Below are 72,089 nucleotides of genomic sequence, written 5' to 3' on the forward strand. Positions count from 1 at the left end.
GGCAAAATATCGAGGACCCAATGGCAACTATTACCAAACATCCAAATCCAATTGAAACATTTAAGCACTTCAAAGGTCCCAAAAATGATAAAAGCCAAATAATGGTTCAAATTGCAAATACCTTAGGACTCAATTGCAAGAAATCAACACATATTTGGGCCTTTGTAGAATAAAAGGGAACTTGAGGGGTCAAAGTGCTAAATTCAGAAATATTGGCATGCATGCATACGTGAAGAACAAAATTTTCTGCAACAAACAAGAAACTTTCGGCAAACAACAAGGAAATTTCGGCAAGCAACAAGAAAATCTTGGTAGGCTAAGCTAGCTCATCCGCAAATTCATCTATGAATCTTTAGCTAGCAAAGCATTAAACTAACTTCAATTAAAGCATGCTTAAACAATACTTAATTAAAGTAATTTCTTGCAAGTTTACAAAACCAAAAAGCTGCTACACTTTTGTTACAAAACCAACTCAAAGATTGCTGCATTTATATATTTTTTTTTTCAAACAGATTTTGGCAAAAAACTAAAGCCAAGTTTGGACAAGTTTTATCTAGCAACATCCCCACCTTGAGTCAAACAACATAACACCCAACTTGGTTCCCCCAAACAAACCAAAACATAGCAGGAACAACATGCAAGTTCACGGCTAAAAGAAAATGCAGCTAAGAACAATAGATAAAAGCTCACGACTTAACGAACAAATGCAACAATGGAATCAAGGTATGCAAGCTCACGGCTACATAAGGAAAATGCAGCAAAGGAACTAGAGGTGATGGTTCACAGCTAGATGAAAAATGCAGCAAGGAACAAATAAAGGAAACTTCATGTATCATGGCTGGAAAATACTGGGCAAAAAGTTCAGCAGTTTTGACTCGCTTATTCTCAGCAATCATTCGACCACAGCTCAAACGTTTTAAGGATTCAAATATGCAAACTCAAACACCTAAACTCCCCTTCCTTTTCTTCTACATAAGATTAAGTGTGTCATTTAAGTGCGAAAACTCATTGAACAGCCATGGAAAAAGAAGACAGCAATAAGAATGCAACAGAAATTTCGGCCACTTGCTCATATATCTTTTAGCAAACAATCAAACGTGCTTCAAGCTTTCTTGAACCCAAACACACACAGCTTTGATCAAATACTTTCAACTCCAGGTTCACAGCCCTACACTAAGCAATTAACTACACCAACCAACCCATCAAGGCCAACAAAAATCATGATGGAAAACCATGCCAAGATCCTAGAACATATGCGCGCAAGAAAAACTGATTCAGCGACTTGAAATGATTAAATTCAGCAAGCATTGCTTTTGAATTTTAGTATTTAGCATGGCATATGCACTTAACACTTCAAATTAAAAGAAGTCTTGATTCAAAATCCTATGATACCTACAAAGGGATGACCGAATTAAAGACAAATAGGGACCTTCGTCCAAGCCTAGAATGAGGACAAGACTCTCGGCCAAGGGGAAGAAAATAAATGCAGCAACCAAAAGGAAGGTTTGACTCCAAATTTCTGTTACAAGTTATAAACTTTCAACCACAAGAATTCACATAATCCTTTGGACTAATTTCAACTAAACAGGGGCAAACGATTGTTAACCATGGAATTATTTCATACCAGTCGTTGTAACAACAGAATTGTGTTCGTGTGCCGAAATTCTAACAAGCTTCTACTAGTTTAAACCGCCAAACCCAAACACAAGGCCTTCATCCCATTATTCACTACATAAACATCAATCCTGGAAAAACCAATCGAAACCAATGAACCAGAAATGCATCAAAGAAATAAAATGCACCTTGAGGCAAACACATTTGGCATGTCGATTAACAAACAAGTAAATCAACCACTTTTGTTCCCCAAATCCAAGTTAAATCCACGGGTTTTCTTAGCAAAAACTGGAGAAAAATTAAAGCTTCCATGAACCACGCAATCCAACCATGAACCCCAGAGAAATATCGAATGAAATGCAGCAACAAAACTTTGGACTGTGAAGTGCGGCAAAACCAGATTATTTATCAGTTTCAAAACACATTTGCAGATTCAAACTCATAGTTTCCCTATCAAAAAAAAAAACACGACCTAACCAAAACTTTCTACTCTAACACACACAACACTCTCATTCAAACAGGCCAACATAACTAAGAACTCAGGAATTCTAGTAATATAGGTTAGATGTTAACGGACTAAGCAGAATAGAAAGCTACCTGTTCACAGCTGCGGATTAGACACTTCAGCCTGGATTCAATGGAAGTATTAGCGGCCAATCCTGAGCCTTAAGCTTCAGCCCGAATCACCTCCTCCACTTGCTCTCTCTCAGATTGCTCGGCCATGTTTTCTGGTTCCTTTTCCTTGTTGTTTTGCCGTATCTTCCCTCCTCAATCTTTCGTCACTTCCTTTCTTTTCGTCTGTTTTGTTTGCCTCCCGTCACTCTCTTTCTATCCCTCTGTCTTTCCTTTTCTCCCTCAGCCCCAGCTCTCTCCCCTTTCTTCACAGCTTTTTCTGGTTCTCCACTCAATTCTTACGGCTGCCCTCTTGTTCTTCTTTGTTCTCTGCCGTTTCCTTTTTCGATTTCTTGCCGTCAATCTCCTCTATCCCTCCCCTTTGCGGCTGGCTTTTCTCTAGCTTTTATATGATGTTTCTTACCCTAAGAATCCCTGGTACTTTCTCCAGTATTTGCAGCCTAAATCCCCAGGTCCTTCCGTGCAAACTGCGTAAGTCCGCAGCTTTCATGCTGCGGCAACAGTTTTCCTCTTTTTTTTTTTTTTTTCCAGCTAATTAAAACAGAAATTAATAACAATAAAAATGAAATAAATGATAATAACAAAAATTTATAATAACAGAAATTAATATTGAACAGCAAATTACAACTTCCATTTTTCATCCATTTTTTCTTTTTCCCCTTTTTTTTTACTTTTCTTTACTAAAATAAAAAATAACAATAAAATGCAATCAAAAACACAAATGCTTGTAACCTGAAATAATCATATATATTTTTCCTCTTTTCTTTGAAAAACAATTAAAATGTATCAAAAAGTAAATAATGCCTATTACACTAAAAACTTTTTTTTTCTTCAAATTTCAAACTTTTCACTTTTTTTCAAAAAATAGGCCAGTATGCATTAAACCATTTTTCCCTTTTCTCTTTCCCCCTTTTTTTTTTTTTTTTTTGTTTTCACTTTCCTCTTTTTTCCTCTAAAAAAATCTACGCTAAAACTTATAAATTAACAACTACAAAAAACTAAAAAGGGAATAAAAATAAAATAAAACCTAAAAAAAACTAGACAAACGAAAATGAACCAAAATGCAAACCGTCTAAACAAAAATCAACCAATTATCACTAAAACCAAACAAACAAAATTAATTCAAAAATTTGGTGTCTACAGTTTGCCCCTCTTTGTCTGAGTTTTGAAAAAACTTGAGACAAAGAAGTAGACGCCAAATACTTACCTGTGTTATTGGGCTGCAAAAGATTCCAACGAACAGGAATTATAACACGGGACTGACCCGAACATGGAAAATAAAACGGGACTGACCCGAACCAGAATTTAAACGGGACTGACCCGAACAGGAATTTAAACGGGACTGACCCGAACAGAAATTAAACGGGACTGACCCGAACAGGAATTTAAACGGGACTGTCCCGAACAGAATTTAAACGGGACTGACCCGAACAGAATTTAAACGGGACTGACCCGAACAGGAATTTAAACGGGACTGACCCGAACAGAATTTAAACGGGACTGACCCGAACAGAATTTAAACGGGACTGACCCGAACAGAAATTAAACGGGACTGACCCGAACAGGAATTTAAACGGGACTGACCCGAACAGAATTTAAACGGGACTGACCCGAATAGAAATTAAACGGGACTGACCCGAACAGGAATTTAAACGGGACTGACCCGAACAGAATTTAAACGGGACTGACCCGAACAGAATTTAAACGGGACTGACCCGAACAGAATTTAAACGGGACTTCACTGGGGATGTTTAAACAATAAATTGAGTTTTACCTGAAAGTAGTTCACACTTTTGCAGCAAAAGGGAGTTTTGATTTTTGTGACTGAAACGATAACTGATGTCGTTCTTTATGCTCAAACTTCGTTAACAACTTTATCACTTCACCGTTGCTTACTGGGGAGCCAGTTCCGACGTTGATTTAAGTGCGAGAAATAGAATGTTTGTAATGTTCCTGCAAGAAAAAAAGAAATAATGGACTTGCCACCATTATTTGATCCGATTAGCCTTGAGAATCGTGTAAACATGAGTCTTGTGATGCTTTTACTTCTGCTTTACGACGTTTGCCTTAGTCGAACTTGAAACCTTTCAGATTCTGAGACTGATAAAATACGGATTTACCACGTCATCCAATCCAGGTGGTATCTTTGTTGCATGTTACTCTCTGTAGCTGATGATTGAATCCCTTATCTTTGCCCAAACCTTAGAGTTTATCATTCATTTGAATTCAATGGTGAAAGAATGGTGCGTAAAAATTTATCACATAACAATCAATGTATATGCAAGATTATTTCCTATGTCAGGCAAAGATGAACATGCAAAAGAATGCAGACAACCATAGATAGTAGAATGCAAATGGATTAAAGAAACCAGGAGATTTACATTTTGTAAAAAAGGTGTTTATACAGAAAATACAAGTTTAGCCAATGAATATCATATTCAAGACTTCGGATATTTTCGCTTCGGAATCCGATACTGGCAGAAGTTTCACAAATATGAGGAAAACCCTCAATGAACCAGGTCACCAGCTGTTCCTTCTCGAGCTTGACTGTTGTGAAAACCTACCTTGGCGCCCTTTCGGGTTTTCACCAAGGTTGCCCCCACCCTTTTATTTTTGCTTTTGTTTTTCTTTTCTCTTTTCCTTTTCTTCTTTTTTTTTTCTTTTTTTCTTTTTTTCCTTCTTCTTCTTTTTTCTTTTTTTTTTCTTCTTTTTCTTTTGAGGTGCCCTTTCGGGTTTTCATCTAAAGAAAATTGAAATATCTCGACCATGATCGACTCAGAAACATGAATTAAGGATTTCTGGCATCAGTAAAATGTACTTCCCTTGTAAAATTAGGCGAATACATTACGGACATCACCTGCCAGTTGATTAACCAATTTTCTAATGGAAATGCAGCAAGTGACGAAAACCAGGACTTTGGGCTTTTATAATGAAGTCAGGTGGGGTGTTTTTCAAGAAAAGTTGAGCCTTGAAAGCAAATTTTGATATAAGAGGTGAAATAACTTAAGATTGCACTCTTTTTTTTTTTTTTTTTTTTTTTTTTTTTTGAAAACAACTCCAAAACCGAGGGAAATTTGCCCCAGTTTGATCAGCTTTTCTCTCTTTGCATTTTTCATTGCATTTTCCTCACTTTTGCATTTTTCTTTGAAAACTAAATTTGCCCCAGTGTGGGGTTCTCTCTTTTCTTTTCTTCTTTTTTTTTTTCGTCTCTTTTTTTCGTTTTCGAAATAAATTTGCCCCAGTGTGGGGTTTGCAATTCTCAAGGGTGATCAAACGAAATTTGTCAATTCTGATGGCTCAAAGGGGACAAGTAGAGATAAAATATTTTTTAGTGTAAAAGAAGATGGCCTGACTTGCATTTCGCCATTTGCATGAATTTCTAAAGAAAATTTGCATGATCAAATGAAAAACTTTTTGCACATATCTGAGTTGATGGGTTGAGGGAATGCCCGTCCATCCATTTCTGCCAAGATGAGCGCTCCGCCAGGTAATACCTTTTGGACAATGAACGGCCCTTGCCAATTTGGAGCGAATTTGCCTTTAGCTTCATCTTGCATTGACAAAATTCACTTTAGTACCTTATCACCTTCTTCAAATGCCCGCCGATGGACTTTTTTGTTGTAAGCCCGGGCCACACGCTTCTGATAGCACTGACCATGACAAATAGCGTTGAACCGCTTTTCATCGATCGAAGTCAATTGCTCATGTCGTTGCTTCAACCAATCGGCCTCCTCCAATTTAGCTTCCATAAGGATTCGTAGCGACGGAATCTCAACCTCAGCTGGTAATACAGCTTCCATTCCATACATGAGTGAATACGGCGTTGCCCCAGTTGATGTTCGAATAGAAGTCCGATATGCCATTAGTGCATAAGGCAGCTTTTCATGCCAATCGCGATGCCTTTCAGTCATTTTGCGTATAATCTTCTTCAAATTCTTATTTGCGGCTTCTACAGCTCCATTCATCTGAGGCCTATAAATAGCAGAATTACGGTGTCTGATTTTGAACTGCTCACATAGTCCATCTACCATGTCATTGTTCAGATTTTTGGCATTGTCTGTGATAAGTGTTTCGGGTACTCCGAAGCGACAAATGATGTGATCTCTCAAGAAATTGGCAACTACTTTCTTCGTTACATGTTTAAATGATTCTGCTTCAACCCACTTAGTAAAATACTCAATTGCCACCAAGATAAATCGATGTCCATTTGAAGCGGGCGGGTCAATCGTGCCAATTACGTCCATACCCCACATTGAACAGGGCCACGGGGCGGTCATATTATGCAATTCAGTAGGCGGAGCGCGTATAATATCACCGTGCATTTGGCATTTTATACATCTCCGGACAAAGTCTATACAATCATGCTCCATGGTAAGCCAGAAGTATCCGGTTCTCATGATTTTCTTCGCCAGCAAATGGCCATTCATGTGAGGTCCACAAACACCACTGTGCACTTCTTTCATCATATACTGAGCTTCACCCTCATCAATGCACCTTAAAAGGTTCAAATCTGAGGTTCTTTTGTACAACACTTCTCCACTTAAGAAAAACTTGGAAACCATTCTGCGCAAAAAACTCTTATCCTTTGAACTAGCATGCTGAGGGTAAGACCCCGTTTTGAGAAATTCCTTAATATCCTTATACCAAGGCATATTATCAGAGGACTCGTCTGCAACCCAACAGTGGGCAGATTTGTCTTGAAGTTGAATCTGGATTGGTTCGATTTTCAATTCATCTGGATACTGGATCATAGAGGCTAGAGTGGCCAAAGCGTCGGCAAATGCATTTCAGGCTCTCGGGAGATGTCTGAACTCTAAATTTTGAAATTGCTTGGCCAAAGTGAGCAAACTACAATGGTAAGGAAGAATTTTCGAATCCTTGGTTATCCACTGCTTCAAAGTCTGGTGTACGAGCAAATCTGAATCACTGAAAGCTATCAACTCTTTGATTTCCATTTCTAAAGCCATTTTGAGACCAAAAATGCAAGCTTCATATTCGGCCATATTGTTTGTGCAAGCAAATTGCAATTTAGCAGCGGCAGGGTAGTGCTTCCCTTCGGGTGACACCAAAACAGCTCCAATTCCAGCTCCGAGAGAATTCGAAGCTCCATCGAAGAAAAGCCTCCATTCAGGACTTTGTTCACTTATATCATCTGCAGCGCCTACAAATAAGACCCTCTCGTCAGGGAAATAAGTACGAAGTGGTTGATAATCATCATCCCTTGGATTTTCCACCAAATGATCAGCTATAGCTTGCCCCTTGACCGCCTTTTGTGAGGTGAACACAATGTCGAATTCTGATAGAATTATCTGCCATTTTGCCAGACGTCCAGTCAACATCGGCTTCTCCAAAAGATACTTCAAAGGATCAGACCGGGAAATAAGGTACGTGGTATGGCTCAACAGATAGTGTCTAAGCTTTTGGGCTGCCCAGGCCAATGCACAGCAGCTTTTCTCAATGAATGAATAATTAGCCTCGTACTGCGTGAACTTCTTGCTTAGATAGTAAATGGCTTGTTCTTTCCTTCCAGAGTCGTCATGTTGACCTAGAACACACCCTACTGCTCCTTCAAGCACAGATAAATACATAATCAAAGGTCGGCCCGGTTTGGGCGGCACTAAGACTGGTGGATGCAACAAATAATCTTTAATCTTGTCAAAAGCTTGTTGGCACTCCTCATTCCAATACAACGGCACATTCTTTCTCAATAATTTGAACAACGGCTCGCATGTGGCAGTTAGTTGGCCGATGAACCTCCCAATAAAATTGATCTTTCCTAAGAAACCCCTCACGTCCTTCTGAGTTTTTGGCACCGGCATATCTCGAATTGCTTTGATTTTTGCTGGATCTATCTCTATGCCTCTCTTACTGACTATAAATCCCAACAGCTTACCCGCAGGTGCTCCGAAGGCGCATTTTGCAGGATTTAACTTCAAATTATACTTCCGTAGTCTCTCGAACAGTTTCTTCAGATCAACCAAGTGGTCCTCTGCCCTTTTAGACTTGATTATAATATCATCCACGTAGACTTCCATTTCTCGGTGGATCATATCATGAAATAGGGTTGTCATGGTCCTCTGATATGTTGCTCCTGCATTCTTTAAACCGAAAGGCATGACTCGGTAGCAAAACGTACCCCAAGGGGTAATGAAAGCAGTTTTCTCCCTATCCTCCTCTGCCATCAAGATTTGGTGGTAGCCAGCAAAACAATCGCAAAAGGTTTCAATCTTATGTCCGGCAGTATTGTCTAAGAGAATGTGAATATTTGGTAGAGGGAAATCATCCTTAGGACTGGCTTTATTAAGGTCTCTATAGTCAACACAAACTCTCACCTCTCCACTCTTTTTTGGAACAGGGACTGGATTTGAAAGCCAAATTGGGTAATGGGAAACAATGATAATATTGGTTTTGAGTTGTTTTTCAATTTGCTCTTTTATTTTGAGGCTCATATCTGGTTTGAATTTTCGGGGTTTTTGTTTTATGGGTGGAAAAGAAGGGTCTGTGGGTAACCTATGCACTACCACATCGGTTGAAATGCCCGTCATATCGTCGTAGGACCATGCAAAGACATCCTGGAACATAGTCAAAAATTCAATCATCTCCTTTTTCTGCCTTTCATTCAAATGAATACTGATTTGCACCTCTTTAACTTCATCCTTAGTGCCAATGTTTACTGTTTCTGTCTCTTCCAGGTTCGGTTTCGGTTTTTCCTCATATTGTTCAAGATCCTTTGCAAACGAATCGGATACTTCCTCATTATCACTCTCGCTTTGGAGTTCGGATTCACAGACCTCCAAGTCGTGAGTGATATAGAGATTGCCATTATCGTATTCCAGAACTGTGATATCCAAAGGGTCAAATATTTTTATTTTTGGCCATCTGAAAGAATTAACGAATGTGGGATAATAAGCAAATAAGCATACAACAAACAAATGAACAAACAATATGGATATAGACAACACAACATGACAAGAACAACTTGTGCATTTTCATAAAGACCTTTGATTGAAAGCAAGTGAAAAATGAAAATTTAACAATATTTACATGCGCAAACGGGAAATTGTTTTCATTGGCTATTTACAGATGCAAAAGTATTTTTCATGAATTCATATGAATGATAAACCCCTTTCAGTTTACCGAAACTCCTTCCGAATAGGCAGAAATTCGGCTGTCCAATTGGAAATCGACCCTTCAGGGATGTCAGGAAATTCGGCCTCGTTCGGGAAATTGTCTTCAAATATTGCCCCAATGAACAGTTGGGACAAACTATCCTCGATTTCTTCAGTTGAATTACCCTCTGATGTGATTATTTCAGCTGGCCGGGGAAAAGTATACCGTAGCGGTGGAATATCGAAAACCCTTTGCCGGCCCTCTTTTTCTGCTCTTTTACGCTCTTTCATCTCCTTGAAATCCTTGGCGGTTGGTCTGAAACCCAAACCGAAGGTATCCCTCTTTTCTACTATCTTTACTGGCTTTAGGATCCCTTGCAGTTCACGCCCCAACCCCTTGTCGAATTTGTATCCTCCACGAATCATTTCTCTGGCCATCATTACACTGGCCTTTGAGAGAGTTTGTTCCTCCGTGGTTATCCAACTTACGGAGACTATATCGGATGTGCTGTGAGGGGACATGGTAACACTTTGACTACCCTCCTCTTTAACTCCAGAATCGGTGATCACCAGGCAGTCCTCTTCAGCAAAGATAGTGATTAGTTTGTCATTTACCACGAACTTGAGTAATTGATGCAACGAAGACGGCACGGCCCCAGACTTGTGAATCCATGGCCTTCCAAGTAAAATATTATAAATGCTCGGGAAGTTCATGACTTGGCAAGTTATTTGAAATTGGGCGGGCCCCATCTCGATTACTAAATCTGCCTCTCCTATCGGCTCCCTCTGCGCTCCATCAAACCCTCGAACGATAGTCCCTGAAGGCCTTAGCCTGATGTCTTGCAATCCTAGCTTCTCCAAGGTACTCCAAGGACAGATATTAAGTGCGGACCCGTTGTCAATTAGCACCTTCGGCAGCATTTTCCCGTTGCACCTCACTGTTATGTACAACGCCCTATTATGTCCGATGCCCTCCGTCGGCAATTCATCGTCAGAAAAAGCAATTTGCTTGTTGAATAATACGCTTCCCACCACGTTTGAAAAATTATCAACAGAAATGTCCATCGGAATTTGAGCTCTTGTTAATACGTCGATCAATGCATCCCTATGTACGTCCGAAGAGAAAAGTAGGTCCAACATGGTTATCTGGGCAGGTGATTTGCTTAGCTTTTCCACTATGTTGTATTCACTTCTCTGGAGTCGTTTAAGGAAATCCACGGCTTCTTTCTCGGTGACTGTTGGTTTGGTGGGTGGCTCAGAACTATTGGCTTGAATTGGAGTAGTAATCTCAAATGGATTTACAGTCTTCCCCGATCTGGTAACTACTGACACTTCCTTCTTTGCGGTTGAATTCTCCCCGATCTGTATGCTAGGCTCATCGTAATTCCACGGCACTTGTTGCAGACTTAATACGGGCTCCTGCTTCGGGAATTCGATGACTACCGGTTTCAAAGCTTCATTCTCTGCTGGTGTGAGGTCCAAGACAAAAGGCTTGTTATCTTCTTCGAATGGCAACTCTATGACGAACGGTTGGTCCGTGACCCCAAACACTTCAGCTTCTATTGCCAATTTGATTTGTTCCTCGTACTCCGCATCGTCCATAATAACCCCAACATGCTCTGGTAAGGGGTTTTGATTTACGTTTGGCCCTTGCGGCTCCCTCTTTCTGATCACGATTTCTCCAGACTCAACCATATCCTGAACTTTATGCTTTAGCGCCTTGCAATCCAAAGTTGCATGCCCAGGTGCCCCCGAATGATACGCACAAACAGCTTGCGGGTTATACCAAACGGGCATGCCATACGGGTAGGTAGGAGGTGGTACTGTACCAATTTTTTCAGAGGCCCTTAACTGGTCATATAATTGATCTAAAGGCCTGCCTAAATTGGTAAAAGTACGGCTAGGGGGTCTGTTGTAGGGTTCAGTGGGTTGAGGATAGTTGTAAGCAGGTCTATTTGGAGGAGGAAATCTTGGGTTAAATGGAGGTCGAGGTCGGTTTTGGGGTGGATTTGGTTGAGAAATTTGAAAAGGGGCTGAAGGTGGGTTAGTATAGTTTGGGCGAGGTCGAGGGTGGTGGATGTTGGTAGTATATACAGGGTGTGGGTTTGAGTAGTAATGGTAAGGTTGCTGGTAGGTTGGGTTGTGCTGGTATCGGGGTCGGGGTGAAGGGTTGTGGTTCCAAACAAAGGTTGTATCTCCTTCTTTCTTTTTGAATTGCGGTTTCTTTTCACTGCTTCCTCGCCCTTGCAAAGCTTCCACTTGCGATTTCAGGGCAGACACATTAACAATTTTCCCGGCTCGTACAAAGTCGTCGAATTCTTCAAGTTTATTTACAATTGCCGCGAATGAACATCCAGTCATACGGAAAATTTCTTCAAAATATGGAGGATCATGGGCCTTGATGAAAGTACGGATGATTTCTTCCTCGGTCATTGGAGGCTCCACCTTGGCAGCTATTTTCCTCCACCTCTTGGCATAAGTCTTGTGATCTTCGGAGGGTTTTCTTTTGGTTCCTTCCAAGGTGGTTCTAGTCGGTGCCAACTCACAATTATACTCATATTGCCTTACGAAAGCCTTGGACAAGTCAATCCAGGTTCTTACGTCTTCAGGTTTCAGATTTGAATACCAGTCAAGTGCGTCCCCTTCCAGACTTTCAGGGAACAACCTTAGAGGCAAGTTTTCATCGTCCACAGGCTTTCCTAATTTGTTTGCAAATAGTCGGAGGTGCGTCTTGGGATTACCCATCCCATCGTATTTGTTAAACTTAGGAGTTTTGAACCCCTCAGGCAGTTGCACATTCGGAAAGAGACACAGCTCATCGTAATCCAAAACTCCTTGCTTGTTCAGCACCTGACTCTTCCTCATGAATTCATCGAAACGGTCCAGGCGCTTTAATAACTTCACATCAATGGGAGCAGAGGATCCTCCCACCTCTGGTTTGGTTTGAATAAAATGGTCCGGCAGATAAGGCTCAGTGGTGGGGTAATAAAAAGCTTGTGTCTCAGGTGGTATATTTGCAGTGACTTGAGGTTGTGGGCCTTGCATATGAGTAGGGAAAAATGAAGGATTAGGAGGGTAAGTGTATGGCAGATGAACGGTGGGGTAGGTGAAAGTCCCTTCGGGTGGACCTTGCATGGAAACAGTAGTTTGAACTGTAGGAATAACAAAGGGTTCAGATTGCAGTTGTATTACATGCGGAAGCTCCGGCTGTACCCCGCTACTGACAAGCTCATCTATTAATTTCTTTTGGGTGGCCATTTCAGAGGCCATTTCCCCAAACTTAGCAAGTAACTCGGCCAACTGGACTCCAGGACTCATGACTTCCGGCTGTGTAGTCGCTGTAGTCTTATCGGATGATTCTGGTTGAATATTCATGTTTACACGATTCCTTTGAGCTTTACTTCGGGATCGCGTAATAATGGGGCTTTTCCGGAAAGCTATTTTTGGAAATTTTACCTGAGAATGCAAAAGACTGCTTTAAATAAACCAATCGTTATTCAATTTCTGCAATTTATTCAAAAGAGGAAAAGAAAAAGACATGAGTTAGTAACTATTCGAACAATTCGGATGCATGTCCTATGGGGGGACCCTTTTTGTGCCAAGGGTAGGCCTAGCATGATGCAACACCTTCGAAGTGGGACCCGTTATACAAACCTACTTGGACAATAATTCCAAATGATTGCAAAAGAAAATTCACTTTCATTGATAAACTTGCCAATATTTACATCATGTCATGAAGACGATTCCGTACAAGATTACCAAAGCTCTTGAGTCTATCTAATATAGAATCCCTAGTTTCCCTAGCATATGGCAACTTGACACGTTCGGCTTGATCATATAATTCCCCACATTTTCTTTTCATCTCCTGACGCTTTTCTCGCTCCCCCTCATACATTTGCTTGTTTTGCTCCGCCATCCCTTTGTATGCTTCGACGGACTTACTTAATTGCAGAATCTCCTTATCCCTTGCTTCAATAATGGCTTTTAACCTTTCCACCTCCTTGGCCGGCTCATCTTGTATTTCTTGTATGGTGGACCTTCCTATCCAGTCTTCATATTGCGGAGTGGTCAATCCCCTTTGTTTGAGTTCCGGAACGTACTTGACGCGTTCGTCATCGGATAATGTTTCCCAGGCCTCATCAATAAGAGTCTTCATTGGAATTTCCTTCGGACATATCCCTTTGTCGAAAACGATGACAAACGGAGTCAGATCCACTGCAGGTGGTACATCTTGGACTCGCCCTAATTGTCGGAGAACCCTCCTCGGATTGTATGCCATGATACCCTGGGTACCCCATAGAGGAATAAATTCGGATGCCTTGGTACGAAGAATAGGTTTGGTACAATTGGTCCAATCCAATACCCATCTAACATTTTGATTGGTCATATTCGTCAAGAAATCCACAAATTCGGACGCATTACACGGCAAATTGCTGCTATCAACCCTTTTGTGATGTGTGATTACCCAGTTATATCCGGACATTGGTAGACTCTCAGGAATAGCCGGTCGTCTCATGAAGTGCTCCATCCCCCATACATGTAAGATTAAATTCGAACCACAAAAGAACTTTCCCCCTCTCTGACAGGTAGAGCAGGCTATGAAAATATCGGCTAGAATGGTTGGAATGATAGAACAGGGCTTATTATTGATTCCTAAAAACAGGTCATACATGATTTTAGTGAGCTTGAAGGCTATCTTTTTGTCTTTCCTGGGAAAAAGATAAGTTCCCGCCATGACTAATCCATACACCCAAACTCTCTTTCGATCCCATATTTCCCTAGAAGTAAACGAGAAATCCCCTCGATGTCTTTCAAAACCATCCCTTAACGCGAATCGATCAAACAAGAATTTTGCCTCTATATTCTGGTCCAACCCTTGTATTACTGACTCCTTTATACCGGTAAAACGACAAAACTCCACTTTGTCAGATGCTAATGGGAATATAACGGCGGTTCCCTGAACCGGCAAATTGAGAAATCCAGCAATTTCCTCGATAGTTATGGTCATTTCTTCTTTCCCTAGCCTAAAAGTAGAACAGATGGGATCCCATAAGTGCACCAAAGCCTCTACCAAATATCCATCGGACTTAATGTCTTTAAAATCCCCGATAGGTCCCAATCGAGTGGATACTTGATTAATCTCGCTTGACGAAAGCAATGTGGGCCATTTTTGCACCTCAACTGGTATTGCTAACATCTGTTGGACGCGGCGAGGATTTCCCATCTAAGAACGAAAATCGATGTCAAATACCTTACCTACGGGTCCCACCTCTCTAGTTAAACATGAATTTAAACGTGCAATTCCCAAAATAGGGTTAAATACCCACGGGAAAAAAAGAAAAAAAAAAAGGTTGGCTTATCCCTAATATAGGATTCCCTATATGGCATTCCATTTCTAGGGCTTATGCATGATGCCATTTATTAAAGCAGTAAAATATGCAATATGACCTAAAGGACCCTTGATTTGCCAGGGTAGGCCTAAAATGACATGCCATTATTATTTATGCACAAAAATATACAAAAACTTCTTAAACGTGCCGTATCCTATCTACACGGGTAGGCTTCTTAAATGAAGGTCATGCCAGACCTCTTATTTGCTAGGGTTGTGAATGCAAAAACAAGAAACAAGGAAAGTTAGTTCCACATATAATCACATAACACGTTGGACAATTAAATGATAAAAAAAACAGGAAAAGTAAATAAGGAAAAGGATGGGATCCCTCCCCTCGTGAGTGGTGTCCCTAATAGGGTAAGGCAGACTCTACCCTAGGTGAACTATATGGATGCATGAGGTTGGGGTTCACTAATGCATCTAACTCGATAAGCTCAGGTCCCCAAGCCTTCAGACTTAGGGCCAAGGGTCATCAATTCCATGGCTCTTTGTCGGTGGCTCGAGCGATTCCCCAAACACCGCTACGCACACGTCGTGTCACGGCCGCATGTTTGAGTGAATCTATAAAAACCCTCAACCTTCGACTAAAAACTAAGGATATTAATCCGAAGTTTAAAGCGGAAGAGTGAGTGACCCATTGGATCGTGCTACGCACACGTCGTGTCACGATCACACGTCCAAGTGGGTCTCCTAATCCTAAAAGGGTGGAGTGGCGTGACAAGCCACTAAAAGAAAAATAAAGGGGGATGAATAGTAAAACGTATGCGCGTATGATAGTGCACGCTTTGGAGGGGAGGGATCAAGAACCCACGCGAGGCTCTAAGGGTGACACACACCCCCCCCCAAAATGCAATGCAAAGCGCGAAACAAGCAATTAAACATACATCCACACATTCATACATACGTGAGTGAGGGAATCGTTTGATATGCGCGTATGGGCCAAAATCCTAAAAAAAGGAAAAAATGCACCCTAATATCCAAATGAAATGCATAATAGGGGTAGAAAATAGAAAAGAATGGCTAAATCAAAAAAGCTCGGACCCACTTAGGAAGTCCCCAGTGGAGTCGCCAACTGTCGCGCCCCATTTTTTGGAAAAATAAAATGATTGTTTTTGTGATTTTATTGGTTTGGAAAAAGTGAATTTTTTGATAAAAATAAAAATGGGTCTAAATGGGACTTTTGAAAATGCGACGATTTGACCCAAGAAAAATAGTTCAAAAAGGGTTTTTTTATATGAAAAATGGAGTCGCCACTTGGTATAGAGTTAGGGTGTACCAAGTCACCCAAAAAGTGAATTTTTTAAGGAAAAAAGTAAGAAACCCTTTTGAACGACTCCTAGTCCACGCAAACAAAGAAAAAGGTTCGGGAGTCACATTTGACGAAGGGGAAGGCAAGAATAAAAATCCAAGGCACCCCTTCGACCTAGCCAAGGCTAGTTGCGTGATTTAACCCTTATTTTCCTAATTTTTTTCTACCCAAAGTATGTATTTGCAATTTGGACAAAGACTAATGAATGAGAAATGCAATCCTAAATCTAAGAAATGTCTCTTATGAGGCTTGTGGTCCCATTCACATGAATTGTGAAGGCCAATAAGAAAGACCTCATAGAAAATCGTGAATGATGCAAATGAGGACTCAAATAAGAGTGTAAGTGTGCAAAGTGTAGAGAAGGGCATGTGTGCAATTTGAAAGTGTTTGTGTGCAAATGAATGAAAATATAAGTGCTCGTGTGCAAGTGAACAAAAATAGTAAATATATATAAGTAAAAAAGATAGGTGCAATGTGTGAGGTGAAAAATAAAGTAGTGAATAGGTGTGTGAATATGGCATATGGATTAAAAAATTTAATGAGGAGAATAATGAAAAAAAATGTATGAACTTAGAGGAATGCATCAAGTCGGGTACGGGGATGACCTCTAGTTTTATGATTTTAATTTTCCCTCGGATTAGAAGGTAAAACTAGCGTGCTAAGGCTATCAAGTAGCCACACTCGCTCGTTTCCCTTATCAAGAGGGGATTTTCACGCAAATGAACCCTAACTAGCATGAGATGCAAGTCCTAAAATGAAGGGGAAGAGGCTTGAGGAACATACCAAATGATAAACTAAGGAAAAATGCGTGATATGTGGTGATCATGCACTTTAATGAAAAAAAAAAAAAAAAACCTATTGGGTCTAGCATTGGACTAGCCCATCCTATGAATTCCGACTAGCGTTGGACTAGTGGAAACGATAAAAGAAGCCACAACTAGCGTTGGACTAGTGTGGTGACGTACATTCATCCATTTCATTCATCCACACTATAAAAAGCGAGTAGACATGCGACTCACTTATAAACACGTAGCACATAACACTTAGCATGCTTGACTAGATGCAAAATCCTAATAAAGCATTTAACATATAACACATAGGCATGCAACCATTACATTTGCTAACTAAAACAAAAGGGAAAGGGAAAATGGACCAAATTAATTACTACGCCCTATCTCTTACAAGCCAAGAGGTGTACACATACCCCATTAATAAAAATCAAAAGTAAATGAAATAACTGAAAGGAAATAAGGAGAGGCTAGGAAAGCAAGTAGACATGCAAATTTCAATTAGCACATTAGTCCACATATGAGAGAAACAAAAGGGGTAAAAGAGATTATACCTCCCCGTTGGTGATACTAAGGAAGTAAACAAAGTCAACTTGGCTAGAGTCACCCAAGAAAAGACTAACTTAAGCTAAAATCACCAAAAACAAAAGATTAATGCACCAATTTAGTGATAAGATATAAACTAAATAATTTGAACCCACCAAAACATCAAACTTTCTTCAATTGCAACTTTAAAATGGCCAAATAATGCATAATTCCCAAGCAAAAGTGAATCATTGATCAAATTTCTAAAATGGCAAAATATCGAGGACCCAATGGCAACTATTACCAAACATCCAAATCCAATTGAAACATTTAAGCACTTCAAAGGTCCCAAAAATGATAAAAGCCAAATAATGGTTCAAATTGCAAATACCTTAGGACTCAATTGCAAGAAATCAACACATATTTGGGCCTTTGTAGAATAAAAGGGAACTTGAGGGGTCAAAGTGCTAAATTCAGAAATATTGGCATGCATGCATACGTGAAGAACAAAATTTTCTGCAACAAACAAGAAACTTTCGGCAAACAACAAGGAAATTTCGGCAAGCAACAAGAAAATCTTGGTAGGCTAAGCTAGCTCATCCGCAAATTCATCTATGAATCTTTAGCTAGCAAAGCATTAAACTAACTTCAATTAAAGCATGCTTAAACAATACTTAATTAAAGTAATTTCTTGCAAGTTTACAAAACCAAAAAGCTGCTACACTTTTGTTACAAAACCAACTCAAAGATTGCTGCATTTATATATTTTTTTTTTCAAACAGATTTTGGCAAAAAACTAAAGCCAAGTTTGGACAAGTTTTATCTAGCAACATCCCCACCTTGAGTCAAACAACATAACACCCAACTTGGTTCCCCCAAACAAACCAAAACATAGCAGGAACAACATGCAAGTTCACGGCTAAAAGAAAATGCAGCTAAGAACAATAGATAAAAGCTCACGACTTAACGAACAAATGCAACAATGGAATCAAGGTATGCAAGCTCACGGCTACATAAGGAAAATGCAGCAAAGGAACTAGAGGTGATGGTTCACAGCTAGATGAAAAATGCAGCAAGGAACAAATAAAGGAAACTTCATGTATCATGGCTGGAAAATACTGGGCAAAAAGTTCAGCAGTTTTGACTCGCTTATTCTCAGCAATCATTCGACCACAGCTCAAACGTTTTAAGGATTCAAATATGCAAACTCAAACACCTAAACTCCCCTTCCTTTTCTTCTACATAAGATTAAGTGTGTCATTTAAGTGCGAAAACTCATTGAACAGCCATGGAAAAAGAAGACAGCAATAAGAATGCAACAGAAATTTCGGCCACTTGCTCATATATCTTTTAGCAAACAATCAAACGTGCTTCAAGCTTTCTTGAACCCAAACACACACAGCTTTGATCAAATACTTTCAACTCCAGGTTCACAGCCCTACACTAAGCAATTAACTACACCAACCAACCCATCAAGGCCAACAAAAATCATGATGGAAAACCATGCCAAGATCCTAGAACATATGCGCGCAAGAAAAACTGATTCAGCGACTTGAAATGATTAAATTCAGCAAGCATTGCTTTTGAATTTTAGTATTTAGCATGGCATATGCACTTAACACTTCAAATTAAAAGAAGTCTTGATTCAAAATCCTATGATACCTACAAAGGGATGACCGAATTAAAGACAAATAGGGACCTTCGTCCAAGCCTAGAATGAGGACAAGACTCTCGGCCAAGGGGAAGAAAATAAATGCAGCAACCAAAAGGAAGGTTTGACTCCAAATTTCTGTTACAAGTTATAAACTTTCGACCACAAGAATTCACATAATCCTTTGGACTAATTTCAACTAAACAGGGGCAAACGATTGTTAACCATGGAATTATTTCATACCAGTCGTTGTAACAACAGAATTGTGTTCGTGTGCCGAAATTCTAACAAGCTTCTACTAGTTTAAACCGCCAAACCCAAACACAAGGCCTTCATCCCATTATTCACTACATAAACATCAATCCTGGAAAAACCAATCGAAACCAATGAACCAGAAATGCATCAAAGAAATAAAATGCACCTTGAGGCAAACACATTTGGCATGTCGATTAACAAACAAGTAAATCAACCACTTTTGTTCCCCAAATCCAAGTTAAATCCACGGGTTTTCTTAGCAAAAACTGGAGAAAAATTAAAGCTTCCATGAACCACGCAATCCAACCATGAACCCCAGAGAAATATCGAATGAAATGCAGCAACAAAACTTTGGACTGTGAAGTGCGGCAAAACCAGATTATTTATCAGTTTCAAAACACATTTGCAGATTCAAACTCATAGTTTCCCTATCAAAAAAAAAAACACGACCTAACCAAAACTTTCTACTCTAACACACACAACACTCTCATTCAAACAGGCCAACATAACTAAGAACTCAGGAATTCTAGTAATATAGGTTAGATGTTAACGGACTAAGCAGAATAGAAAGCTACCTGTTCACAGCTGCGGATTAGACACTTCAGCCTGGATTCAATGGAAGTATTAGCGGCCAATCCTGAGCCTTAAGCTTCAGCCCGAATCACCTCCTCCACTTGCTCTCTCTCAGATTGCTCGGCCATGTTTTCTGGTTCCTTTTCCTTGTTGTTTTGCCGTATCTTCCCTCCTCAATCTTTCGTCACTTCCTTTCTTTTCGTCTGTTTTGTTTGCCTCCCGTCACTCTCTTTCTATCCCTCTGTCTTTCCTTTTCTCCCTCAGCCCCAGCTCTCTCCCCTTTCTTCACAGCTTTTTCTGGTTCTCCACTCAATTCTTACGGCTGCCCTCTTGTTCTTCTTTGTTCTCTGCCGTTTCCTTTTTCGATTTCTTGCCGTCAATCTCCTCTATCCCTCCCCTTTGCGGCTGGCTTTTCTCTAGCTTTTATATGATGTTTCTTACCCTAAGAATCCCTGGTACTTTCTCCAGTATTTGCAGCCTAAATCCCCAGGTCCTTCCGTGCAAACTGCGTAAGTCCGCAGCTTTCATGCTGCGGCAACAGTTTTCCTCTTTTTTTTTTTTTTTTCCAGCTAATTAAAACAGAAATTAATAACAATAAAAATGAAATAAATGATAATAACAAAAATTTATAATAACAGAAATTAATATTGAACAGCAAATTACAACTTCCATTTTTCATCCATTTTTTCTTTTTCCCCTTTTTTTTTTACTTTTCTTTACTAAAATAAAAAATAACAATAAAATGCAATCAAAAACACAAATGCTTGTAACCTGAAATAATCATATATATTTTTCCTCTTTTCTTTGAAAAACAATTAAAATGTATCAAAAAGTAAATAATGCCTATTACACTAAAAACTTTTTTTTCTTCAAATTTCAAACTTTTCACTTTTTTTCAAAAAATAGGCCAGTATGCATTAAACCATTTTTCCCTTTTCTCTTTCCCCCCCCCCTTTTTTTTTTTTTTTTGTTTTCACTTTCCTCTTTTTTCCTCTAAAAAAATCTACGCTAAAACTTATAAATTAACAACTACAAAAAACTAAAAAGGGAATAAAAATAAAATAAAACCTAAAAAAAACTAGACAAACGAAAATGAACCAAAATGCAAACCGTCTAAACAAAAATCAACCAATTATCACTAAAACCAAACAAACAAAATTAATTCAAAAATTTGGTGTCTACAACACTTATTGGACAAGTCCAAGTCATTATTAATCTCCTCATTTGGTTAAGTCTCGAGTACAATACAAAATCTTCTGCGCTCTAACCTGAGCCATTACAACTTATCTCAAACTCATTTATAATTTCTATTAACATCATCATACATTAAACCATGTTCCATCCAAAATTCACGAGCATTTTCTCAGGAAAAGTATCAAGTACTCAAGTACAAGAATTCAAACTAAGAAACTTCATGACTCATATCGTACACTCTTAAACGAAAATCAAAGTCATATTTTACACGTACCACTTTCAAGATTAGCGCAAATATCACTAATTTCAATCAAATCACATGCCTTTACAAAATTTGATCCAGTCAAACCATAACACAAGCTGAAACCAAAGGTTATCCATTCGAAGTTCAAAATCTTTAATAAACAAGCCACCAGCCAGAGCACCATCATCTCCAAGAATAACCAGTCTTAGGGTTTTATAGTTAAAGTCTCAAGCTCCAAGTTCAAACCCAAGAAATAAGTACAACTTGTTAATTTACGTGTCAAATGGAAACCAAGTCAATTCACATTAACTTCGTGCTCTTGAATACGGTTACTCTATATCTCAAAGTCCTTTCGGTCCGTACACCTAAAGATAGGCTCACTCTTCTTAAAAGCCAAGAATTTTAAAACATAAGAAGTGTATTTAAAGTAACCAAAAATCTGATCAAATTCAAGATTTACATTATAAAACATAAGTTCGCCATTCTTCCGAAAACTCAAGATTTTTTTTTCGTGTAAAGCATAGACAAATTCAAGTGTGAGAATACACCAATATACAATCAAGGGGGGAAAACATAGTTTCGCAAATTTTAACCTTGTATCAGCCCATCATATACAAAATTCAACAAACTCATCAGTTATTCACAAATTTTTAAATTTGAAATTCAAGTAAAATTCACATATTTACCAAAATCGGAAAATTATGCATTCTTAAAGCATATATATATCATTTCCAATCATCGTTTGAAAATAAAACTAGTACATCCTAGTTTTTCTTTAGAATTTCAAAGCAGAATTTCCCTAGGAGGTAAATGGGCAGAAAATGCATTTTATTCCTTTGATACTCTTTATCTTGGTTCAAAATCATCATACATGGAGTTTGACCATCAAATCTCGGTCTCTTATCCTCCTTAGCTAGTACTAATAATTACCTCAATTCTTTCTACACTTACAAGTGTAATGATAATTCAAATTCGTCTAATCTTTCACTACAAATCTCTCATCCCGTATTTTCCTTCAATATAACATCACCAAATTCCTCAATTTTTGTTTCTACAAGTCCCAAATAAGAAACCCTCAAATAATCAATTTCTTGAACCCCTAGGATACAATAGATCCTCGTTCACATAATATTCAAATTAATCCCACAGTTCGGCATCCTAAACTTTAAGCCTAGGATACACTACATGGATCTGAAGCCTAAGCTCTGATACCAACTGTGACGGCCCCACCTCCCCCTAAGGTGAACCAAAGGGTTCGGCGGACCGCCTGCCCAGCTCTCGCCGGGACTCAGTCACTCACTACAGTCCTCAAATAAATTACAAGGCACAACGTAAATAATACATCAAATTCTCCAAGAATTACACATCATAAGCGAAGCGGAAACTAATTCTAAGCATGGAACGTACACATACATCCACTTCAATTCCAAACAGTCACACTAGCCCAACTATTACACAAAATGAACCCAAATCTCAACTGTACAAGATATATGCCATCTAGTCACACAAATAACGTAATACAAGCGCTTCCTTTGCCTCGATCCCTGTGGGAAGAAGAAAACATTTGGGGTGAGCTAGAAGCTCAGCGAGTGAACAGTAAAATCAGTAATCAAATAAGCTTTACAATAGTGCATTTAAATGATATCAAGAATTAGTGATCAAATGTGCGTATATTGCTCTTTGGAGCCAGTGAAATCCTTGTACTTAAATATCCAATGCTCCCTTAGATTAAGTAACAGATAAACAGAATTAAGGAGCCATCGTGCTCTGAAGAATGAGTAAACAGTAGTGGAGACATTGGTTCTAAGCACAAGATTTTCCCAAGAACTCATCGGAGCCAGAATGTCATGGCACACACACAAACACAATGATATGCAATCGTGTAATCAATGCAAGAATTATTTCAAAAGTAACTTTTGGGAAGTAGTTGAGGGATCACTCACAAACCACGCCTGACGTACCTTATCCAGTATACAACATTGCCTTGCTCAAGTCGAAACCCTACATTACAAATATCAAGTCAAGCAAAGGAATTCTAATATTATCAAGCTTCTATCACCTTTTGGCACTTTAATCACAAGTATAGCTACACTTATCTGATTGAAACGAATCTTATGGCATTACGAAGCTAAAACATATACCAGCATTTCTTATGAAGACCTCCAAAGCCTAATCATACATATTCAGGGTCAAATATCGAAATCTCGAAGAGGACAGAAAACTGTCCGCAAAACATAGTCTATGAATAGTCAAGGGTATTTTGGTCAATTCACAAGCTACAGTACTCCAATCAATCTGAAATTTTGCAGGTAGGTAGTAACTCGAACTTCTACAACTTCCATGTTTTGAGCAAAAGTTGGTTCGGTCTAAAACATAGAGAAATTGGCAGTCCATGTTGAGTCCAAAACCAAGGTAAGACTAAAAGTACACTTCTAAACCAACCTTTGCAATTAACCATTACTAGCAGCAATTAAAACTAGAAATTCTACCCTAACACTAGAATAAATTCCACTAACCATATACATGCTAGAATCAAAGATGAAATCACTCAGATCAAGTCTAGAAATATCGCTAATATGGAACTTATCCTCCCAACTTCCGAATCACAAGAATTTTCATAAGATTAATCAAGATCAACTTAAATTCAAAACAATCAAATACTCTCAAAGAGTGGACAGCATTTCCCCTTAATTTTCTTATTTTCCATCCGACAAAACATTACCAATAACATCTCAATTCAACCACAATTGCACATACGGTTCGTAAACAATAAAACACATCCAATTAGGGCCACAATACCCTTCAATCAAAGCCAATTAAAAGTTTGAGAGCCAACCATAAGAAAACCCCCAAATTAAACCCTAAAACCGGAATTTCTGCACAAATAAGAAATTTTTCGCAAACAATCATAACGCACAAAAGCTCCATTTAACACCATTTAGAGCTATCAATTCAAGACCAACCCATGATTATAATATAAAATTAGAAAATCCACCAATAAATCAGAAATTCACCATAAACTCCTTCTACCCATGAAATCTTCCACAAAACAACATATTTTACCACTACAAAGCACTAATATGCCATTATTAAAACAAAAGGGAACTTTCTTATCCAACTTACCTCAAATTCAAGAAAACTAACACCTTAGAGCTTCCCTTCCAAAATCACTTCGTCAAAAACTTTAAACCTTCTTAGTACACCCTTGTACGGAGTAGTTTCCAAAACCATCAGTGAAAACTCAAGATTTTGGCAAAGATTGAAACTAGGAAAATTGAGAGCTTTTCTCTCTATGATGCACGGACAAGCCAAGTGAAGAAATGGAAGATATTTTGGCCAAAAGCTGGATAAGAATGAAGGAAACAGCCGGTCAAAGTTGATGACCGACTATGACACGTCACAATCCGACCGGATTCTTGGCCGGATTCAAGACAGTGGCAAAATTCATTTTTTTTTCAAAACTCCAAGGCAATCCGGCCAGGTATCCGGCCGGATTCACCAAAAACAAAGCGAACCAGAATTTTTTTTTCTTTTCTTCTTCCGGGCATCACATAGAAGCTATAAAACAATCAAATAGAGACTCATGGTAGGGGTAGAGGACGAGGACGAGGACAAGGAACCGAAAGGGTAACCAATGAAAATGCGAATATACAAGCCGAAACCTAAGTAGCCACAGCCATACAGCGAATAGCTGATTTATTAGAACGAATGGTCAACCAACAGGGTCAAGGCCAAGTACAGCATCCTGAAAATCATGAGGGAGATGACCGTGCCTTAGAATGGTTCCAGAAATTTCTACCGCCAAAATTTTTGGGTAGACCTAGCCCGGATATAGCGGAGAGTTGGTTGGAGCGAATGTTAGACATTTTTGCTGCGTTAGGATTCCCGGAGGAACGGCAGATAGCTTTCGCTATTTTTCTATTTGAGGGAGCGGCTCGTGCCTGGTGGAATGTAATTCGAGCCAAGTGGGATAGAGAATAAATCCCATAGACATGGGTTAATTTCACTCGTTAGTTTAATGAGAAGTATTTATCGCTGCTTGTTCAGGAAAGGCGAGAGGATGAGTTTATATGACTACGTCAAGGGACTATGAGTGTGGTGGAGTACAAGACACTGTGATGCCCCCACTTCTCCCTAAGGCGAACCAAAGGGTATCCGCGCAACGCCTACCCAGCTCTCGCCAGAACTCAAGACCAAACCCGTTCAAGCTTAATACAATATTATCTATCGCAACAAGGCAAAGTAAGAAAGATTGCTCCCATAAGTAACATTAAAATTCACACCACAAGTTCCAAAATATAACAATCATTCAACTTTTACGTTTGATCCCAAAAGACATCTCAATCCCCAAAGTACAAAATAGCGAAGAAATCTAGTCAATTACATTTGGAACCTAATACAAAAGTACTTCAAAAGGGGTTCCATCAAGTTCCACATCCTCCATCCCTGTTAAGGAAAACAAATCTACGGGGTGAGCAGAACGCTCGTGAGGCCAAGAACAAACATGCAAGCACATAGTTCAAGTAGTAAGCCCAAATAACAGGTCAAATGATACAGTGCGCGTAATTAACAATTCCAATGAAATGTAAAACAGAAACAATTCAAGGATATGATAGCTCTCAGGAGCTAAGTTCCACTTGCTTGCCAATCTCATGAGTATATCTTCCCGCAATGACTCTCCATCATCCGGGTCGATATTTCAAATCCGTAGATCTCCACTTACTTCCGTCCGTCCACCATACTCTGCACCGGGCCCAAACGGCATTTATAAGACGATACTTCACGAGTATGCCAAGCGAGATCTCTCGATAGATCAAGCTTATCATGTAATTATCACGGTTCACCGAGGTTCCCGACCAAGCCCATGCCGGCTCGAGTTCCAAGGTCGGCCTATGAGTTTGGGCGTCCCCCATGTACATTTGAGTGTCGAGGAGGTACACTCCAATGACGTATGCAGCCATAGCATACTATTTCATGTAATTCAAGCATTTGAACTTTCAAGCATTTGACATATTAAAACATTTCAAGCATAAGTTGTGGCGACCCCACTTCCCCCTAAGGCGAACCAGAGGGTTGGCGGGCCGTCTGCCCAGCTCTCGCCAGGACTCACACAAGCAACTAGCAAAAGTCCTTCCGAAGTATAACCTAATCTATTACAACATCGTTTCCCTCCAAATAGGCCGGTTTCTAGAATCACATTAACTTCAGAGATAACAGTGCCTTAAGATAGCCAACGTCGATTCTTAAAATACCTTCCCGATTACAACCCTAGAAACAAAACATATAATTCAAATACATCCTTATAAGCCAAGTAACAAATTTCATACAAGCCACATACAAATTCAAGGGTTACACTTTTCCAGCTTCAAGTGGTAACCCGAAACAAAAGCTACATTGTTTAATTCAAACTACATGCTTAAAGTACAAGTAGATCTCAAGTCTTCCTCAGTTGTCAGAACCTGTAAAAGAAAACCACAACGTGGGATGAGCTACACAGCCCAGTGAGGTTCCAAGACGCTCTAACAGTTCAAAATAGGTCAAGTAAGTTGTGCATATCATATGCATGATTCTAGATTACACAATGGCAAGTTACCATGAGGTGATAATCATTACACGGGTAATTGCTACTTTGAAAACACATGTAGAACTAGTACTTTTGGAATGAATGGCCATATAAATATATTTTCATAAATTTTCAGTCAAACAAATAGCGGCTCGTCCGACTAGAAGGACATTACAAGGATTGCTTCATCTCAGAGGTTAATGCTCATGAGGAGTCTTATCCGAGAATGCCAACTAGGAGAGCAATAACATTATTAATAGCAAAGCAAACACAAAAGGATACGGTGTTCCAGTGAAACTTTGTCGGTCATCTGCACCTTATAACTCCCGGATCTCCACGGTTGACTGGCCATCACCTTATCCCTCCAGTGGTAATACTCGAGTATACCGAAACGGTTGTCCAGGGTTCCAACCTACCCGACCGAGCCCAGTCCTGGCTCGAGTAGGTCAGTAACCGAGGCGGGGCCCAAGTTCAGCTTATAGCTTACAACATGCACAGGTAACAAAGTAATTCGACAAAAGTAAAATTCATCATTTGAATAGGTCGAGAGAGGTAAAGTACACACTCGCCTAACAATGATGGACAACTTCATATGAGCATATAATTTATGATAATCAAGAAATCAGTAACCACATATATTAGAAAACGGTAAGTAAACACGGTAGACGGTAAACGATAAACGGTAAACGGTAAACGGTGGTAATTACGGTTAATTGGTAGACATATGTCATTTTAATAGGCCGCCATTGGCCGTTTTGCACTTTTACCACGTAAGAGTCGAGGAGATTCACCCCAACGACGCAACCACATTTAGATTCACAGATTCATTAGTTATGGTAGTTGATTCACGAGTCGAGAGATTCACCCAACGACGCAACCACATTTAGATTCACAGATTCATTAGAAAATATTTCACACACTTCACCACTCGAACGGCTAGTGTGATAAAGTACACACTGCGCACTTCGATGGATCGGAACTCATTTTCCAAATTGTCACATAACGAGTTACAAGAGCACTTTAACCGAATAAGCATAAAATAAGCAGGCTAAGCACATATTGAGTTTACAAGATTATTTGATAGGGTTAATCATTTAACCAATTCATGTCGATATGCAATGCATATATATATTTCTTAAATAGGCACGAGTATGGTAAATACTTAACGATCATGAAATGAGCATGTCCTAGACTTACTCAATTACGTATTCCTATATGGAACACTCACCTAGTCAAACAAGGGCAATAGGTTCAATTTGAAGTTCAAGCGTCATCTGTCGGATCCTCTTAAAGGTCCTCGCGTGCGCCTGAACGAATAGTAATAGTCTATCATATACAATCCCTACTATTGCTGAAAATCGTGTCATAGTACAAACTTAGGAAAAATCTCGTGAACAAGTCTTAATTATCCTAAATCTAAATTCTCAAGCGGGGTTTCAAGGTACAAGAGAAATTAAGTCTACATCATGAAATTCAAGGATAAGACATTTGAATATTATCGAAGGAATAAGGAGTACTTGAAAAAACTCCATTTCCTTGGAATACGGAAAATTTCAGTTTTGATGCAATACTTTGAAAAATCGTAGCTCACCTTTTACATGTCAAAGATTGGAAAACTTGCTACCGTTGGAAACTTCCTTCAAAATGCTAAAAGTTCCTAGAATACACTTTTTCATGATTCTAAATGGAAGATAGTCAAAATGGGCTCAAAGTTACTGTTTTGGTTCATAAGGCAGATTTAAGTTAGTTTTTGGCCAACTTTGGAAATTCGGAAAAATTCACTTGTTTGGAAATAGCTTTTGAAATTTGCAACTCTATTAGTGTTGTAATTCAAGAGTATAACAAAACAAATGGAATGAGGAACGGAGTTTTGAGCACCAAGATACGGTAGCTCAAAGTTACTAAAATTTTCTTGTTAAACAAGGGTTTTCCAAAATCAAGTCTCGAACTTTGGTAATTTATTTGACCCATGAATCGGTCTCGGAATAACACCATAATTAGCAGTATAATACTACCATATAAGGGTTGTTCCTCTACCAAATTTCATGGAAAAATAACTTCGGAAAGGTGGTCAATCAAACACCTAAAATTTCGCAAATACTAAGACAAAACTGCCTTGAACCTTTTGTTTTTCCATTTCAGACATTTGGTCAAAGAAAATTCCTCCAAACCTGGTTCATTTGTTTAGGCAAAACTTAAAGAACGTTCATGGTGCATTTGGTAAGTGTTTAGCATCAAAATATTCAGTTAGCAAGTCTTTGCCAAACCTTGCATCAAATCTGTCTAAAAAATCAGGGTTTTCAAGGACAGAGCAGGTTTCATATTTTGATCACAGATCACTCAAATTAGCTTGGAATTTGGCATGGTTTAAGGTGTTGGAAAACACCTTCATAGAGCTATAATTTCACAGAAGAAATCATTTTGAAATTCGGCACACAACTAGCTCGAATTCGAGTCACAAGTTACAGCCTCAGCATTTTGTTCTTGTAAAGCAGAGAAACAGAACAGCCGACTTAAAATAGTTGGTTTGGCTCACATACATGGAACCAGAATGTGAATTTTATATCGTCGGAAAGGTTGGAATATCTAGTTTCAAATGCCACTGACGGCACTCGATTTCGACATCAGAGTTCAAAATTATGGCCGAAATACGAAAGCTGGTCAGAGCATTTCGAAAATAGTTCCAGATTTACTAGCTTTGTTAAATCGATTTATTTGACCAACCAAACCTCGATATTTTTCAATGAAACTTTGTACACCATATATTCAACATATCAACATGATATACAAGTCATGAAACTCTCAAAATTTTGCAAAAAGGGTTGCGATTAAAACAGGGCAAATCTGAACATTTTTGAACGATGCATCTTTTGGAGTCTAGACTAGCTAGGTATCATTAATCTACCTATTTAAACACTAAACTAGCATTATATCCATCATCAATCCAAGGGTGGGAGTTCATAGAGCTCACCATCAAAATTTTCCGACATGAAATAAAACAAATAACATGTAATTTTGGCAAATAATTCCACCACAATAAATCTGTCATCGGCTAAACAGAATTTCCAGTAGCTAATTGGTCATAAAACCAACTTTTTACTCGGCTAATACATGATATTAAGTACTCAAATCCGACAAGCAAATACTTGACTAGCTAATCAGATCATCCAAGTCATTGTGGGAATTCATAGAGCCCACTCACCAAGTTTCCATTAAAACTCAAAAGAGCCACCATCGGCTAAGCTGGAAAAATTGCAGCAAATAGATAGTTTGGTATACGAACCTTTCCCTAACAAAATTCATTACTTTGTTCACCCAAACTCAGCATGCATACAGTGATTATTGTGTTATGAGTATATTGAACTGCAATACGAAATTTTGCAGCCAAGGTTTGAAGAGAAAAACTGGAAATTCTTTCTTTCCCTCTCTCGGCCAACTCAACAGATTTCCAGCAATTAGATTGGTCATAAATCCAACTTTTCCTTTGGTTAATTCATGGTATTAGGTGCTAAAATATAACATGCAAATACTTAACTAGCTAATCAATATTTCTAGTTCAAAATCGGATTCAAACAACAGCCATAACCATCCAAGAAAACCAGAAATTCTGTTTGCTACCTTCGGATGAGCTTGCATGCGGCCAGATTGTTTTTCATTCTTATTTTTCTAGCATAACCGATCCAAGGGGCTGCATGCAGAGCTTAATTACCTTGATCTTAATTAGTTAAACGCATCTATCAGCTCACACTACTACAAAGAGACAGAATTAAATCTACATTTCCCAAATCAGTTCCTCGGCAGAAATGTTTTGCCCAACAGAATTTTCTACTGCTTTGGGTTTCATCATCTGATTACACAAATTAACACATGCAAGGCCACGGCTGACTTAAAATACCTCTGATCATCCACAATTTTATTCCAGAAAATTTACCTCAAAGCAAGCTGAGCTCACACACGAAAATCTGAAAAATTTCTGCTCCCTCTCGGCTCTCACACACACTGGTTGGTCCTGTGCTCGGTTTGCAGCTGGAAATGGTGTTGTGGTCAAGATGGTTGCAACTGGGAAATGTTGGTCTGGAATGAACGAAGATGGTGATGATCAGCAGCTTCGCCGACTTCCACTTGCCCTCCCCTCTCTATCCTCTAGCTCGGACAGAACCAGAAATGGTTGCAGCTCGCGGCTTCTTCCCTCGATCGTGAAGTGCGACTCTCCCTCACTCTCTCCCTTTGTCGACAATGGTAAGGCAGAGTGAAATGTAGTTGTGGTTTGAAATGTGAAGTGGAAAAGAAATGAAGAGGGTGCCGTGGTTTAGGAGATGGTTGAGTGTGGAAGTTGGTTTACGTATAGAATTGGTGAGGTTTTGATTGGTCAATTGGGGCGGTACTGAATTGGTGAGGTTGTGATTGGTCAATAGAAATGAGATGATGCAGAGAATGAAATGAATCTGTGGTCTTAAGCCGTGAAATAGATTGGACGTATGGTGGTGCCGTAGTTTGTGAGAGTGGTTTACGTGTGAAAATGGATTGCGTATCGAAATGGTTAATAGTAATTGTGATTTGATTTGTGTCAGACGTCTTGTTTGGTTTGCATGGAAAGGTAAGGGTATTTTAGTCTTTTCACTTTGCTTCCTAATCTCAACTTAATTTCTCGCATCCGACTTAATTCTAAAAATTATCTCCAAGTGCAATTCAAACGCCTAACAATACCCTAATATACCTAAACCATTTTTTTATCGAGCAATTATCGATTAAACGTGAATATTAAGGTTCCTAGAAACTCTTATATTATTTAGCGATTAAATTAGTTATAAGTATTTCCAATTATTATTTCTCAAGAATTAGCGTTAGTCTAACGCGAAATTTATCGATTTAGTGATATAAAGGCAAGTGAAATAATTATTTAATCCAATGGTGTCAATTTGCACGTATAAATTATTTTTACTCACTTATTTGAAAACAAAGAAAGATAAGGATATATTTATTGAATTTTTACACATTATGTATGTTTAGTATATTAGAATCATATTTATCTAAAATTCATTGGTTTTCATTTTAACGCGGAAATTCTTATTAACATTTAATGTTAGCAACTAATTGGAATTAATTATTGAAATTCAAGAAATTTTATATAATTAATCTACTCAGGTAGTATTAATTTTAACATAGAGAAGACTAAGTATTTTAGCATTTTATGTTAAGGCGATAAATTATTCTAACTCCAAAGATTTTAATTTAGTCTAACAAAACCAAGAAATTTCATAACTTAGGAAAATTATATTATTTCTCACATGAAAAGTGTTTTTACGAACTTATTTGGAAACAAGTGAAAGTAATGCTAGAAATTATTAAAGAATTAAATAAAATGCAAATGAAATATGCACAGGTTTATATATATATTTTTGGGGTCCTCACATAAGTGATTCATTTCAAATGAGAACGAGTACGATAAAGTACACACTCGACTCCATTTTCCAAAATCTCAAGTCATCGATAGTAAACAAGCATGTATAAAGTTCACAGGAGTTCAAGTGGTCACACACTTGACACTCACCAAGTAAAACAAGAAGAAAAAGGCACTTGAAGTTCAAGCGTCCACCGTGGGATCCTCTTGAAGGTCCTCATGTGAGCCTGAGCAATTAATAATTAACAATCACATATAAACCCCAATTATTAAGAAAGATTGCACATTTGTTTGATCTCAAAAAATTTCACGAAAATGAGGCTTAATTATTCGTAAATTGAGACTCAAAACTGGGGTTTTAAAAAACAAGAAAAATCTGATTCCTATCTTTGAAATCTAGTGTAAAACGATCAAGTGATATCGAAGGAATAAGGAGAATTCGAAAGAACTCCATTTCCTTAAGATTCGAAAATTTCAGTTTTGATACGAGATTTTTGAAAAATCATATCTCACTCTTTACAACCCCAAAATTGGAAAACTTGGTACCATTGGAAACATCTTTCAAAGTACTAAAAGTTATTACAAGACAATTTTCCATGATTCCAAACGGAAGGTATTCAAAAATTGGCTCAAAGTTACTGTGTTGGGATTGGTTTTTGGTAAAGTTTGGAAATTTGGAAAAATTCACACAGTACAAACCAGCCAGTGAAATTTGCAACTCTATTAGAGTTGTAATCCAAGTTTAAAATGGAACAAGCGGAATGAGAAATGAAGTTTTGAGCACCAAGATACGGTAGCTCAAAGTTACTAAAATTTCCTTGCTAAACAAGGGTTTTCCAAACTCAAGTCATGAACTTTGGGAGATTAGTTGAGTAGCCAAACGGACTCGGAATGGCACCAAAATTAGCAGTATCATACTACCATATAAGGACTATTTCTCTGCCAAATTTCATGGATAAATAAGCACAGGGAAGGTGGTTAACTAAATCACCCAAGTTTCTAAAATTTCAAGGCAAAACTGCCTTGTATACAAAATGTCCTTTTTCTAAGCTTTTTGGGCACATGAAATCCTTGCAAACATGGTACATTTTAATAGACAATGTTTATTAAACATCAAAGATTTGTTTGATGGTGATTAACACCAAGAATCTCGAATTAACAAGTCTCAATCGAGTTTAGTAATAATTCTGCCCAAAAGGAGAGTTTTCCTTCAAGAAGTTATTTTCGAAATACGGCCACAAATCACTCAATTCAACTCGGAATTGGACGTGGTTGTTGGAGTTGGAAAAAACTTTCATTAATCTACAATTTCTCAGAAAATACCATTTTCAAAATCCATCCACAACTAGCTCACATTTGAGCATCACGTTGTAGTTCATGTTCTGCCCTGTAGTGAACCAATGAAATAGGACAGCGAATGGTTTGGCGTACACAAGTGGAACCAAAACGTGCATTTTATACCAATAGAAATCTGGGAATGTCTAGTTTCCAGTGCCACAAATGGCACTAAATTCAACATCGGAGTATTGAGTTATAGCCGAAACAACAGGACTGCCTGGGCAATCTGTGAAAATTTTCCAGTTCTGCCAAGCTTTGGAAATCAACACATTTGACCAACCAAATCATGTTATTTTTCAACGAAACTTTATACACTATCCATATAACATGTATACATCATAAAAAAGCCATTAGAACCTCAAAATTTCGCACCAAAGTGCACGAATAGGGCAGGGGTAAAATGGTCACTTTTTCTCATTGCACCATCCTTGAGTTTCTATCAACAACCCAACGTTATTCCACTTATATAAGCACTAAACCAACATTAATTTCATCATCAATCACCAAGTCTGTCCATCCAACCAAAGTGGGAGTTCATAGAGCCCACACAACAATTTTTTCAATATAAACAAGCTACCCATATGCATGCATGAGTTTAAATGAGCTCTACTACTTCCATAAATTAAGTTTCCAAGGGTTGATCGTTGCTTACTTGTTTAGATGAACCAAGCAGAAATTTCGGTCCAAATGTGCTCAAGAAAAACTATGGACAGCAGCTCCTTTTCTTAGCTAGATGTAATCTCCAAGTGTTAAACTAAGTGTAGTCAAATTTTGGTGGAGTTTGGTGGTGTTTTGTTGAAGAAATGAAGATGGAATTTGAAGAGCTTTGATGTTGTTTTTTTCTTCCTTTGACCGGCTGTGCTTGGAGTGAGGAGAGAGAGTGGTTTGATCAAATGAAGCTTCCAAAAGAAGCTTTAATGTGTGGCCCATGTGTTTGTCCAAAAGTCAACTCTCCCTCGCGCGCATACGCGAGCGTTTTGTGCTCGATTCCTCTCGAGTTTATTTTACTAGTGCACTAAACCTTTAATGCACTTATTTTCATATAAATATTATTCACTCTTAATTGTCCCAAAATAAGGTCTAAAGTCCCTCAATTAAATTGCGAGTGTGAAAACGCGTATTTCCAATTTAAGCGCGATAAAGTGAAATCTCCAAGAAATTCTTATAACGATGGTACTAATAACTATCACTTGATTACTTAAGCACAAAAACACCTATTTTAAAACCATTGTAGCCTCTAAGTTTTCAAGTTTATTGTATCCTCGAATCGATTAATGACTCCAATCGCGTATTCACTATTTTCACTTAACGAGCTTCCAAAAATTAAATTTTGAAACAAGTCACTTTAAAAATATAACGAAGCTATAGACCCATGTAATTAGGTCTAAAGAGGTTAGAAAATAATATTCGGGACAAACGGGCCATTAAATATTTAAATAAGCTCGAAATGGAATTTAAAATAATAAATTTTTGTGAGTCCTCACATCCTCTCCCCCTTAAGAAAATTTTATCCTCGAAATTTACCTTGGTTAGTGAACAAGTCTGGTTACTTTTCTCGAATTGCTCCTTCGTCTTCCCAAGTCGCTTCCTCTAGCCCATGGTTCCTCCAAAGAACTTTCACCAACGGTATCCGTTTATTCCTCAATTCCTTCACTTTCTTATCCAGAAGTTTCACTGGTTTCTCCTCATAGGTCAAGGTTTCATCAATTTCAATATTTTCCGGTTGCAAAATCTGAGAGGGGTCTGGATGATATTTCTTAAGCATGGACATATGGAATACATTATGGATTCGGGGTAAACTCGATGGCAACTCCAGCTTGTATGCTACATTTCCCACGCGCTGGATAATCTTATAAGGCCCTACAAACCTCGGTTGTAGTTTCTTTCCCTTACCAGACATCAAACTTGCTTTCAAAGGTGTAATCTTGATGTGAGACGCGGAAGCAAAGATTGGATCTTAGAGTACACATTACGAATTGATGGAGTTGAATCCAACTTGGACCACTCAAGAACGAATTCAACGGTGGAGGACGCCACAATCAAGTGTGATCGTTTGATTGATAAGTCAATAAACAACCTAGGAGCCACGCTAGGATGTTCAACTTAGCTTTCACAAGCTAAAGGAATTTGCCTTGAAGCGACTCCTTGAATCTCTTGGATCGTGCTCGTGTCACTGGCCCTTGGGGCACCTTTACAGGGTCTACTTGAACACCATGGGTCTCGTCCGCATCAAATCTTAAGAAAGACTAGATCTCCAACCGCAAATTCCAAATCCTTCTTCCGATTATCTGCATAACTCTTTTAACGACTCTGTGCGGTTTGGATTCTCTGGCGGACTAACTTTACTTTCTCATTAGTTTCCTCAATCCATGACACTGTAGTCGGGTCTAAAATCTTCCGTTCACCTACTTCATCCCAACAAATTGGAGACCTACATTTCCGACCATAAAGCGCTTCATACGGAGCCATTTGTATAGAAGAATGAAAACTATTGCTATAGGCAAATTCCACCAACGTTAAAAACTTACTCCAACTCTCCCCGAAATCCAAAACACAAGTCCTCAACATGCCTTCAAGGGTCTAAATTTCCACTCAGACTGTCCATCGGTCTGAGGATGATAAGTAGTACTAAAGTTCAGTTTTGTCTCTAACACCTCTTGCATCTTTTGCCAGAATCTCGAAACAAACCTTGGGTCTCTCTCGGACACAATACTGACAGGGATTCCATGTAACCTAATGATCTCATCCAAATACAACTTGGCCAACTTCTCCAATGGGTATTTCATATTAATCGGTAGAAAGTGAGCTGATTTGGTCAGTCTATTTGAACCAGATGGGTGCCGAATTTGGAAATGATTTCTTCTGTGATATTTTAACCCTATGAATGTATTTTCCAACGGCGTAAGCCATGCTCAATTTCGAGCTATAATGACTGAGTTGTGACTGAATCAAGTGGACTGCTCTGTTTTGGAAAACCCTAATCTTTGGACTGGTTTGGAACAAAATCTTGGAGTGAACTTGTTAGTTGATGTTCTTGATATTAAACACTTACCAAAGGTATCATGGGTATATCTTAGACCCTTATTTCACAAATGAACCATGGTTGGATAACTTTCTTGGTTAAACGATTGGAAAATTGGAAATGAAAATCAAAGGCAGAATGCCTTAGGAATTTTCTTGAACTTCGGTAGGCTCATTAACTACCTTGCCGAAGGTATTTTTCCCCCGAAATTTGATAGAGAGATACTTTCCATATAGTATTGAAATACTACCAATTTTGGTGCCGATTCAAGTTCGTTTCGATACCCAATTGAATTACTAAAGTTAGAGGTTCAAATCTGGAAAATTCTCATCCAGTCTTGAATTTGCTCAACTTCGGGCTACCGTATCTCGGTACTCGAAACTCCGATTCTTGACACCGCTTATTTTGTTATAAACTTCACTTACAACACTAATTGAGCTGCAAATTTCGGAGGCCGGTTTGCAACGTGTGAATCGTGCCGGATTTTCAAAGTTGGCCGAAATCCAACTTAATTCTGCCTTGTAAACTGAAAGCTGCGTCTTCAAGCCCATTTTTTATCACTTTCCACTTCGATTCATGGAAAAGTGTCTTCTAGGAACTTATAGTACTCTCTAAGAGGTTTCCAACGGTATAAGGTTTTCCAATTCTCGACTTTATACCGAGCGAGTTATGATTTTTCAAAGATTCATCAAAAAAACTGGAAAATTTTCCAATTTCAAAGAAATAGAGTTTTTCAAAAACTCTTTATTCTTTTGATGTTCTTAAACGTCTTGTTTACGATTTTCATGATCAAAACTCAAATAATATTGTACATGATAAAAGGCAAGTTGAACCTCGATTTACGTGTAATTGAGGTTCCTTTTTGCGAAATAATCCTTAGATTGTACTAATGTACAATCTTCTTGATAAGTGGGTTAATTGTATGATTATTCGCTATTAATTGCCAGGCGCGCAAGGAGACCTTCAAGAGGATCTCACCGTGGGACACTTGAACTTCCGGGAAATAATTCTTATTGAATTGCTCGGTGAGTGTCAAGTGTGTGAATATTGATACATGCTTATTTGTGGTATTTGTTGAAAGTTTTAAAAAACAAGGGCGGGCGTGCGTACTTTATCGCACTCGTTCTAATTTCAAATGAATGAATGAAATGTATTGAATGAATGAATGAAATGCATTTGAAAGTGTTTGTGTGCAAATGAATGAAAATATAAGTGCTCGTGTGCAAGTGAACAAAAATAGTAAATATATATAAGTAAAAAAGATAGGTGCAATGTGTGAGGTGAAAAATAAAGTAGTGAATAGGTGTGTGAATATGGCATATGGATTAAAAAATTTAATGAGGAGAATAATGAAAAAAAATGTATGAACTTAGAGGAATGCATCAAGTCGGGTACGGGGATGACCTCTAGTTTTATGATTTTAATTTTCCCTCGGATTAGAAGGTAAAACTAGCGTGCTAAGGCTATCAAGTAGCCACACTCGCTCGTTTCCCTTATCAAGAGGGGATTTTCACGCAAATGAACCCTAACTAGCATGAGATGCAAGTCCTAAAATGAAGGGGAAGAGGCTTGAGGAACATACCAAATGATAAACTAAGGAAAAATGCGTGATATGTGGTGATCATGCACTTTAATGAAAAAAAAAAAAAAAAACCTATTGGGTCTAGCATTGGACTAGCCCATCCTATGAATTCCGACTAGCGTTGGACTAGTGGAAACGATAAAAGAAGCCACAACTAGCGTTGGACTAGTGTGGTGACGTACATTCATCCATTTCATTCATCCACACTATAAAAAGCGAGTAGACATGCGACTCACTTATAAACACGTAGCACATAACACTTAGCATGCTTGACTAGATGCAAAATCCTAATAAAGCATTTAACATATAACACATAGGCATGCAACCATTACATTTGCTAACTAAAACAAAAGGGAAAGGGAAAATGGACCAAATTAATTACTACGCCCTATCTCTTACAAGCCAAGAGGTGTACACATACCCCATTAATAAAAATCAAAAGTAAATGAAATAACTGAAAGGAAATAAGGAGAGGCTAGGAAAGCAAGTAGACATGCAAATTTCAATTAGCACATTAGTCCACATATGAGAGAAACAAAAGGGGTAAAAGAGATTATACCTCCCCGTTGGTGATACTAAGGAAGTAAACAAAGTCAACTTGGCTAGAGTCACCCAAGAAAAGACTAACTTAAGCTAAAATCACCAAAAACAAAAGATTAATGCACCAATTTAGTGATAAGATATAAACTAAATAATTTGAACCCACCAAAACATCAAACTTTCTTCAATTGCAACTTTAAAATGGCCAAATAATGCATAATTCCCAAGCAAAAGTGAATCATTGATCAAATTTCTAAAATGGCAAAATATCGAGGACCCAATGGCAACTATTACCAAACATCCAAATCCAATTGAAACATTTAAGCACTTCAAAGGTCCCAAAAATGATAAAAGCCAAATAATGGTTCAAATTGCAAATACCTTAGGACTCAATTGCAAGAAATCAACACATATTTGGGCCTTTGTAGAATAAAAGGGAACTTGAGGGGTCAAAGTGCTAAATTCAGAAATATTGGCATGCATGCATACGTGAAGAACAAAATTTTCTGCAACAAACAAGAAACTTTCGGCAAACAACAAGGAAATTTCGGCAAGCAACAAGAAAATCTTGGTAGGCTAAGCTAGCTCATCCGCAAATTCATCTATGAATCTTTAGCTAGCAAAGCATTAAACTAACTTCAATTAAAGCATGCTTAAACAATACTTAATTAAAGTAATTTCTTGCAAGTTTACAAAACCAAAAAGCTGCTACACTTTTGTTACAAAACCAACTCAAAGATTGCTGCATTTATATATTTTTTTTTTCAAACAGATTTTGGCAAAAAACTAAAGCCAAGTTTGGACAAGTTTTATCTAGCAACATCCCCACCTTGAGTCAAACAACATAACACCCAACTTGGTTCCCCCAAACAAACCAAAACATAGCAGGAACAACATGCAAGTTCACGGCTAAAAGAAAATGCAGCTAAGAACAATAGATAAAAGCTCACGACTTAACGAACAAATGCAACAATGGAATCAAGGTATGCAAGCTCACGGCTACATAAGGAAAATGCAGCAAAGGAACTAGAGGTGATGGTTCACAGCTAGATGAAAAATGCAGCAAGGAACAAATAAAGGAAACTTCATGTATCATGGCTGGAAAATACTGGGCAAAAAGTTCAGCAGTTTTGACTCGCTTATTCTCAGCAATCATTCGACCACAGCTCAAACGTTTTAAGGATTCAAATATGCAAACTCAAACACCTAAACTCCCCTTCCTTTTCTTCTACATAAGATTAAGTGTGTCATTTAAGTGCGAAAACTCATTGAACAGCCATGGAAAAAGAAGACAGCAATAAGAATGCAACAGAAATTTCGGCCACTTGCTCATATATCTTTTAGCAAACAATCAAACGTGCTTCAAGCTTTCTTGAACCCAAACACACACAGCTTTGATCAAATACTTTCAACTCCAGGTTCACAGCCCTACACTAAGCAATTAACTACACCAACCAACCCATCAAGGCCAACAAAAATCATGATGGAAAACCATGCCAAGATCCTAGAACATATGCGCGCAAGAAAAACTGATTCAGCGACTTGAAATGATTAAATTCAGCAAGCATTGCTTTTGAATTTTAGTATTTAGCATGGCATATGCACTTAACACTTCAAATTAAAAGAAGTCTTGATTCAAAATCCTATGATACCTACAAAGGGATGACCGAATTAAAGACAAATAGGGACCTTCGTCCAAGCCTAGAATGAGGACAAGACTCTCGGCCAAGGGGAAGAAAATAAATGCAGCAACCAAAAGGAAGGTTTGACTCCAAATTTCTGTTACAAGTTATAAACTTTCGACCACAAGAATTCACATAATCCTTTGGACTAATTTCAACTAAACAGGGGCAAACGATTGTTAACCATGGAATTATTTCATACCAGTCGTTGTAACAACAGAATTGTGTTCGTGTGCCGAAATTCTAACAAGCTTCTACTAGTTTAAACCGCCAAACCCAAACACAAGGCCTTCATCCCATTATTCACTACATAAACATCAATCCTGGAAAAACCAATCGAAACCAATGAACCAGAAATGCATCAAAGAAATAAAATGCACCTTGAGGCAAACACATTTGGCATGTCGATTAACAAACAAGTAAATCAACCACTTTTGTTCCCCAAATCCAAGTTAAATCCACGGGTTTTCTTAGCAAAAACTGGAGAAAAATTAAAGCTTCCATGAACCACGCAATCCAACCATGAACCCCAGAGAAATATCGAATGAAATGCAGCAACAAAACTTTGGACTGTGAAGTGCGGCAAAACCAGATTATTTATCAGTTTCAAAACACATTTGCAGATTCAAACTCATAGTTTCCCTATCAAAAAAAAAAACACGACCTAACCAAAACTTTCTACTCTAACACACACAACACTCTCATTCAAACAGGCCAACATAACTAAGAACTCAGGAATTCTAGTAATATAGGTTAGATGTTAACGGACTAAGCAGAATAGAAAGCTACCTGTTCACAGCTGCGGATTAGACACTTCAGCCTGGATTCAATGGAAGTATTAGCGGCCAATCCTGAGCCTTAAGCTTCAGCCCGAATCACCTCCTCCACTTGCTCTCTCTCAGATTGCTCGGCCATGTTTTCTGGTTCCTTTTCCTTGTTGTTTTGCCGTATCTTCCCTCCTCAATCTTTCGTCACTTCCTTTCTTTTCGTCTGTTTTGTTTGCCTCCCGTCACTCTCTTTCTATCCCTCTGTCTTTCCTTTTCTCCCTCAGCCCCAGCTCTCTCCCCTTTCTTCACAGCTTTTTCTGGTTCTCCACTCAATTCTTACGGCTGCCCTCTTGTTCTTCTTTGTTCTCTGCCGTTTCCTTTTTCGATTTCTTGCCGTCAATCTCCTCTATCCCTCCCCTTTGCGGCTGGCTTTTCTCTAGCTTTTATATGATGTTTCTTACCCTAAGAATCCCTGGTACTTTCTCCAGTATTTGCAGCCTAAATCCCCAGGTCCTTCCGTGCAAACTGCGTAAGTCCGCAGCTTTCATGCTGCGGCAACAGTTTTCCTCTTTTTTTTTTTTTTTTCCAGCTAATTAAAACAGAAATTAATAACAATAAAAATGAAATAAATGATAATAACAAAAATTTATAATAACAGAAATTAATATTGAACAGCAAATTACAACTTCCATTTTTCATCCATTTTTTCTTTTTCCCCTTTTTTTTTTACTTTTCTTTACTAAAATAAAAAATAACAATAAAATGCAATCAAAAACACAAATGCTTGTAACCTGAAATAATCATATATATTTTTCCTCTTTTCTTTGAAAAACAATTAAAATGTATCAAAAAGTAAATAATGCCTATTACACTAAAAACTTTTTTTTCTTCAAATTTCAAACTTTTCACTTTTTTTCAAAAAATAGGCCAGTATGCATTAAACCATTTTTCCCTTTTCTCTTTCCCCCCCCCCTTTTTTTTTTTTTTTTTGTTTTCACTTTCCTCTTTTTTCCTCTAAAAAAATCTACGCTAAAACTTATAAATTAACAACTACAAAAAACTAAAAAGGGAATAAAAATAAAATAAAACCTAAAAAAAACTAGACAAACGAAAATGAACCAAAATGCAAACCGTCTAAACAAAAATCAACCAATTATCACTAAAACCAAACAAACAAAATTAATTCAAAAATTTGGTGTCTACAACACTTATTGGACAAGTCCAAGTCATTATTAATCTCCTCATTTGGTTAAGTCTCGAGTACAATACAAAATCTTCTGCGCTCTAACCTGAGCCATTACAACTTATCTCAAACTCATTTATAATTTCTATTAACATCATCATACATTAAACCATGTTCCATCCAAAATTCACGAGCATTTTCTCAGGAAAAGTATCAAGTACTCAAGTACAAGAATTCAAACTAAGAAACTTCATGACTCATATCGTACACTCTTAAACGAAAATCAAAGTCATATTTTACACGTACCACTTTCAAGATTAGCGCAAATATCACTAATTTCAATCAAATCACATGCCTTTACAAAATTTGATCCAGTCAAACCATAACACAAGCTGAAACCAAAGGTTATCCATTCGAAGTTCAAAATCTTTAATAAACAAGCCACCAGCCAGAGCACCATCATCTCCAAGAATAACCAGTCTTAGGGTTTTATAGTTAAAGTCTCAAGCTCCAAGTTCAAACCCAAGAAATAAGTACAACTTGTTAATTTACGTGTCAAATGGAAACCAAGTCAATTCACATTAACTTCGTGCTCTTGAATACGGTTACTCTATATCTCAAAGTCCTTTCGGTCCGTACACCTAAAGATAGGCTCACTCTTCTTAAAAGCCAAGAATTTTAAAACATAAGAAGTGTATTTAAAGTAACCAAAAATCTGATCAAATTCAAGATTTACATTATAAAACATAAGTTCGCCATTCTTCCGAAAACTCAAGATTTTTTTTTCGTGTAAAGCATAGACAAATTCAAGTGTGAGAATACACCAATATACAATCAAGGGGGGAAAACATAGTTTCGCAAATTTTAACCTTGTATCAGCCCATCATATACAAAATTCAACAAACTCATCAGTTATTCACAAATTTTTAAATTTGAAATTCAAGTAAAATTCACATATTTACCAAAATCGGAAAATTATGCATTCTTAAAGCATATATATATCATTTCCAATCATCGTTTGAAAATAAAACTAGTACATCCTAGTTTTTCTTTAGAATTTCAAAGCAGAATTTCCCTAGGAGGTAAATGGGCAGAAAATGCATTTTATTCCTTTGATACTCTTTATCTTGGTTCAAAATCATCATACATGGAGTTTGACCATCAAATCTCGGTCTCTTATCCTCCTTAGCTAGTACTAATAATTACCTCAATTCTTTCTACACTTACAAGTGTAATGATAATTCAAATTCGTCTAATCTTTCACTACAAATCTCTCATCCCGTATTTTCCTTCAATATAACATCACCAAATTCCTCAATTTTTGTTTCTACAAGTCCCAAATAAGAAACCCTCAAATAATCAATTTCTTGAACCCCTAGGATACAATAGATCCTCGTTCACATAATATTCAAATTAATCCCACAGTTCGGCATCCTAAACTTTAAGCCTAGGATACACTACATGGATCTGAAGCCTAAGCTCTGATACCAACTGTGACGGCCCCACCTCCCCCTAAGGTGAACCAAAGGGTTCGGCGGACCGCCTGCCCAGCTCTCGCCGGGACTCAGTCACTCACTACAGTCCTCAAATAAATTACAAGGCACAACGTAAATAATACATCAAATTCTCCAAGAATTACACATCATAAGCGAAGCGGAAACTAATTCTAAGCATGGAACGTACACATACATCCACTTCAATTCCAAACAGTCACACTAGCCCAACTATTACACAAAATGAACCCAAATCTCAACTGTACAAGATATATGCCATCTAGTCACACAAATAACGTAATACAAGCGCTTCCTTTGCCTCGATCCCTGTGGGAAGAAGAAAACATTTGGGGTGAGCTAGAAGCTCAGCGAGTGAACAGTAAAATCAGTAATCAAATAAGCTTTACAATAGTGCATTTAAATGATATCAAGAATTAGTGATCAAATGTGCGTATATTGCTCTTTGGAGCCAGTGAAATCCTTGTACTTAAATATCCAATGCTCCCTTAGATTAAGTAACAGATAAACAGAATTAAGGAGCCATCGTGCTCTGAAGAATGAGTAAACAGTAGTGGAGACATTGGTTCTAAGCACAAGATTTTCCCAAGAACTCATCGGAGCCAGAATGTCATGGCACACACACAAACACAATGATATGCAATCGTGTAATCAATGCAAGAATTATTTCAAAAGTAACTTTTGGGAAGTAGTTGAGGGATCACTCACAAACCACGCCTGACGTACCTTATCCAGTATACAACATTGCCTTGCTCAAGTCGAAACCCTACATTACAAATATCAAGTCAAGCAAAGGAATTCTAATATTATCAAGCTTCTATCACCTTTTGGCACTTTAATCACAAGTATAGCTACACTTATCTGATTGAAACGAATCTTATGGCATTACGAAGCTAAAACATATACCAGCATTTCTTATGAAGACCTCCAAAGCCTAATCATACATATTCAGGGTCAAATATCGAAATCTCGAAGAGGACAGAAAACTGTCCGCAAAACATAGTCTATGAATAGTCAAGGGTATTTTGGTCAATTCACAAGCTACAGTACTCCAATCAATCTGAAATTTTGCAGGTAGGTAGTAACTCGAACTTCTACAACTTCCATGTTTTGAGCAAAAGTTGGTTCGGTCTAAAACATAGAGAAATTGGCAGTCCATGTTGAGTCCAAAACCAAGGTAAGACTAAAAGTACACTTCTAAACCAACCTTTGCAATTAACCATTACTAGCAGCAATTAAAACTAGAAATTCTACCCTAACACTAGAATAAATTCCACTAACCATATACATGCTAGAATCAAAGATGAAATCACTCAGATCAAGTCTAGAAATATCGCTAATATGGAACTTATCCTCCCAACTTCCGAATCACAAGAATTTTCATAAGATTAATCAAGATCAACTTAAATTCAAAACAATCAAATACTCTCAAAGAGTGGACAGCATTTCCCCTTAATTTTCTTATTTTCCATCCGACAAAACATTACCAATAACATCTCAATTCAACCACAATTGCACATACGGTTCGTAAACAATAAAACACATCCAATTAGGGCCACAATACCCTTCAATCAAAGCCAATTAAAAGTTTGAGAGCCAACCATAAGAAAACCCCCAAATTAAACCCTAAAACCGGAATTTCTGCACAAATAAGAAATTTTTCGCAAACAATCATAACGCACAAAAGCTCCATTTAACACCATTTAGAGCTATCAATTCAAGACCAACCCATGATTATAATATAAAATTAGAAAATCCACCAATAAATCAGAAATTCACCATAAACTCCTTCTACCCATGAAATCTTCCACAAAACAACATATTTTACCACTACAAAGCACTAATATGCCATTATTAAAACAAAAGGGAACTTTCTTATCCAACTTACCTCAAATTCAAGAAAACTAACACCTTAGAGCTTCCCTTCCAAAATCACTTCGTCAAAAACTTTAAACCTTCTTAGTACACCCTTGTACGGAGTAGTTTCCAAAACCATCAGTGAAAACTCAAGATTTTGGCAAAGATTGAAACTAGGAAAATTGAGAGCTTTTCTCTCTATGATGCACGGACAAGCCAAGTGAAGAAATGGAAGATATTTTGGCCAAAAGCTGGATAAGAATGAAGGAAACAGCCGGTCAAAGTTGATGACCGACTATGACACGTCACAATCCGACCGGATTCTTGGCCGGATTCAAGACAGTGGCAAAATTCATTTTTTTTTCAAAACTCCAAGGCAATCCGGCCAGGTATCCGGCCGGATTCACCAAAAACAAAGCGAACCAGAATTTTTTTTTCTTTTCTTCTTCCGGGCATCACATAGAAGCTATAAAACAATCAAATAGAGACTCATGGTAGGGGTAGAGGACGAGGACGAGGACAAGGAACCGAAAGGGTAACCAATGAAAATGCGAATATACAAGCCGAAACCTAAGTAGCCACAGCCATACAGCGAATAGCTGATTTATTAGAACGAATGGTCAACCAACAGGGTCAAGGCCAAGTACAGCATCCTGAAAATCATGAGGGAGATGACCGTGCCTTAGAATGGTTCCAGAAATTTCTACCGCCAAAATTTTTGGGTAGACCTAGCCCGGATATAGCGGAGAGTTGGTTGGAGCGAATGTTAGACATTTTTGCTGCGTTAGGATTCCCGGAGGAACGGCAGATAGCTTTCGCTATTTTTCTATTTGAGGGAGCGGCTCGTGCCTGGTGGAATGTAATTCGAGCCAAGTGGGATAGAGAATAAATCCCATAGACATGGGTTAATTTCACTCGTTAGTTTAATGAGAAGTATTTATCGCTGCTTGTTCAGGAAAGGCGAGAGGATGAGTTTATATGACTACGTCAAGGGACTATGAGTGTGGTGGAGTACAAGACACTGTGATGCCCCCACTTCTCCCTAAGGCGAACCAAAGGGTATCCGCGCAACGCCTACCCAGCTCTCGCCAGAACTCAAGACCAAACCCGTTCAAGCTTAATACAATATTATCTATCGCAACAAGGCAAAGTAAGAAAGATTGCTCCCATAAGTAACATTAAAATTCACACCACAAGTTCCAAAATATAACAATCATTCAACTTTTACGTTTGATCCCAAAAGACATCTCAATCCCCAAAGTACAAAATAGCGAAGAAATCTAGTCAATTACATTTGGAACCTAATACAAAAGTACTTCAAAAGGGGTTCCATCAAGTTCCACATCCTCCATCCCTGTTAAGGAAAACAAATCTACGGGGTGAGCAGAACGCTCGTGAGGCCAAGAACAAACATGCAAGCACATAGTTCAAGTAGTAAGCCCAAATAACAGGTCAAATGATACAGTGCGCGTAATTAACAATTCCAATGAAATGTAAAACAGAAACAATTCAAGGATATGATAGCTCTCAGGAGCTAAGTTCCACTTGCTTGCCAATCTCATGAGTATATCTTCCCGCAATGACTCTCCATCATCCGGGTCGATATTTCAAATCCGTAGATCTCCACTTACTTCCGTCCGTCCACCATACTCTGCACCGGGCCCAAACGGCATTTATAAGACGATACTTCACGAGTATGCCAAGCGAGATCTCTCGATAGATCAAGCTTATCATGTAATTATCACGGTTCACCGAGGTTCCCGACCAAGCCCATGCCGGCTCGAGTTCCAAGGTCGGCCTATGAGTTTGGGCGTCCCCCATGTACATTTGAGTGTCGAGGAGGTACACTCCAATGACGTATGCAGCCATAGCATACTATTTCATGTAATTCAAGCATTTGAACTTTCAAGCATTTGACATATTAAAACATTTCAAGCATAAGTTGTGGCGACCCCACTTCCCCCTAAGGCGAACCAGAGGGTTGGCGGGCCGTCTGCCCAGCTCTCGCCAGGACTCACACAAGCAACTAGCAAAAGTCCTTCCGAAGTATAACCTAATCTATTACAACATCGTTTCCCTCCAAATAGGCCGGTTTCTAGAATCACATTAACTTCAGAGATAACAGTGCCTTAAGATAGCCAACGTCGATTCTTAAAATACCTTCCCGATTACAACCCTAGAAACAAAACATATAATTCAAATACATCCTTATAAGCCAAGTAACAAATTTCATACAAGCCACATACAAATTCAAGGGTTACACTTTTCCAGCTTCAAGTGGTAACCCGAAACAAAAGCTACATTGTTTAATTCAAACTACATGCTTAAAGTACAAGTAGATCTCAAGTCTTCCTCAGTTGTCAGAACCTGTAAAAGAAAACCACAACGTGGGATGAGCTACACAGCCCAGTGAGGTTCCAAGACGCTCTAACAGTTCAAAATAGGTCAAGTAAGTTGTGCATATCATATGCATGATTCTAGATTACACAATGGCAAGTTACCATGAGGTGATAATCATTACACGGGTAATTGCTACTTTGAAAACACATGTAGAACTAGTACTTTTGGAATGAATGGCCATATAAATATATTTTCATAAATTTTCAGTCAAACAAATAGCGGCTCGTCCGACTAGAAGGACATTACAAGGATTGCTTCATCTCAGAGGTTAATGCTCATGAGGAGTCTTATCCGAGAATGCCAACTAGGAGAGCAATAACATTATTAATAGCAAAGCAAACACAAAAGGATACGGTGTTCCAGTGAAACTTTGTCGGTCATCTGCACCTTATAACTCCCGGATCTCCACGGTTGACTGGCCATCACCTTATCCCTCCAGTGGTAATACTCGAGTATACCGAAACGGTTGTCCAGGGTTCCAACCTACCCGACCGAGCCCAGTCCTGGCTCGAGTAGGTCAGTAACCGAGGCGGGGCCCAAGTTCAGCTTATAGCTTACAACATGCACAGGTAACAAAGTAATTCGACAAAAGTAAAATTCATCATTTGAATAGGTCGAGAGAGGTAAAGTACACACTCGCCTAACAATGATGGACAACTTCATATGAGCATATAATTTATGATAATCAAGAAATCAGTAACCACATATATTAGAAAACGGTAAGTAAACACGGTAGACGGTAAACGATAAACGGTAAACGGTAAACGGTGGTAATTACGGTTAATTGGTAGACATATGTCATTTTAATAGGCCGCCATTGGCCGTTTTGCACTTTTACCACGTAAGAGTCGAGGAGATTCACCCCAACGACGCAACCACATTTAGATTCACAGATTCATTAGTTATGGTAGTTGATTCACGAGTCGAGAGATTCACCCAACGACGCAACCACATTTAGATTCACAGATTCATTAGAAAATATTTCACACACTTCACCACTCGAACGGCTAGTGTGATAAAGTACACACTGCGCACTTCGATGGATCGGAACTCATTTTCCAAATTGTCACATAACGAGTTACAAGAGCACTTTAACCGAATAAGCATAAAATAAGCAGGCTAAGCACATATTGAGTTTACAAGATTATTTGATAGGGTTAATCATTTAACCAATTCATGTCGATATGCAATGCATATATATATTTCTTAAATAGGCACGAGTATGGTAAATACTTAACGATCATGAAATGAGCATGTCCTAGACTTACTCAATTACGTATTCCTATATGGAACACTCACCTAGTCAAACAAGGGCAATAGGTTCAATTTGAAGTTCAAGCGTCATCTGTCGGATCCTCTTAAAGGTCCTCGCGTGCGCCTGAACGAATAGTAATAGTCTATCATATACAATCCCTACTATTGCTGAAAATCGTGTCATAGTACAAACTTAGGAAAAATCTCGTGAACAAGTCTTAATTATCCTAAATCTAAATTCTCAAGCGGGGTTTCAAGGTACAAGAGAAATTAAGTCTACATCATGAAATTCAAGGATAAGACATTTGAATATTATCGAAGGAATAAGGAGTACTTGAAAAAACTCCATTTCCTTGGAATACGGAAAATTTCAGTTTTGATGCAATACTTTGAAAAATCGTAGCTCACCTTTTACATGTCAAAGATTGGAAAACTTGCTACCGTTGGAAACTTCCTTCAAAATGCTAAAAGTTCCTAGAATACACTTTTTCATGATTCTAAATGGAAGATAGTCAAAATGGGCTCAAAGTTACTGTTTTGGTTCATAAGGCAGATTTAAGTTAGTTTTTGGCCAACTTTGGAAATTCGGAAAAATTCACTTGTTTGGAAATAGCTTTTGAAATTTGCAACTCTATTAGTGTTGTAATTCAAGAGTATAACAAAACAAATGGAATGAGGAACGGAGTTTTGAGCACCAAGATACGGTAGCTCAAAGTTACTAAAATTTTCTTGTTAAACAAGGGTTTTCCAAAATCAAGTCTCGAACTTTGGTAATTTATTTGACCCATGAATCGGTCTCGGAATAACACCATAATTAGCAGTATAATACTACCATATAAGGGTTGTTCCTCTACCAAATTTCATGGAAAAATAACTTCGGAAAGGTGGTCAATCAAACACCTAAAATTTCGCAAATACTAAGACAAAACTGCCTTGAACCTTTTGTTTTTCCATTTCAGACATTTGGTCAAAGAAAATTCCTCCAAACCTGGTTCATTTGTTTAGGCAAAACTTAAAGAACGTTCATGGTGCATTTGGTAAGTGTTTAGCATCAAAATATTCAGTTAGCAAGTCTTTGCCAAACCTTGCATCAAATCTGTCTAAAAAATCAGGGTTTTCAAGGACAGAGCAGGTTTCATATTTTGATCACAGATCACTCAAATTAGCTTGGAATTTGGCATGGTTTAAGGTGTTGGAAAACACCTTCATAGAGCTATAATTTCACAGAAGAAATCATTTTGAAATTCGGCACACAACTAGCTCGAATTCGAGTCACAAGTTACAGCCTCAGCATTTTGTTCTTGTAAAGCAGAGAAACAGAACAGCCGACTTAAAATAGTTGGTTTGGCTCACATACATGGAACCAGAATGTGAATTTTATATCGTCGGAAAGGTTGGAATATCTAGTTTCAAATGCCACTGACGGCACTCGATTTCGACATCAGAGTTCAAAATTATGGCCGAAATACGAAAGCTGGTCAGAGCATTTCGAAAATAGTTCCAGATTTACTAGCTTTGTTAAATCGATTTATTTGACCAACCAAACCTCGATATTTTTCAATGAAACTTTGTACACCATATATTCAACATATCAACATGATATACAAGTCATGAAACTCTCAAAATTTTGCAAAAAGGGTTGCGATTAAAACAGGGCAAATCTGAACATTTTTGAACGATGCATCTTTTGGAGTCTAGACTAGCTAGGTATCATTAATCTACCTATTTAAACACTAAACTAGCATTATATCCATCATCAATCCAAGGGTGGGAGTTCATAGAGCTCACCATCAAAATTTTCCGACATGAAATAAAACAAATAACATGTAATTTTGGCAAATAATTCCACCACAATAAATCTGTCATCGGCTAAACAGAATTTCCAGTAGCTAATTGGTCATAAAACCAACTTTTTACTCGGCTAATACATGATATTAAGTACTCAAATCCGACAAGCAAATACTTGACTAGCTAATCAGATCATCCAAGTCATTGTGGGAATTCATAGAGCCCACTCACCAAGTTTCCATTAAAACTCAAAAGAGCCACCATCGGCTAAGCTGGAAAAATTGCAGCAAATAGATAGTTTGGTATACGAACCTTTCCCTAACAAAATTCATTACTTTGTTCACCCAAACTCAGCATGCATACAGTGATTATTGTGTTATGAGTATATTGAACTGCAATACGAAATTTTGCAGCCAAGGTTTGAAGAGAAAAACTGGAAATTCTTTCTTTCCCTCTCTCGGCCAACTCAACAGATTTCCAGCAATTAGATTGGTCATAAATCCAACTTTTCCTTTGGTTAATTCATGGTATTAGGTGCTAAAATATAACATGCAAATACTTAACTAGCTAATCAATATTTCTAGTTCAAAATCGGATTCAAACAACAGCCATAACCATCCAAGAAAACCAGAAATTCTGTTTGCTACCTTCGGATGAGCTTGCATGCGGCCAGATTGTTTTTCATTCTTATTTTTCTAGCATAACCGATCCAAGGGGCTGCATGCAGAGCTTAATTACCTTGATCTTAATTAGTTAAACGCATCTATCAGCTCACACTACTACAAAGAGACAGAATTAAATCTACATTTCCCAAATCAGTTCCTCGGCAGAAATGTTTTGCCCAACAGAATTTTCTACTGCTTTGGGTTTCATCATCTGATTACACAAATTAACACATGCAAGGCCACGGCTGACTTAAAATACCTCTGATCATCCACAATTTTATTCCAGAAAATTTACCTCAAAGCAAGCTGAGCTCACACACGAAAATCTGAAAAATTTCTGCTCCCTCTCGGCTCTCACACACACTGGTTGGTCCTGTGCTCGGTTTGCAGCTGGAAATGGTGTTGTGGTCAAGATGGTTGCAACTGGGAAATGTTGGTCTGGAATGAACGAAGATGGTGATGATCAGCAGCTTCGCCGACTTCCACTTGCCCTCCCCTCTCTATCCTCTAGCTCGGACAGAACCAGAAATGGTTGCAGCTCGCGGCTTCTTCCCTCGATCGTGAAGTGCGACTCTCCCTCACTCTCTCCCTTTGTCGACAATGGTAAGGCAGAGTGAAATGTAGTTGTGGTTTGAAATGTGAAGTGGAAAAGAAATGAAGAGGGTGCCGTGGTTTAGGAGATGGTTGAGTGTGGAAGTTGGTTTACGTATAGAATTGGTGAGGTTTTGATTGGTCAATTGGGGCGGTACTGAATTGGTGAGGTTGTGATTGGTCAATAGAAATGAGATGATGCAGAGAATGAAATGAATCTGTGGTCTTAAGCCGTGAAATAGATTGGACGTATGGTGGTGCCGTAGTTTGTGAGAGTGGTTTACGTGTGAAAATGGATTGCGTATCGAAATGGTTAATAGTAATTGTGATTTGATTTGTGTCAGACGTCTTGTTTGGTTTGCATGGAAAGGTAAGGGTATTTTAGTCTTTTCACTTTGCTTCCTAATCTCAACTTAATTTCTCGCATCCGACTTAATTCTAAAAATTATCTCCAAGTGCAATTCAAACGCCTAACAATACCCTAATATACCTAAACCATTTTTTTATCGAGCAATTATCGATTAAACGTGAATATTAAGGTTCCTAGAAACTCTTATATTATTTAGCGATTAAATTAGTTATAAGTATTTCCAATTATTATTTCTCAAGAATTAGCGTTAGTCTAACGCGAAATTTATCGATTTAGTGATATAAAGGCAAGTGAAATAATTATTTAATCCAATGGTGTCAATTTGCACGTATAAATTATTTTTACTCACTTATTTGAAAACAAAGAAAGATAAGGATATATTTATTGAATTTTTACACATTATGTATGTTTAGTATATTAGAATCATATTTATCTAAAATTCATTGGTTTTCATTTTAACGCGGAAATTCTTATTAACATTTAATGTTAGCAACTAATTGGAATTAATTATTGAAATTCAAGAAATTTTATATAATTAATCTACTCAGGTAGTATTAATTTTAACATAGAGAAGACTAAGTATTTTAGCATTTTATGTTAAGGCGATAAATTATTCTAACTCCAAAGATTTTAATTTAGTCTAACAAAACCAAGAAATTTCATAACTTAGGAAAATTATATTATTTCTCACATGAAAAGTGTTTTTACGAACTTATTTGGAAACAAGTGAAAGTAATGCTAGAAATTATTAAAGAATTAAATAAAATGCAAATGAAATATGCACAGGTTTATATATATATTTTTGGGGTCCTCACATAAGTGATTCATTTCAAATGAGAACGAGTACGATAAAGTACACACTCGACTCCATTTTCCAAAATCTCAAGTCATCGATAGTAAACAAGCATGTATAAAGTTCACAGGAGTTCAAGTGGTCACACACTTGACACTCACCAAGTAAAACAAGAAGAAAAAGGCACTTGAAGTTCAAGCGTCCACCGTGGGATCCTCTTGAAGGTCCTCATGTGAGCCTGAGCAATTAATAATTAACAATCACATATAAACCCCAATTATTAAGAAAGATTGCACATTTGTTTGATCTCAAAAAATTTCACGAAAATGAGGCTTAATTATTCGTAAATTGAGACTCAAAACTGGGGTTTTAAAAAACAAGAAAAATCTGATTCCTATCTTTGAAATCTAGTGTAAAACGATCAAGTGATATCGAAGGAATAAGGAGAATTCGAAAGAACTCCATTTCCTTAAGATTCGAAAATTTCAGTTTTGATACGAGATTTTTGAAAAATCATATCTCACTCTTTACAACCCCAAAATTGGAAAACTTGGTACCATTGGAAACATCTTTCAAAGTACTAAAAGTTATTACAAGACAATTTTCCATGATTCCAAACGGAAGGTATTCAAAAATTGGCTCAAAGTTACTGTGTTGGGATTGGTTTTTGGTAAAGTTTGGAAATTTGGAAAAATTCACACAGTACAAACCAGCCAGTGAAATTTGCAACTCTATTAGAGTTGTAATCCAAGTTTAAAATGGAACAAGCGGAATGAGAAATGAAGTTTTGAGCACCAAGATACGGTAGCTCAAAGTTACTAAAATTTCCTTGCTAAACAAGGGTTTTCCAAACTCAAGTCATGAACTTTGGGAGATTAGTTGAGTAGCCAAACGGACTCGGAATGGCACCAAAATTAGCAGTATCATACTACCATATAAGGACTATTTCTCTGCCAAATTTCATGGATAAATAAGCACAGGGAAGGTGGTTAACTAAATCACCCAAGTTTCTAAAATTTCAAGGCAAAACTGCCTTGTATACAAAATGTCCTTTTTCTAAGCTTTTTGGGCACATGAAATCCTTGCAAACATGGTACATTTTAATAGACAATGTTTATTAAACATCAAAGATTTGTTTGATGGTGATTAACACCAAGAATCTCGAATTAACAAGTCTCAATCGAGTTTAGTAATAATTCTGCCCAAAAGGAGAGTTTTCCTTCAAGAAGTTATTTTCGAAATACGGCCACAAATCACTCAATTCAACTCGGAATTGGACGTGGTTGTTGGAGTTGGAAAAAACTTTCATTAATCTACAATTTCTCAGAAAATACCATTTTCAAAATCCATCCACAACTAGCTCACATTTGAGCATCACGTTGTAGTTCATGTTCTGCCCTGTAGTGAACCAATGAAATAGGACAGCGAATGGTTTGGCGTACACAAGTGGAACCAAAACGTGCATTTTATACCAATAGAAATCTGGGAATGTCTAGTTTCCAGTGCCACAAATGGCACTAAATTCAACATCGGAGTATTGAGTTATAGCCGAAACAACAGGACTGCCTGGGCAATCTGTGAAAATTTTCCAGTTCTGCCAAGCTTTGGAAATCAACACATTTGACCAACCAAATCATGTTATTTTTCAACGAAACTTTATACACTATCCATATAACATGTATACATCATAAAAAAGCCATTAGAACCTCAAAATTTCGCACCAAAGTGCACGAATAGGGCAGGGGTAAAATGGTCACTTTTTCTCATTGCACCATCCTTGAGTTTCTATCAACAACCCAACGTTATTCCACTTATATAAGCACTAAACCAACATTAATTTCATCATCAATCACCAAGTCTGTCCATCCAACCAAAGTGGGAGTTCATAGAGCCCACACAACAATTTTTTCAATATAAACAAGCTACCCATATGCATGCATGAGTTTAAATGAGCTCTACTACTTCCATAAATTAAGTTTCCAAGGGTTGATCGTTGCTTACTTGTTTAGATGAACCAAGCAGAAATTTCGGTCCAAATGTGCTCAAGAAAAACTATGGACAGCAGCTCCTTTTCTTAGCTAGATGTAATCTCCAAGTGTTAAACTAAGTGTAGTCAAATTTTGGTGGAGTTTGGTGGTGTTTTGTTGAAGAAATGAAGATGGAATTTGAAGAGCTTTGATGTTGTTTTTTTCTTCCTTTGACCGGCTGTGCTTGGAGTGAGGAGAGAGAGTGGTTTGATCAAATGAAGCTTCCAAAAGAAGCTTTAATGTGTGGCCCATGTGTTTGTCCAAAAGTCAACTCTCCCTCGCGCGCATACGCGAGCGTTTTGTGCTCGATTCCTCTCGAGTTTATTTTACTAGTGCACTAAACCTTTAATGCACTTATTTTCATATAAATATTATTCACTCTTAATTGTCCCAAAATAAGGTCTAAAGTCCCTCAATTAAATTGCGAGTGTGAAAACGCGTATTTCCAATTTAAGCGCGATAAAGTGAAATCTCCAAGAAATTCTTATAACGATGGTACTAATAACTATCACTTGATTACTTAAGCACAAAAACACCTATTTTAAAACCATTGTAGCCTCTAAGTTTTCAAGTTTATTGTATCCTCGAATCGATTAATGACTCCAATCGCGTATTCACTATTTTCACTTAACGAGCTTCCAAAAATTAAATTTTGAAACAAGTCACTTTAAAAATATAACGAAGCTATAGACCCATGTAATTAGGTCTAAAGAGGTTAGAAAATAATATTCGGGACAAACGGGCCATTAAATATTTAAATAAGCTCGAAATGGAATTTAAAATAATAAATTTTTGTGAGTCCTCACATCCTCTCCCCCTTAAGAAAATTTTATCCTCGAAATTTACCTTGGTTAGTGAACAAGTCTGGTTACTTTTCTCGAATTGCTCCTTCGTCTTCCCAAGTCGCTTCCTCTAGCCCATGGTTCCTCCAAAGAACTTTCACCAACGGTATCCGTTTATTCCTCAATTCCTTCACTTTCTTATCCAGAAGTTTCACTGGTTTCTCCTCATAGGTCAAGGTTTCATCAATTTCAATATTTTCCGGTTGCAAAATCTGAGAGGGGTCTGGATGATATTTCTTAAGCATGGACATATGGAATACATTATGGATTCGGGGTAAACTCGATGGCAACTCCAGCTTGTATGCTACATTTCCCACGCGCTGGATAATCTTATAAGGCCCTACAAACCTCGGTTGTAGTTTCTTTCCCTTACCAGACATCAAACTTGCTTTCAAAGGTGTAATCTTGATGTGAGACGCGGAAGCAAAGATTGGATCTTAGAGTACACATTACGAATTGATGGAGTTGAATCCAACTTGGACCACTCAAGAACGAATTCAACGGTGGAGGACGCCACAATCAAGTGTGATCGTTTGATTGATAAGTCAATAAACAACCTAGGAGCCACGCTAGGATGTTCAACTTAGCTTTCACAAGCTAAAGGAATTTGCCTTGAAGCGACTCCTTGAATCTCTTGGATCGTGCTCGTGTCACTGGCCCTTGGGGCACCTTTACAGGGTCTACTTGAACACCATGGGTCTCGTCCGCATCAAATCTTAAGAAAGACTAGATCTCCAACCGCAAATTCCAAATCCTTCTTCCGATTATCTGCATAACTCTTTTAACGACTCTGTGCGGTTTGGATTCTCTGGCGGACTAACTTTACTTTCTCATTAGTTTCCTCAATCCATGACACTGTAGTCGGGTCTAAAATCTTCCGTTCACCTACTTCATCCCAACAAATTGGAGACCTACATTTCCGACCATAAAGCGCTTCATACGGAGCCATTTGTATAGAAGAATGAAAACTATTGCTATAGGCAAATTCCACCAACGTTAAAAACTTACTCCAACTCTCCCCGAAATCCAAAACACAAGTCCTCAACATGCCTTCAAGGGTCTAAATTTCCACTCAGACTGTCCATCGGTCTGAGGATGATAAGTAGTACTAAAGTTCAGTTTTGTCTCTAACACCTCTTGCATCTTTTGCCAGAATCTCGAAACAAACCTTGGGTCTCTCTCGGACACAATACTGACAGGGATTCCATGTAACCTAATGATCTCATCCAAATACAACTTGGCCAACTTCTCCAATGGGTATTTCATATTAATCGGTAGAAAGTGAGCTGATTTGGTCAGTCTATCCACTATTACCCAGATAGCATCATGGCCTCTTTGTGTCCTCAGTAATCCTAATACAAAATCCATAGTGATGTCCTCCCATTTCCACTCAAGTATTTCTAGAGGTTGTAAAAGTTCCGATGGTTTCTGATGCTCGGCTTTAACCTATTGACAAACTGAACAAGTCTGGACAAAATGGGCAATTTCTCTCTTCATATTATCCCACAAATACAGACTCTTCAAGTCTTGGTACATTTTATTTCCTCCAGGTTGTACCGTAACTTCGATTGGTGTGCCTCTTCTAAAATCTCCTTCTTAAGCTCCTCATCTTTTGGCAGCACTATCTAATTCCGAAACCTCAATACACCATTTGATCCTAAGTTAAAATCCAACTTGTTTCCCTTTTTGACTTTTTCCAACCATTTCTGCACTTCTGCATCCTTTTCCTGGGATTTCTTGATACGTTCCATTAGAGTGGAATTCACTACAATATTCCCCAAAATTACTTTCCTCGGTTCCAGTCGAGGATTCAAATAACTAACTTCTTCCAGCAAATGAAATTCCTTGATCATTAATCCAGCCATTTGCACTTGACGACTCAAAGCATCGGCCACTACGTTGGCCTTTCCTGGATGGTACTTAATTGTACAATTATAGTTTTTCAAAAATTTCATCCACCTACGTTGCCTCAAATTCAGCTCCTTTTGAGAAAACAAGTACTTAAGGCTTTTGTGATCAGTAAAAATCTCAAATGTCACTCCATACAGGTAATGTCTCCATTTCTTTAAAGCAAATACCACCGCTACCGACTCCAAGTCATGAGTTGGGTAATTTCCCTCATGTGATTTCAATTTCCCAGAGGCATACGCTATCATTTTGTCATTTTGCATCAAAACACATCCCAATCCTTCCTGAGATGCATCTGTATAAACCACAAAACTATCCTTTCCATTCGGTAGAGCTAATACTGGGGCTCTGGTTAAGCGTCTTTTCAATTCTTGGAAACTCTCTTCGCACTTAGGACTCCAAATAAACTTCCCATTTTTCTTAGTCAACTCAGTCATGGGTCCAACAATTCTAGAAAAGTCCTTGATTAACCTCCGGTAATACCCTGTTAGTCCAATGAAACTTCGAACCTCAGTAGGGTTCTCCGGTCGTTTCCACTTTGCTACAACTTCAACCTTAGTCGAATCCACCTTAATTCCATCTTTAGAAATTATGTGTCCCAAGAATGTCATTTTTTTCAACCAAAATTCGCACTTGCTAAACTTAACATACAGTTTGTGCTCCCTCAGGGTTTGCAAAATAATTCTCAGGTGCCTCTCATGATCCTCTCCGTTCTTAGAGTACACCAAAATATCATCAATAAAGACCACCACAAATTGGTCTAAATAAGGCTTAAAAACCCTATGCATTAAATTCATGAAAGCAGTAGGTGCATTAGTCAATCCAAATGACATTACTGCAAACTCAAAGTGTCCATATCTCTAGTTAAAAGTAGTCTTGGATATATCCTTTTCCAAAATCCTCAATTGATAATAACCCTGCCTCAAATCCAACTTCGAGAATACCACCGCCCCTTACAATTGGTCAAACAACTCATCAATGTGGGGCAACGGATACTTATTCTTAATCGTGATATCATTCAAGCCTCTATAGTCTATGCACAGTCTCAAACTCCCATATTTTTTCTTAACAAAACCATGCAGTTCATCTAACATATCATCTAACCTAGGAATAGGGTGACGATACTTTACCGTGATCGTGCTGACTGCTCTACAGTCAGTACACATTCTCCGAGTTCCATCCTTCTTAGGCACGAGAATCACAGGTACAGCACACGGACTTAGACTTTCGCGAGCCCAACCTTTCCTTAGTAACTCCTCTACTTGCCTTTGCAACTCCTTAGTTTCCTCAGGGCCCATGCGATAGGCCGGTTTGTTAGGTAATGGAGCTCCAGGAATGAGGTCAATCTGGTGCTCGATTCCCCTTAAGGGTGGTAGTCCATCGGGCACATCCTCAGGAAAAATGTCCTCAAATTCTTGTAAAAGAGACAAAGATACAAGGAGGTAAAGAGTCAGTAGGTATGGATGAGATGACCAACTCTTCTTTGCACACAAGTACAAGTAAGAGTTGGTTAGAAGACAAAGCTCGCTTTACATCTTTGGCTTTTGCTAGCAAGCTTAGTTTCCCCTTACTTTCTCCTCTCATGGCCGACTCACTTGTAGCCTTTTTCTTCCCTACGGGTTCGGCCATACTCTCAATTTTTTTCTCCTCACTTTTTTCTTGCTTTTTTTTTCTCAAGTTCTAGCTCATACTCCCTTTGGAGTTTCATTTGATCTTCATACACTTGCTTTGGTGTGAGGGGTACAAGAGTCACTTTTCGATTACAATGAGTAAAGACGTATTTGTTGGCTTTCCCTTTGAACTCCACATCTCGGTCGTATTGCCAAGGTCGCCCAAAAATGAGATGGCTTGCTTGCATTGGCACTACGTCGCAAGTGACTTCATTTTCATACTTGCCAATTCGAAATGGCACTTTCACTTGTCGAAATACACGGACCTCCCCTTCATTGTTCAACCATTGAAGGCGATAAGGTCTAGGATGTCTGATGACTGGGAGCCCTAGCTTCTCTACCATGAGTAGGCTAGCTACATTGGCACAACTCCCACTATCAATAACAACACTACAAACCTTATCCTTGATATGACATCTCGTGTAGAAAAGGTTATCCCGTTGTACCTCTATTTCCTCTTCCTTCGCGCGGGTGGTGAGGACCTTTCGAACCACCAAGCATCCAATCTCCTCATGTGTGGGTACCTCCTCACTTGAATCATCCCCTTCACCCTCTAGAGGTGGCATCCCTTCGTATTCCTCCTCTTCATCGGACACAATCTCGCCATTTGGCAATAGTAGCATAGCCCTTTGGTTGGCACATTGAGATGCGATATGACCATAGCCTTGACACTTAAAGCACTTAGTGTCTCGGCCACGCGGCTTAGAAGCTCCATTATTAGCCTTAAATTCAGGTTTGGCCGTTGCCTTGAGTGGAAAGGCATTCGGCCTTGGTGGTTGAGACGGAGCTGTGGCCTTCTCCTCCCTCTTTGGTTGAGGGGTACGCCAATTTCTAGCTTGGTACGTGGTGCTAGACCGTGTACTTCCCCTCCTCTTGAGGCGTCGTTCAACTGTAACCGCCTTCTCTAACATTTCATTCATGTCGAGGTAGTGTTGGAATTCCACTACTTCGGCAATCTCGGGCCTCAAACCATGCAAAAATCGAGCCATAGTGGCTTCTCCATCCTCACGCAAGTCTGCCTTCATAATGGCCATCTCCATCTCTTTATAATAATCCTCGACTGACAAGGAACCTTGGGTGAGAGATTGTAACCGTCGGTGTAAGTCACGGCTATAGTAGCTCGGCACGAACCTTTTCCGCATGAGACTCCTCATCTCATCCCAAGTCTCCACGGCCCTTTCACGATTTCTTCTTCGGCTTAGTCGTAATTGGTCCCACCAAATGGAGGCGTAGTCAGTGAACTCCACGGCTGCAAGTTTTACTTTTTGTTCCTCCGAGTAGGTGTGACACTCATAGACCAATTCGATTTTCCGTTCCCATTCCAAGTAGGCTTCGGGATCGGACTTGCCTTGCAAGGAAGGAATTTTGAGTTTGACCCCCTTAATGGTGTCGTCTCCTCGCCTTTGTGCACGGTGATCAGTTTGGTACCTTCCCTGATCCTCTTCATCATTGGAGTACACCGATTCCTTGCCTTTACTCGAGCTATGTAGATTCCTCGAGTTTTCCAACTGGTCAATCCGGTCATGCAATGGTTCAATGGAGGTTTTAAGCAATTGCTTGAACTCCCCCATAATGGCATCTAGGTGTAGTTGAAGGTCCATTGCTTGGTCACCAACTCCACTAGACATGCTTAGGTACACCTGTAAAAGAAAACAAAAACAAAACGACTTCTTCTCTTCTATTTCTTTTTTTTTTTTTTTTTTACAATGTAGAGGTCACTCACACTCGTGTTTCACTCAAGTGTATCACTCTCTAAGAATCTCACCAACAATTCCTTGGCTTGCTAGTTGCTCGGGTTGAACAACCTAGGCGTCACCGGAAGGTACGTTCTTGGCTAATCAACAAGTAACACAAGAAGGTAGCTATGAATGGAGGTGAATGAGGATCTAGACACAATCTAAAACTCAGAATAGGACTAACAATAACTAAGACTCGGAAGAGAAAGCAAAACAAATGAACTCAAAGCTGAAATATTGAAAATCCTAGAAAACTCTACTCGTGACCCAAATTTCTGGAATTTTGTGAGCTGCTGGTTCGTGGTCCGTTGGTCAGTGTTTGGAGGTAGTTTGGTGCTGGTTTGAGGTAGAGGTCACCCCTCAAATTGCAACCCAATCGGCTCACCAAGTGGTGCTCAACCGGATCAAAATTGTGGGCTGATGAGGGCGGATCAAAATTGTGGGCTAATTTGGTTTGTTGATTTTCTTGGCTGCTATCAATCCCAACGAAATTAAGATGAGTTGGAGTCAAGGTGGGACTTGGTGCACAATTAGGAAACTAGAGCCAATATCTTTCTTTCCTCTTTCTTTTTTTTTTTTGTTTTTTTTTCTGGCTCAAAGATTCTTTCAATCATGGAATTCCAGTCCCAAAAGTCAGATCTCCAATCAAGGCTTGCCAAGGCAAATAGATTCGACAACCACCCAAGAAGACAACTTCCAGAAATATGTTTCAAGAACAAGGTATGCGACACCCTTTTTTTTTTTTTTGACTTTTGCTGGGCAGTTTTGGCAACCCAAACGACACAACACTCCACAACAATTATACCACAATCTGGACAGAAACTAGGGGCAACTAATGACTGAAATTTTCTGGACAGATTGCACAAAACACGAACACACAATATTCAAGGGACAAACGCAAAACAGGTTCGGCAGCCACCAAGAAATAAATTCCAGCAATGACCCAAGGAAGCAACAAGGTACGCCAGACAGGCTTTTTTTTTCCCGCTTTACTTGCTGGACAAGACACGTACCAGCAATACCAAATCACGATGCACGAAGACAAATCTGGACAGGGAAAACATGGACAGCAACTAACAACAACGCAACAACGAAGACAAACAAGAAAACAGTTTCGGACTTGACAAGGAAACAACAACGATGTAACACAAAATCCCAACACTTGGACTATGAATTAAGAAGACTAAAACAGACTCAAAAACAATTAAAAGGGATATACGTGGTACCTCTAACCTTGCTCTGATTACCAGATGATGTGAGACGCGGAAGCAAAGATTGGATCTTAGAGTACACGTTGCGAATTGACGGAGTTGAATCCAACTTGGACCACTCAAGAACGAATTCAACGGTGGAGGACGCCACAATCAAGTGTGATCGCTTGATTGATAAGTCAATAAACAACCTAGGAGCCACGTTAGGATGTTCAACTTAGCTTTCACAAGCTAAAGGAATTTGCCTTAATGCAAGACGAAATTCTGAAGGTTTATTAATAATATCGCAAAAACTGCATGTAAAACATGACTTAAGGCTATTTATAGCCTTGACTAAACCCTAATAAAGCTTGGAAAATTACACAAGAAATTCGGCCAGCGCACATCCTTCACTTGGCAATACTTTAGTAGTCTCGCCAGGATCTTCAAACTCAATCCCTTCAATGGGCGGTTTCTCTTGGGCTTGGATGGCATAAACCAGGGTTTGAAGCGACTCCTTGAATCTCTTGGATCGTGCTCGTGTCACTAGCCCTTGGGGCAACTTTACAGGGTCTACTTGAACACCATGGGTCTCGTCCGCATCAAGGTGAGTAACGTACATGAGCTCCCCTACCACGAGTTCGGTAGTAAATAGGTCTAAGGGGTCCCACGTGGCCATTTGCATAACCATTACCATTAGTAGCCGGTCCCCTATTTCCAGTCTCCATCCCTGCAAAACAACCACAATTTTCCAGGTCAGAAACTTAAAGTCACTAACACGCTCAAACATCGCTTAAGAAATAATTAAATGATCTCATTCTCATTTTCAAGGCTAAAATCTCTAACACATTTCCCCAAATAGATCTCTAAACCTAGGCTTTGAATTTCATCCCTACAAGTAGTCACTTAGCTTTCCAACCAGTCCCACAGTCCAGCTGTGAGAACCCGTAATTTTTCCATTTTCTAGGTTTTATTATATTTCTAGGTTTTCTTATCTTCAATGGTTTGTTTTCTGCACTTTCTGTATCCGGAAAATTTTCTAGATAATTTTTATGAGTAAATATAGTTTTTAGATGATTTTTCTAATATCGAATAGATTTTGAGAAATGAAGAGTGTATACCGGACGTGGGACCCACTAGTACGAAAAGTTCGGAATTAATTTACCGGGTGTTAAGAGATAAGTAGAGGGTGTTAAGTGGATTGATATAAGAGAGACAAGGTTGGTGAGCATTTATTAAAAGGTGACAAGTGTCACCATTTGAGTGGTCCAACCTTAAGACCACTATTCATGGTCTTACCAATTGACTTAAATATCTTAAAATTCACCAAAAATCCCTCATTCTTCTTTTCCTTTTGGCTGAACCTCTTCCTACAAGAAAAGAAAGAAAAGCTTCCAAGTTTCTTGCTCCAATCTTGCCCAATCTCACAAACTAACCGTTTAATCTTGAATTCCTTCCATAAAACCTCTTCAAGTAGTGTTTGTGAGTTGTTGTGTGAAGTTATTTGGAAAGTTAAGGTGATCAATAGCTCTCTCTCTCTTGTTTTTAAGGTAAGTTGTGAAGAACCACCCTCCTCCTTTAATTGATGCTTAAATGATGCTTAGTGGTAGTATAAGATGCAAGTTTATGGGTTATTTCTTGATTTGTGGTTGAAGTGATGAAGTTTTATTATTTTTGGGGATTTTTCTGTTTTAATATAAGCATGATTGTGTGGCTATCTATGATGATTGGAAATGGTCTATAATGACTCTAGGAGGTGGAAAAAGTGATTAATTGCAACCAATTTCTGGTTTGGAAGAAATTTCAGAAAAACTAGGGTTCTTGAGGGAGCATTCTGCCCGAATTTTTAGGTCCTATATAGAGGCTGAATTGGCCTTGGCTTAAAACATGAACGTTGTAGGGAATGACATTTTAGAGGTTCCTACAAAATTTCAGGTCAATCAGAGTAGTGTAGAATGAGATAAGTCGAAATTACTATTGCTGTTCTGGTTTTACCCAATGTAAGAATTGCACCTGTAATTGGTTGTTTTGGCTGGAATTGCTTCCGAATTGGTTGTTTAGGCCTTCTGATGAAATTGATCCCTGTTTCTTAGCTTTCAGCTGGTTTTGGAATTTCTAGATTTGGACTTGGAGAGCCTGAGTTATGATGTTTCCGCTAGAATGCGTTTTGGTGAATCTGTTTTACGTTTTTGATGTAGTATCTTGCATTTTTGACCTATTTGCACTCAAAACTGGGTTGAGTGACCTTCTGTGATCTTGTAGCCCTGACTTTTATCTTCGAGATGGTTGGTCTTGTACCCTCATCCGATAATCGTAGTGAAATTGGTGCCATTACCGCAAAATGAGGATAAAAACTATTTTTTTTTCAGGGCCAAAGCTAATTGCATTTCCGAATTTTCTGGTTTCCTCTATTGTTTGTGTATGCTTAGGGAACCCTATTTTGGTAGTATGTAGAATTGGTTTATGACTTATAATCGAGTCTTATTGTATTTATTTGAATAGTTTAGAGCTTGACTTTCATATCCGGTCATTTCCTAGCTAAATTTTGTACTTGAATGCCATTAAGCCTAGTGAACGGCTTTTGGGAATGAGATTATTTTTGTACGAGATGTTGGGACTGATTTGAAGAAATAATGAAGCCATGATGGCTAGAAAATAGGTAAACACAAGGGATATGCTGCTGAAATTTTTCTTGAAGGCTAGTTGGATTTATTTGTGATTTGAACGAAGGGCTTTTGGGTTGTTTGAGCCTAGGTCTTCATGTTACCTTTTCGTTACCAAAAATCATGTTTTGCACCCTTGATTTAGTAATTATTTGGCGAGGCATACGACTGGTAGTCGAGCCTCACATGTGCATTCTGTATACTCAATTTTGAAAGTGAAACCTTCAATTGTTTTCCTTGGATTATTTTAGGGTTTCTTGGTGGTTAAAGCTCTCTTTTGGGAGGTATCTGCACTGACCCTGGTGAGTGTACTACTCACTTGTGTGTTACTATATGGCTATGAATGTAAATTGCTTGAAGTGAATTGAATGTGACTTGATTGAAGTGAAAGTGTACTTTATCACTCTCACTTATATGCCTTATATCATTGTTGTCATGTTATTGGAATGTTACATGAAATGTTACATGAAATGAAAGTACTTGACTTGGTGTCGATCGGACGAGTATCCAACGACTACAAATGTTATCATCGATCTCAACCCCATTGGTAGTTGATTGGATCGAGCCGGCAAGGGCTTGGTCGTGACAATTAATGAGCCTTGGGTAAAGTTATAAGGAATCTTGTAGTATGAGAGACTCTCGATTCCGGTATACTCGAGTAATACCAAAGTGCAAGTGTTTGGAGTTCGGGCCCGGTAGGGGGATGTTAGGTGGAAGGAGTGGAAGTAAAGTGGAGTCTACGGTTGGTTACCTTTGAACATTGACGGAGGGTCAATGACGTCTGATCAAGAAATGCAAACGAGGAAAGGGCTCTTGAGAGCCATCTGTATCCTTTTATCACCATATTTGACGTGTGCCTTTGCTTATTTTTACTATATTGAATGAAAGCTTGATGCTTATATGCACTTGGGTGCGTAAGTGATAGTATCTTACTGGGCAATTAACTCACACCATTCCTTTTGTTTTCCTTACAGGAATATGACTCCTTTTGGAATGAATCTTGATAGATGATTGCCGAATGAACTAGATGTATATATTTTTTTTTGTATTGTATATGAAGTGAAACCCTAAATGTATCTTTAGGGCCGTTTTCACTTTCAATTTGGCAAACCGTGTATATATTCACTTTTGACAACTTTTGTATGCTACTTTGGGTTGTAATTGCTCAAGTTCCATATGTGAATGTTTACTTGATATTTGGTTGGGTTCTGACAGGTCGGTTACTATTCATGACCGACTCCGGATTTCATTTTTTTATTTTGGGTTATTTTGCCCTTTTGCCTTGTTTACGCGCGTTATAAGTTCCGGAATGCAATAGATCGCTCTAAACTGCACCGTTAGTCCTGGCGAGAGCTGGGCAGGCAGTCCGCTAACCCCTTTGGTTCGCCTTAGGGGAAGGTGGGGCTGTCACACCAGCATCCTAAACTTTTAGGCTAAGATACACAACAAAGATCTAAAACCTAGCCTCTGATACTAACTGTGACGCCCCCACTTCTCCCAAGGGCGAACCCAATGATATCTGCAGAATGCCTGTCCAGCTCTCGCCAGAACTCGGTATAATTCCAATTCAAATTTAAAGTCTAATACTAACAATGAAAGTCGGGATAAAGGTACGAAATTATTTCCGTACATAAATATTCAATCTTACATCACAATTTCAAATTTACAATCACTTTTTCCAAAATATACAACTTCCAAAAGTGTCTAGCCGATTACAATTAAAATACTAATACAAAAGTGCCTCAAGTCGGCATTTCCTTAACTTCTTCCATTCTGGTTCCTGTTAAGGAAAACAAATGAGCCAATACTCAGTGAGGCTAAGAAAATCATCCAAGCACGTAGTCCATGTATCAATAACCTTTATACCATAAATAAAGCGATAAAATCAAGTAATTTACGATTAACAATTAAACATACTTGAGTAGGATATGGGAGCTCTCAGGAGCTAATTTCCACATGCTTTGCCAATGCTTGATCCACTACCTCTACGAGTTGACACTCCGCCAATCAGGTAGGTTTTGAAGTCCGTAGAAGCTCCACTTACTACCTCCAGCCAACATTCCACCCTCTCGGATTTGTAACCAAACACGCACGAAAAAGGCGATACTCGACGAGTATGCCGAACAAGATCTCAAAAGATCAAGTTTTGTTTTATTATTCTCTTGGTTTATCAAGCTTCTCGACCAAACCCATGCCGGCTAGAGTTGCAAGATTGGCTAAGAGAATTGGGCGTCCCCATAAGTCGAGGAGGTTCACTCCACTCGACAACACGACATGCACACATAAATAAGTATATTTTGCCGACGAGATTCACTCCAATCGACTTTGAAAATCAAGTTTAATGCAAGTAAAGTTTGAGTAAAGGAGAGCGAGTGCGATAAAGTACACAGTCGTCTCACCAAGTGATATTCACACATATAAGCAGATAAATCAAGTAAATACAACAAATCATGTACTTGACACTCACCAATTCAAAAGTAATTGAGCGAGTAAAGTCTTTAGTTGTCCTTTCCGGGATCTCTTCAAGACTCGTTTGAGCACCTGAAGAAATAGTGACCATACATCACTCACGTAAACCCACTACCACGTAACACACAAGAAAGAATATCCACTTGTTTAGATTAAACCAAGGTCTCAAAAGAGAACCTATTTTTCTCAAAAGTGATGGTTTAATAACACAAGAAAAATTTGTGAGGACCCCAAAAATATATATATAAACCTGTGCATATTTCATTTGCATTTTATTTAATTCTTTAATAATTTCTAGCATTACTTTCACTTGTTTCCAAATAAGTTCGTAAAAACACTTTTCATGTGAGAAATAATATAATTTTCCTAAGTTATGAAATTTCTTGGTTTTGTTAGACTAAATTAAAATCTTTGGAGTTAGAATAATTTATCGCCTTAACATAAAATGCTAAAATACTTAGTCTTCTCTATGCAATTAGTTGCTAACATTAAATGTTAATAAGAATTTCCGCGTTAAAATGAAAACCAATGAATTTTAGATAAATATGATTCTAATATACTAAACATACATAATGTGTAAAAATTCAATAAATATATCCTTATCTTTCTTTGTTTTCAAATAAGTGAGTAAAAATAATTTATACGTGCAAATTGACACCATTGGATTAAATAATTATTTCACTTGCCTTTATATCACTAAATCGATAAATTTCGCGTTAGACTAACGCTAATTCTTGAGAAATAATAATTGGAAATACTTATAACTAATTTAATCGCTAAATAATATAAGAGTTTCTAGGAACCTTAATATTCACGTTTAATCGATAATTGCTCGATAAAAAAATGGTTTAGGTATATTAGGGTATTGTTAGGCGTTTGAATTGCACTTGGAGATAATTTTTAGAATTAAGTCGGATGCGAGAAATTAAGTTGAGATTAGGAAGCAAAGTGAAAAGACTAAAATACCCTTACCTTTCCATGCAAACCAAACAAGACGTCTGACACAAATCAAATCACAATTACTATTAACCATTTCGATACGCAATCCATTTTCACACGTAAACCACTCTCACAAACTACGGCACCACCATACGTCCAATCTATTTCACGGCTTAAGACCACAGATTCATTTCATTCTCTGCATCATCTCATTTCTATTGACCAATCACAACCTCACCAATTCAGTACCGCCCCAATTGACCAATCAAAACCTCACCAATTCTATACGTAAACCAACTTCCACACTCAACCATCTCCTAAACCACGGCACCCTCTTCATTTCTTTTCCACTTCACATTTCAAACCACAACTACATTTCACTCTGCCTTACCATTGTCGACAAAGGGAGAGAGTGAGGGAGAGTCGCACTTCACGATCGAGGGAAGAAGCCGCGAGCTGCAACCATTTCTGGTTCTGTCCGAGCTAGAGGATAGAGAGGGGAGGGCAAGTGGAAGTCGGCGAAGCTGCTGATCATCACCATCTTCGTTCATTCCAGACCAACATTTCCCAGTTGCAACCATCTTGACCACAACACCATTTCCAGCTGCAAACCGAGCACAGGACCAACCAGTGTGTGTGAGAGCCGAGAGGGAGCAGAAATTTTTCAGATTTTCGTGTGTGAGCTCAGCTTGCTTTGAGGTAAATTTTCTGGAATAAAATTGTGGATGATCAGAGGTATTTTAAGTCAGCCGTGGCCTTGCATGTGTTAATTTGTGTAATCAGATGATGAAACCCAAAGCAGTAGAAAATTCTGTTGGGCAAAACATTTCTGCCGAGGAACTGATTTGGGAAATGTAGATTTAATTCTGTCTCTTTGTAGTAGTGTGAGCTGATAGATGCGTTTAACTAATTAAGATCAAGGTAATTAAGCTCTGCATGCAGCCCCTTGGATCGGTTATGCTAGAAAAATAAGAATGAAAAACAATCTGGCCGCATGCAAGCTCATCCGAAGGTAGCAAACAGAATTTCTGGTTTTCTTGGATGGTTATGGCTGTTGTTTGAATCCGATTTTGAACTAGAAATATTGATTAGCTAGTTAAGTATTTGCATGTTATATTTTAGCACCTAATACCATGAATTAACCAAAGGAAAAGTTGGATTTATGACCAATCTAATTGCTGGAAATCTGTTGAGTTGGCCGAGAGAGGGAAAGAAAGAATTTCCAGTTTTTCTCTTCAAACCTTGGCTGCAAAATTTCGTATTGCAGTTCAATATACTCATAACACAATAATCACTGTATGCATGCTGAGTTTGGGTGAACAAAGTAATGAATTTTGTTAGGGAAAGGTTCGTATACCAAACTATCTATTTGCTGCAATTTTTCCAGCTTAGCCGATGGTGGCTCTTTTGAGTTTTAATGGAAACTTGGTGAGTGGGCTCTATGAATTCCCACAATGACTTGGATGATCTGATTAGCTAGTCAAGTATTTGCTTGTCGGATTTGAGTACTTAATATCATGTATTAGCCGAGTAAAAAGTTGGTTTTATGACCAATTAGCTACTGGAAATTCTGTTTAGCCGATGACAGATTTATTGTGGTGGAATTATTTGCCAAAATTACATGTTATTTGTTTTATTTCATGTCGGAAAATTTTGATGGTGAGCTCTATGAACTCCCACCCTTGGATTGATGATGGATATAATGCTAGTTTAGTGTTTAAATAGGTAGATTAATGATACCTAGCTAGTCTAGACTCCAAAAGATGCATCGTTCAAAAATGTTCAGATTTGCCCTGTTTTAATCGCAACCCTTTTTGCAAAATTTTGAGAGTTTCATGACTTGTATATCATGTTGATATGTTGAATATATGGTGTACAAAGTTTCATTGAAAAATATCGAGGTTTGGTTGGTCAAATAAATCGATTTAACAAAGCTAGTAAATCTGGAACTATTTTCGAAATGCTCTGACCAGCTTTCGTATTTCGGCCATAATTTTGAACTCTGATGTCGAAATCGAGTGCCGTCAGTGGCATTTGAAACTAGATATTCCAACCTTTCCGACGATATAAAATTCACATTCTGGTTCCATGTATGTGAGCCAAACCAACTATTTTAAGTCGGCTGTTCTGTTTCTCTGCTTTACAAGAACAAAATGCTGAGGCTGTAACTTGTGACTCGAATTCGAGCTAGTTGTGTGCCGAATTTCAAAATGATTTCTTCTGTGAAATTATAGCTCTATGAAGGTGTTTTCCAACACCTTAAACCATGCCAAATTCCAAGCTAATTTGAGTGATCTGTGATCAAAATATGAAACCTGCTCTGTCCTTGAAAACCCTGATTTTTTAGACAGATTTGATGCAAGGTTTGGCAAAGACTTGCTAACTGAATATTTTGATGCTAAACACTTACCAAATGCACCATGAACGTTCTTTAAGTTTTGCCTAAACAAATGAACCAGGTTTGGAGGAATTTTCTTTGACCAAATGTCTGAAATGGAAAAACAAAAGGTTCAAGGCAGTTTTGTCTTAGTATTTGCGAAATTTTAGGTGTTTGATTGACCACCTTTCCGAAGTTATTTTTCCATGAAATTTGGTAGAGGAACAACCCTTATATGGTAGTATTATACTGCTAATTATGGTGTTATTCCGAGACCGATTCATGGGTCAAATAAATTACCAAAGTTCGAGACTTGATTTTGGAAAACCCTTGTTTAACAAGAAAATTTTAGTAACTTTGAGCTACCGTATCTTGGTGCTCAAAACTCCGTTCCTCATTCCATTTGTTTTGTTATACTCTTGAATTACAACACTAATAGAGTTGCAAATTTCAAAAGCTATTTCCAAACAAGTGAATTTTTCCGAATTTCCAAAGTTGGCCAAAAACTAACTTAAATCTGCCTTATGAACCAAAACAGTAACTTTGAGCCCATTTTGACTATCTTCCATTTAGAATCATGAAAAAGTGTATTCTAGGAACTTTTAGCATTTTGAAGGAAGTTTCCAACGGTAGCAAGTTTTCCAATCTTTGACATGTAAAAGGTGAGCTACGAT

General features: G+C 38.3%; 3 long non-coding RNA genes across 3 annotated transcripts in view; 1 reads left to right on the top strand and 2 right to left on the bottom strand.

The window, feature by feature from the left end:
• Positions 1–26,406: 26,406 nt before the first annotated feature.
• LOC140016149 (uncharacterized) lies at positions 26,407–31,271 on the bottom strand. The gene is made up of 2 exons (XR_011822510.1): positions 30,782–31,271; positions 26,407–28,157 (listed from the first exon to the last, which is right to left on the bottom strand). It is a non-coding gene; the product is annotated as an uncharacterized lncRNA (long non-coding RNA).
• A 16,489-nt stretch (positions 31,272–47,760) lies between these two features.
• Positions 47,761–52,625, bottom strand: LOC140016208 (uncharacterized). The gene is made up of 2 exons (XR_011822550.1): positions 52,136–52,625; positions 47,761–49,511 (listed from the first exon to the last, which is right to left on the bottom strand). It is a non-coding gene; the product is annotated as an uncharacterized lncRNA (long non-coding RNA).
• A 16,622-nt stretch (positions 52,626–69,247) lies between these two features.
• The window catches only part of LOC140016155 (uncharacterized), a 4,865-nt gene continuing 2,023 nt past the window's right edge, over positions 69,248–72,089 (top strand). The window contains exon 1 of the long non-coding RNA XR_011822525.1: positions 69,248–69,737. This is a non-coding gene — a long non-coding RNA (uncharacterized lncRNA). The remainder of the gene's footprint in view (positions 69,738–72,089) is intronic.

The sequence above is a fragment of the Coffea arabica genome, chromosome 10c (assembly GCF_036785885.1).
Source record: "Coffea arabica cultivar ET-39 chromosome 10c, Coffea Arabica ET-39 HiFi, whole genome shotgun sequence".
Classification (NCBI taxonomy): domain Eukaryota; kingdom Viridiplantae; phylum Streptophyta; class Magnoliopsida; order Gentianales; family Rubiaceae; genus Coffea; species Coffea arabica.